This window comes from Cervus elaphus, chromosome 15 (assembly GCF_910594005.1).
Source record: "Cervus elaphus chromosome 15, mCerEla1.1, whole genome shotgun sequence".
In the NCBI taxonomy this organism is placed as follows: domain Eukaryota; kingdom Metazoa; phylum Chordata; class Mammalia; order Artiodactyla; family Cervidae; genus Cervus; species Cervus elaphus.
This window is the reverse complement of record NC_057829.1, coordinates 16,464,065-16,536,153: the sequence shown is the minus strand read 5'-3', so window position 1 is coordinate 16,536,153 and position 72,089 is coordinate 16,464,065. Positions and strand designations below refer to the sequence as shown.

Sequence of the window (72,089 nt, the reverse complement as noted above, 5' to 3'; positions counted from 1 at the left end):
GCATGGAGCTGTCCTGCCTGCCTGTTCTTGAGCTGAGCATATGATCCATTCTGTATCTGGTGTTATGTGTTCTCTCTGGGCCAGTTCTTACCAACTCAAACTCTGTTGGAGTGAAGGTCTCACCATGACTGTCTGCTTCATTAGAACAGAGACAAACCATTGGTATTTTGTCCTGTGAAACAAAGGTACTTTAGCTAAAGTCTAGCCATCTAACAAAAAGGAGGAAGTAGAATACCATCAACAACAGTGTTGCACTGGGGTTTAGCAGACAGGCCTAGTTTCCAGTCTGCTGAATGACTAATAGGTTGTATGATCCTGGTTAACACTTGTGTCTTTGGGTCTCTACTTTCTGATTAATGAAAAGACATTTATGTTCTCTACCAGTTCAAACTTTGACTGTATAAACAAAGGTTAAAAAAATTTTTTTTAAGGTTTTGAAGAAATTAAAACCAAATTTCTTCATCATGGCTATAGAAATGAAATTTGTGTTTTATACTAAAACCAACATTTAACTGTATTCTGTAATGATCTAAGTTTCTAGAGAACCAAAGACCTTTAATGAACACAATTCTAAGTTTTTACTTAATTATCTTCTCACTGTGATGTGTCAACATAATATCTGAACAATGGGTTGAGTTACTTCTTGTTTATCTTAGATGCACAGCAGATCTTTAAACTTAAGATATTTTCCTAGGAATATGAATTTCTTAAATGAGTGTCAAATACTTCCTTAAGAGACTTCCAATTAATTACATGGGTTAAAGTCAGAATAGCTGTTTTGGTTGTAAACATCTGTGGCCTCTTTCCATTTCTGCTTCTGCCATAATTCTAAGGCTTTCACTTATTTTATAACGTGAGGTGAGAAGAAAAGGCTCTCTGTGTATTATAATTTTTGCTTAAAGTACTATTAATTTGGCACTTTGGCTTAAATAGGTTATTTTTGGCTTACGTAGGCTTTTTGTGTGCTATTTTGGGCATAAGCTATAATATTTTTTAATGACTAAGAACATTTTGAGTCCTATTACAGATTATGCTTGATATTTGGGCAAATGCCTCATCGTAATTTAGAGTCTGTAGAGAGCATGTTTGGAATGTCCAGTGAATTTTGGAGCCATTGTTATGAAATCAGTTATAAACTGATATGGTGTCGAGAAACTTTTGATGAGGTTAGCTACACCAGTCTTTAAAAGAGTGGTCCTAGTTTGTTCTATTTCTAGCTATCCTATCCACTTTCACAGGTTTTTCTATTAGGTATGTTTGCTGCTCTCAGTGGATTATAACAAACTGTGGAAAGTTCTTAAAGAGATGGGAATACCAGACCATCTTACCTGTCTCCTGAGAAACCTGTGTGTAGGTCAAGAAGCAATGGCTAGAACCCTGTATGGAAAACCGATCAGTTCAGGATTGAGAAGAGTACAACAGGGCTGTCTGTTGTCACCCTGTTTATTTATGTGGAATGCATCCTTTATGTTTATTTATGCTGAACACAACCTTTATGCTGAACACATCATGAGAAATGCTGGGCTGGATGAGTTACAAGCTGGAATAGGTGGGAGAAATATCAACAACCTCAGATATGCAGATACCACTCTAATGGCAGAAAGCAAGGAAGAACTAGAGAATCTCTTGATGAGGGTGAAGGAGAAGAGTGAAAAAGTCAGCTTAGGACTAAACATTGAAAAAAAAACCCTAAAATCGTGGTATCCGGTCCCATTACTTTATGCCAAATAGAAACAGAAAATCTGGAGGTAGTGACAGATTTCTTCTTCTTGGGCTCTAAAATCACTGAGGCTGGTGACTGCAGCCATGAAATCAGAAGACAGTTGCTTCTTGGCAGGAAAGCTATGACAAACCTAGACAGTGTTTTGAAAAGCAGTGACATCACTACCAACAGAGGTCTGTATAGTCAAGGCTATGGTCTTCCCAGTGGTCATATAACGGTTGTGAGAGTTGGACCATAAAGAAGGCAGAGTGCCAAAAGAATTGATGCCTTTGAACTGTGGTGCTGGAGAAGACTCCTGAGATCCCTTGGACAGCAAGGAGATCAAACCAATCAGTCTTAAAGGAAATCAGCCCTGAATACTCATTGGAAGGACTGATGCTGAAGTTGAAGCTCCAGTATTTTGGTCACCTGATGCCAACAGCTGACTCATTGGAAAAGTCCCTGATGCTGGGAAAGATTGAGGGCAGAAGGAGAAGAGGGCATCAGAGGATGAGATGGCTGGATGGCATCACTGATGCAATGGACATGAACTTGGGCAAACTCTGGGAGATAGTGAGGGACAGGGAAGCCTGGTGTACAGCAGTCCATGGGGTTACAAAGAGATGTTCACTGCTGAGTGTCTGAACAGCAACACAATAATTGCTTTAAAATGTTGTATTACTTTCTGCTGTAGAACAAAGTGAATCAGCTGTATCTATACATATATCCCCTCCCTCTCGGGCCTCCCTCCCACCACCCCGTCACACCATCCCACCCTTCTAGGTCATCACAGAGCACCAAGCTGAGCTCCCTGTGCTATACAGCAGCTTCCCACTAGCTATCTGTTTTACACATGGGAGTGTATATACATCAATGCTACTTTCCCAATTTGTCCCACCCTCCCCTCACCCACGTGTCCACCTGTGTGTTCTCTATGTCTGCATCTCTATTCCTGCTCTGCAAATAGGTTCAGTTGTACCATTTTTCCAGATTACATACATATGCATTAATATATGGTATTTGCTTTCCTCTTTCTGACTGACTTCACTCTGTATAACAGACCCTATCACAGTTTCACTAACTGCTCTCATGTGATTTATGCTGGGACTCCAGTTATTGTAGTTTGTTCATATTATAAGGAAAGCAGATGTAGAATCTGAGGAAGTCTCTGAAAGACCACCCTACACATAGGTGGACAGTATTTGGGTGTAACCACCATTTTGAGTGATGAGAGGTCTTACTACCAAGTCTGTACCTGGAGATGTGAGATAGAGTGTGGAATTGGGGTAATTTGCCTGATCTGTAGCCCTGGGTTAATGAGGTGTTAGAAATGCCTGAACTCCCAAGATTGTGATAAAACTTCGTTGACTATTCAAATACTCCAGTTTCTTACTAACTGATTTATCTACTCAGGGTATAAATCATAAAGTTGGTTTATGGAAGAATTTTGGAATACGTGACTGACAGTCTTGTTCTAGTTCCCTCTTCCTATTGAATTGTCATGTGTCTTCATAAATTTCATTCCAACTAAGCAAAACCCAAACAGAAATAGTGGGTGAAGAACTTCCAAAGTAATTTCAAAGATTCTAAAGTGTTCTGTGGTTGTAAAGCTTTTTATAGCTTGTTAGACAGAATGAGTGAAAAAACTGTGGCTAACCACTCCCCCATTCAAGTAATTATAACTGAACTCAGTGTAGATTATAAGTGAGATCTATATCTTTTGTAGGTTCAAGTGCTAGAGTTTATTCAAATTTAATGAGACTTCTGTCCTATTTCTTTGCTCATCTTATGTTAAATTGTGTTCTTCTTTGTATTTGACCCTACGGCAGAAAACATTGGGAAAACTTGATAGGCAAAAATAATAGTTGACATCCAGTGGAAAGCATAGGCATTTCAACTGAAGAGAAAAGGAACATTTGAAAGTTAGAAAAAAATAGAATTAGATCTGAACACTTCTGGTGGTATGGATTTTTAGGATGGTGGCCTGCCAATGATTCTTTTTACTATATTGTGTGTTTATAAATGTCATCCAGAAAATCAAACATCTTCGCCCATCCCCATCCCAGCTCAACTCCTTTTGCTTCATTTAGTTTCACTGGATTGGCCAGGTAAAATTTAAAGCAACAAGACATGTTTGGAATGACTGCATTGTTTTGCATATCCTTTAAAACTTGATTTAATCTAGGTAGAAATCCCATTTTATTTTTTGTGGTTGTTACTAAACCCAATGTTGAATAATATCAAACTTCCAAACATGATATTATTAGAATTTTTAAAATTTGGGCCCAGTGTCGAATCCATGAACAGTATTCTGTCTGGAAATATTAGAGATAGTAACCTCAAAATAAACTATTAAAAATTCCCAGAGCTCTGATTTTACATAGTTAAAACTGACTATCAAAGCAACATTGCATAGTCTTAAACTAAAATTTACTGTGTTGAACATTATGCTTTTCTAGTTTTTATTTTCCTTTTGTTAATAGTCAAGATTTTTAAAAGCAAATGTTTTGAACTCTTGGACTCTACTAAACTGTGATATAGAATTTTAAATACTGTATGTAAGTGTTGTTTTATAAATAAACCAGGAAGAATTGAAAACATAATTGAAGGGCTAGCATCTTGCTGGCTAAGGGAACAATTTGGCTTTCATCTAAATGAATGTGTAGTATATGAATTACAAGGTAATACAACACTAAGTTTAAATGGTGTTTTTAAAAAGAAAGCTTATCTTATTTGTGCTTAATGTCTAATTTGGCAGATACAGAATTTGTGGTGGATACAGTTGGTGGTGGGGGAACTGGTTTTGGGGAAGATGAGCATTGCAAAAGGTTGGCTTGACTCTCTCCAAGTATCTGCTCCATCTTTATGTCTGGAATTAGATTCATGACCAATGCTAGACTCTGAAGCATTTGATAATAACTGGGCACCTAGGTGTTATCCCTTAGTTAATTTTAACAGTTTTGAAATGCAAATTTTAATTTTCTATAGCTTTACCATAACTAAACACACAAAAATAAAAGAAAGTTAGTCTTGGGACTTCCCTGTAGGTCCAACTGGTTAGGATTCCATACTTCCACTGCAGGGGGCACAGGTCTGATCCCTGGTCCAGTAACTAAGATCCCACATGCCTGGCGACATGGCCAATAAAAGAAATATTAGTCTTGTCATAGTTTTATCCTATCCCCATTCTGTGCTCTTCAGTCCCACCGACCTTATAATAGGGTGCTGCCCTGTACAACCCTTAGCATGCAGCCCTTGCTATATGCCATTCCCTCCCCCTCTTCCCCTGTTACCTGGCAACAGGACTATTAGTGGTCCTGCTCAGCCATTGGTCGGTGCTGCAGTGGACTCCTCCCCCAAGCAACCAGCTGTCAATGAGGGACTGTTAGTGGTCCTGCTCAGCCATTGGTTGGTGGAATGGTTGTTGTCAGGTGGAGAGTAAGGTAAGAGGTGAAGCCTGGCCTGCTCTCTGGGGCCCTCTAGCTCACCCAACCTTGGATTGGTGGATGAGCTGGGGCGGGGGGGCATGGAACAAGCAGGGGGCTGTGTCCTGCAGGGCTCCGGAGCCCTCACCAAGACCACCTGCTGACCAGGCCCAGGCCTGAGGTGGCAGTGAACGTCTCCACCATCCCTGCCTCTGTGACCTAATGGCAGTGGCAGTCTTCCTGGGTTGCAGTCTGTGGAGCCTGCCTCTCTCCCACCCCATATTTTGGTGGCCTGAGGAGCTGGAGATCTTGTTGGGCCCTGGGCTCCTGGTTCCCTCAGTGATGACAGCTGGGCAGGGGCTGGGGACCTGGCCCTGAGGGAGCCACCAACTGAGACCTGCCTCCTCTTAGCCAGGACCTGGAGCTCACAGGGTGAAATTGGAGCCTTGCCCTTGCCCTTTCTTCTCAGAACAGAGAATAACATTTGTTTGATGGAGGTTTACAGGAACATCATTACCTGATCGTGACCTGACCTCAGGAACAAAGGATCTGACACCAAGAAGTTTGCAAAAACTAAGCACGTCCCTCCCTCCGCTTTCCTAAAAAAAGGGCTTTGCTGAGAGCTTTTGGGAGTTTGGGGGTTTTAAGGCAGGAGCCACCTGACTCCTTGCCTGGCCTTCAGTAAACCTTTCTCTGCTCCAAAATCTGATGTTTTGGTATCGTTTGACCTCAGATGGGGCACATGGACTTGTGTTCTGGTAACAATCTCTGTGCTATTTTGTCAACACATTGAATACTTTCCTACTTCAAGGTCTTCTGATGACGATCACCTCTATTCCATAGTTTTTTCCTCCACCTGCTGACTCTTTCTCGAAGTCTCATTTCTTACTCCCTTCTTCCTTCCTTTGGGAGGATCAACTATAAAAAGACTTACATTAGCTCATCTCTTCCCCAAATATTTCTGATCACTTAGCTCTGATTATTTTCTCTGTGACACTTTAATAATCTTTGGTCATGTTTCTTTACTTCTTGATATTCTGATGTTTTCTGCTAGAACATGAGGTTTATGAATGTAGGGATCTTCCTGTCTGTCTTTCCTTTGCTCTAATACTAACAACTGGCAGCATAGTAAGTGTTAGTCACTCAGTCATGTCCAACTCTTTGCGACCCCGTGGACTGTAGCCCACCAACTCCTCTAAACATGGGATTCTCCAGGCAAGAATACTGGAGTGGGTAGCCAATTTCTTCTCCAGGGGATCTTCTTGACCCGGGGCTCGAACCCAGGTCTCCCACATTACAGGCGGATTCTTTACCATCTGAGCCACCAAGGAAGCCAGTAGCATAGTATGTGCTTAGTAAATAATTGTACCTCAGAATAGTTTGTAATGTGCATGGATTTTTGTATTGCTCTTTATACTTAACTCCAATCTTTTACAATAAAAATATAAATATTTTAGTTCTTTTTTCTTTAACTAAGATGATACATTTAATCTTTTCCCAGAGTGCTCAGGTATATTTACCATGTGTTGTAGACAATTTGGTATTGGGGGAGGCAGATAAGAAATTGACACTCAGATTAAGTGATGTTGCAGATTCATTTGCTGGGATATGATAGAATAGGAATCATAGAAGCTTTCATGTCCTTTAAATATAACATCCTTTCTGAAAAAAGAGAAGGTTAAGGTTTGGAGATAGGTTTTGATAAAGGTTAAATGATCAAGGTTATGTAGCTGGGACTCTTGAAAACAAGGAACTAGGAAAAGAGTAAAATCTAAAGAAAGTTCTCTGGAGTTGCTTCTTGGGCTCACTTTGCATTATATAGCATATGAGACTTCTGCAACTGAGAAAATATTTCCATTTTTATTAAAAATTATGATTCTGTGTTTTAAAATACGAATTGCATGTTTTCACATTTAATAGTACATTGATGTGCATCCTTTAAATACCATAGGCATTAGGGTTTTTTTCTCCAGAAAATACTTCAATTATGCCTTTTATATCTTCTAGCTAATGTGTCTCTGCATACTGATATTGTTTGTTAAATATACAAAGGCACCTGTAACATTTGTAATAAATGTTACATGAGCTTTTCAGTTTCTAGACATCATCTCTTTAATTCTCTGTTGCTATGGGTTTTCATTAGTATTCCATGGAGCCTGGGTTGCCATAGAAAATGTGTAGTTGTAGAGGAGTTACCATGACAACAGTCCGCCATTATGTATTTTTCAATATCAGCTAGCTGGAGATGATAGTGAATCTGAGGATATTTGTTTTGGAGTCCAATAATTTAAAAAAAAAGCAGAATATTTCAATATCCTAGTTATCTCCAACATATTTTAAATATGATGCTAGTTATCCTTTATTCAAATAAACAGAAATGAGCATGTTTTAAAAGCTAATTTTTAGCTATTTAGCTTGGTCTCCAGAAATTCTAAAAATTTAAATTGCCTTAAATCTTTGAGACACATATGAACTCCCATATAATAAAGCTCATCTCAAATAAGCATAAGTTTTTGTTTTAATCATCTCCGGCTCTTTCATGACCTCAAAGAATAGCAGCTCAGGTACCTTACGTGAGAAAACAGGAGAAAGAGTAGCTTTTATCTTTGAAGTAGAACTCAGAAATAAAGAAAGGAAATCACCTGGTGACTCATTGCTCAATGTAGCTTTTTTTAAAAAAAAAAAAAAAAGCAAAGAAACTATTTTCAGTAAAATGGCAAATCCCTTGGTTGAAGAGAAGTTTTAAACACACTATTTAAATTGGAAAGCTTTTGATATATCCAATGCTTGAGCAATCATTTTGAAATTCTTTACCTATTAGCGAGGTTAGGCATATAATGTCAGTTGTCTTCAATTTACTTTCCTTATTGGTACCCTGATAGAGTGATACACCATTATTTTGTCACAGGGCCAAGTAGAAGAAATGTTATAATAACAGTTCAGCAAATTAGATCTATGTATATCAGAGATTTTGAAAAGATGAGCGACCTTCAAGTTTTACAGTTTTACAATCTGGCTTAAAATTTTTATTGTTGTTGTTCTTAATTGTTGCTGTGATCTGAATGTTTCTGTCCCGTGCAAATTCATATGTTGAGACCAAATGCCCAATGTTATGGTATTGGGACTTGGTAATCTTGGGAGGTGATTAGGTCCCTTATATAAGAGACCCCAGAAAGCTCTCTTGCCTCGTCTATCTTATGAGGACATAGTGAAAAGATGGCCATCCATGAACCAGGAATTGAGTCCTCACTAGACACTGAGTCTGCTGGTGTCATGAACTTGACTTTCCAGCATCCAGAAGTATGAGAGATAAGTTTCTGTTGTTTATATAAGCCCACCAATCTATAGTATTCTGTCAGAGCAGCTCTGATGAACCAAGACAGTTGCCAAGCCTTTCTTTGAAGCTGTGGGAAGATGTGATATTGGGTCTTCTTGTTTTTGTATTCTTTTTAAAAACTTTTTATTTGAATATAGCTGCTTTACAGTTTGGTATTAGTTTCTACTGTACAGCAAAGTGAATCAGTTATGTGCATACATACATCCCCACCTTTTTGGGTTGCCTTCCCATTTAGGTCACCACAGAGCATTGAGTACAGTTTCCTGTGCAGTACGCTAGGTTCTCCTTAGGTACCTGTTTCATATACATGGTAGTGTATATATGTTGGTCCCAACCTCCCAGTTCATTCCACCCCGCCCCCCAGCACCACTACCACACCCTCATTTCCCCTCTTAGCGTCCATATGTTTGTTCTCTATATCTGTGTCTCTATTTCTGCCTTGCAAATAGGTTCATCTGTATCATTTTTCTAGATCCCACATATATGTGTTAATATATGATATTTATTTTTCTCTTTCTGACTTACTTCACGCTGTATGACAGTCCCTGGGTCCATCCACGTCTTGTTTTTGTATCCTTGAGGCCATGTAATATTGGAGCTCTCCAACATCCTTCCTTGGAAACTTTTCCTCATGGGACATGTGAAGATAGCCACTCCTATAGCAGAGTAGACGTCCCGCACAGAATCATGGGTGGTAATTCAATATTTCAAAGGATCAGTGAATATATTAATTGTTCCTGGATAAATGTGGGGCAGCCAAGAGAAAAATATAAGACCAAGTAGTGTTTTCATAGAAGAGGTGTGGTTTCATAGAAGAGGTAGATCGTTTCATAGAAGAGGTAGGTAGAGTTTGATAGAAAACATTTAAAAAGCTGATCTTCCAATCCATGCTGCTATTATATCAAGGATATAATTTCCCTCATATAGATCAGGGTCTAGAAGTGTTCCAAGAACTTCCATTGTCCTCTCCCAGTGGAGTCATGTAGACAGGATTTGTGTCTCCTGTAACATGAAGAACTCACTCAAGCCTTGTTGTTTGGAGTTTTCACTGAGGCTCGTTCACTTAGACTTGGTTGGTCACACAGGCATTATTAGCTTACTCTCCAGTCCCTCCTGAGATCAAGGTGATAGCACATGGACACAGGCATCCCCCATAAATCACATTGTGACTATAGTGTATATAATGTGGCCCCAAACACCAAGGTAAACACCACCACCCTTATCAGTAGGTATTCGAAGGGCTTAGAGGCCACTGCACCAGGTCAAGGGCAAAGCTTAGCCCTCTTTTCTGACAAAGTTAATACTTTACTACAGACTTGCTTTGTCTCTTTCCCTCTCCATCCATTCTAACAAGCTCTTGCCAGAGCAATCTTTCTAATCAGTAGTCTTAAGTCATGCCACTTTCCTGCTGAACAACCTGTGAGGTCTTGTTGTACTTTTGTCCCTCTGCTCTAGATGTTACAGGTGTTTCTGATTATAAATATTCTCTTTCATTGGCCCCATAAACCAGTAAAATATCAAAATTGCCCCAAAGTACTTAATCACCCTATGTGTTCCTAACTGTTCTTTACTCTTGTCTTCTCAAACTCTGATGCCCCTGCCAATTCCAAATCCTTGTGGGCTCATCTTAACTATCATAGAGCCTTAATTGCTTAAAATAGATTTATTTGAATCCTTTATGGGTCCCTTTCCTTGTACCTCTCCATGACATTTGCCTTCCATTGTTGTTATTTTTGTATTTGTCTTATTCTTTATTATACAGGATGCTCCTTCAGGGTAAGCATTGTGCCTATTCCTCCTTATAGTCTCCGTAGAGTCTAAGATAATGCTTGGAAACTGGAAGGGACAGAATATGTGCAGTTTCATTCTTGTCTTTTGGAGAAGATCCAGCAAACAGCGAGTGTCATAAAAACAGACTGCTTAAAATGATGGCTTCTCTGTTGTATTTAAAAGCCAAAAGAACATTATAGACCTTTTTAGGGTTCATAGTAGACTGGGGTGGTTAGGGAGCTTCTTCTGTAGATTTAGCTTTATTTTGAAGAACTGAATTCACATGAGCAGATAAATACATGGAACAAGCATTGTGTTGCTTGGTCCATCTGTGGCATTTGGCACCATCAGTGATTTGAGAATCTACCCTAAAGGATCTGATTGAGTCTTGTTGGTTCCACTGTGAAAAATATTCTTATAGAATTCATTTAACCTCAGTTCTAGGCCTTCTTCTCCCTCTCATGTTGAACCCACTCTCTTCCCCCACCAGGATTCCTGTATACCTTACGCTGAGAGAGACAACTCTTTTAATGTATTTGTTCATATAATGATTTGGCGTGTACTTAATGAGCACATATTTATCAGGCCCTTTGTCAGATGTTGAACAAACAGTGGTGAACTAGATAGAAATAGCCCTTGTCCTGATTTTCTCCCATAAAAAAGATTTTAAAACTCTAAGGCACATTTCCTGTTGCTTTAGTCAACCTCCAACTCATTAATTTCCTTATGCATGTGGAACGGGAGAGCTCAAAGGATAACAGCAGCAGATGTTAGTTGAGCATTTCTACTGTGTGCTAGAAAGCAGTCTAGGGGCTGGCCTGGTGGCTCAGTGGTGGGGAGTCCGCCTGCCAATGCAGGTGACATGGATTTGATCCCTGGGTCAGGAAGATCCCCTAAAGGAGGAAATGTCAACCCACTCCAGTATTCTTGCCTGGGAAATCACATGGACAGAGGAGCCTGGCAGGCTGCAGTTCATGGGGTTACAAAAGAGTCAGACATGACTTAACATCTAAATAACAACCAGAAACAGTCTACCACCATTACCTTATTTTAATCTTCCCAACCCTTGGGTAGCAACCTAATTGTCATTAGATTATAGATGCGAAAACTGAGGCTGTGTTTTAGGTCTGACTCTTTTTATTGTTTTTGTTTTTATTTTAGTTTGCTTCCATGCATTTATTTTTTTTTTCCATTTATTTTTACTAGTTGGAGTCTAATTACTTTACAATATTGTAGTGGTTTTTGCCATACATTGACATGAATCAGCCATGGATTTACATGTATTCCCCATCCCGATCCCCCCTCCCGCCTCCCTCTCCATCCCATCCCTCTGGGTCTTCCCAGTGCACCAGGCCTGAGCACTTGTCTCATGCATCCAACCTGGGCTGGTGATCTGTTTCACCCGAACAGCATTGAAATAGGTCTGACTCTTTAAACATTCCCTGGTGGCTCAGCTGGTAAAGAATCTGCCTGCAATGCGGGAGACCTGGGTTTTATCCCTGGGTTGGGAAGATCCCCTGGAGAAGAGAAAGGCTACCCATTGCAGTATTCTGGCCTGGAGAATTCCATGGACGGTATAGTCCATGGGTTGCAAAGAGTCAGACACGGCTGATAGACTCACTTTCCACTCTTGATCTTGGACTTTCCACCACTGTGGAAAGGCTGAGTAAACCTTCCCACCTTTTTCTATGGTGACTTTGATCTTTCGTTGTTATTCTTACCAAGTGATCAGACAATAGCTCTTGCCTGTGCTAAAATTTACACAGGTGGCCCCTACAGTATCAGCTGAATGAATGGGTCAAATCTATTACCTGTTCATAGCAACTGTGTTTATCTTTGTTATATTACTTATTATATTGCTTGACTATCATCTTGGAAACAAAGGAATAGGTGACATTAGAAATGTTTTTTAACTACTGCAAGTTGTGAACAATAATTGTGCCACTTGGAATTTTATGGTAGTTCATTCCAAATACATTAGTTGGTCTGAGCTCAACAACTTTTATTGACAAGTGGGTTGACATTAAGCTTCGCAAACCTCCAACAAATCATCTGACTCCTGAATAGGCTGGAATGGTGGTTTGTCAGTGACAAATTGTTTCACTGCTCTCTGATGCAAGAATATTATGAATGTTCACCATCTCAGTTTATTTACTCAAGTATATTTGAAATGATGTATTTGGAAATCTGTGTTTTCCAAACTTTATGACGGCTTATTTCTCAAAGGAAAGATAAATAAAATGTCAAATTCACGACTAAACCATGTAGAATTTTAATTATCTAATGAGCAAGGGAAATAGCATTTCTTTTTAGTGTTTCAACCACTATCTCCTTGAAAGGTCTTTGGAGAGTTTCATTCCAGGAGACACTCTGCTTGAACATATTGGGCAGGTGCATTTGTGGATGTAAGTGAACATATTACATTGTGTTTATTTGCACAGTTGCAGTGGAGAAATATTTGCTCAAATTGCTTTTCTCTCATTTAAACAGTATTATTTCAATAGAATAGATTGAGGGCATGTTAGTAGAATGGCTAAGAGGAAGGCTCTGATGTCAGAATTGGGTTTGAATGTCGCCTTCACTACCAATAAACTGTAACTGGGCTATTTAGTTTAAGTGTCAGAATTTTGATCTATAAAGTGGAAACAGTAATAATTAGTACCTCATATTATTTAAGGAATTAATCATGTTTTGTGTTGGACATATATTAAATAGTCACTAGCTCTAGAAGGCTGAGTGAGTGAGTGAAAGTCACTCAGTCGTGTCCAACTCTTGGTGACCCCATGGACTATACAGACCATGGAATTCTCTAGGCCATAATACTGGAGTGGGTAACCGTTCCCTTCTCTGAGGGATCTTCCCAACCCAGGGATCAAACCCAGGTCTCCCAAATTATAGGCGGATTCTTTACCAGCTGAGCCAGCTCGGAAGCCCAAGAATACTGGAGTGGGTAGCTTATCCCTTCTCCAGTGAATCTTCCCAACCCAGGAATCGAACTGGGGTCTCCTGCATTGCAGGCGGATTCTTTACCAGCTGAGCTACCAGGGAAGCCCCAGCTCCAGAAGGCTAGCTGTTGTTTTATTTTTTTTTTTAAATGTTGCTTTATTTTTTTAAAAATAAACTGGTACTTTCTCCAATAAAAATAAATAAAACAGCAGCCCCAGAAGGCTAGTTATTGTTTCATTTATTTTTATTGGAGAAAGTACCAGTTTCTTTTTTTATTAAAAATTTTTGAATTCATGCTTAATTCTTGGTAGCAAGTGAAAGTCTTTTGGAAACTACAGAGTATTGAAATTCTGTGGACTATGGAGCTAAATTGGAAAAGGAGTATGACAAGGCTATATATTGTCACCCTGCTTACTTAACTTATATGTAGAGTACATCATGTGAATTGCCGGACTGGATGAAGCACAAGCTGGAATCAAGATTGCTGGGAGAATAATCAATAACCTCAGATATGCAGATGACACCACCCTTATGGCAGAAAGTGAAGAGGAGCTAAAGAGCCTCTTCATGAAAGCCAAAGAGGAGAGTGAAAAAGCTGGCTTAAAACTCAACATTCAAAAAACTAAGATCATGGCATCTGGTCCCATCACTTCATGGCAGATAGATGGGGAAACAATGAAACAGTGACAGACTTTATATTTTTGGGCTCCAAAATCACTGCAGATGGTGACTGCAGCCATGAAATTAAAAGATGCTTGCTACTTGGAAGAAAAACTATGAACAACCTAGACAACATAGGTAAAGCAGAGACATTACTTTGCCAACAAAGGTCCATCTAGTCAAAGCCATGGTTTTTCCTGTAGTCATGTGTGGATGTAAGTGTTGAACTATAAAGAAAGCTGAGCATTGAAGAATTGATGCTTAGAACTGTGGTGTTGGAGAACACTCTTGAGAGTCCCTTGGGCTGCGAGGAGATCCAATCAGTCCATCTTAAAAGAAATCAGTCCTGAATATTCATTGGAGGGACTGATGCTGAAGCTGAAACTCCAATACTTTGGCTATCTGATGTGAAGAACTGACTCATTTGAAAAGACCCTGATGCTGGGAAAGATTGAAGGCAGGAGGAGAAGGGGACAATAGAGGATGAGGTGACTGGATGGCATCACCGACTGACTGGACATGAGTTTGAGCAAGCTCCGGGCATTGGTGATGGACAGGGAAGCCTGGTGTGCTGCAGTCCATGGGGTTTCAGAGATTCAGACACAAGTGTGTGACTGAACTTCTGATGTAGCTATAGCACTTGAGTTCAAATCTAAGCTTATTTAGTTGCTGTCAATTATTTACTTTAAAAATTTGGGCAAGTTACTTACTGTCTCTGTGTCTCAGTTTCCATGTATGTAAAAGGAGGTAATAGAAGTACCTACCTCATTGTGTTAGGTGAGGATCAAATGAGGTAATATTTGTGAACCCTTTAGAACGGTACCTGGCACGTAGTAAGCACTATATAAGAACTAATTAATTATTTTATATTGATGATAAAATACAACTAAACTTGATTTCTAACTATAAAGATGGATGTGCATATTGAATCATGAATGGAATAAATATTTATTATTACAAACATTGACTAACTGGACATATATATAAGGAACATATCAGATATGGAAAACTCTCAAATTCAGGATCTTCTTGGAAATAGGGTCATTATTTAAAAGAAACCATTCATAAAATTGGACATTGATATTGTAATGTAATTGTAATTTATATTGAACCTTTTTTTTTTAACCTAACGTTTATACCTGTGTATAACCTCCAATTCTTCTTTTGGGGCTTCTCAGGTGGTGCAGTGGTAAAGAATCTGCCTGTCAAGGCAAGAGACTCAGGAGATTGGAGTTCAGTCCCTGGGTCAAGGAGATCCTTTTGAGTAGGAAATGGCTACGCACTCCAGTATTCTTGCCTGGGAAATCCCATGGACAGAAGACCCTGGCTGGTTATAGCCCATGGGATCGCAGAGTCAGACACAACTGAGCATGTGCACACACAATCCTGCTTTTGTAAACTCAGATGTGGTTTGACCTGTATTTTCCTGCTTGTTACCTTAAGAGATTATTTAGTCAAGGAAGAAACAACAATGATGTAGAACAGTCTCAAAGTAATTATCACAGACTTCCAAATAGTACTGCTGGAGAGTAGTTGCTGTAAAATGAACCATGATGCCTCTAATAGAAATTGTAAACATTCACTAATCATGGTTCTAGAGACTGAAGGTCAGTTTCAGGAAACAGAAATGATTTTGGGTTCAACAGTAGAAGTCCCAAGTTCCAGTTCTATTATAGCCACTCATTAAGTGTATAGCTGTGGTTATTTCACTTATTTCTTTGCTCATCACTTTCCTCTTACAAAATAACAGTGATACTGTCTACCTTCCTTTTTCACAGGATTTTTTTATGGGCTCAATATAAACTGTGAGAGGCAGCTGTGCTCACCACTATACCACAAGGTGGGAGGGAGGGATACATTAGGAAGTTGGGAGTAACATGTTACACATGCACTACTATATATAAAGTAGATAAACAACAAGGACCTACTGTAGTACAGGAAACTATACTCAGTATTTCATAATAACCCATACAGGAAGAGAATCTGAAAAAATATATGTATGTAACTGAATTACTTTGCTGTACACTGAAACTAACACAGCATTGTAAAGCAACTATACTTCAATTTAAAAAGTAACTAGAAAAAAAATCATGCAAGTTGAAATAGTTAAATAGGTATATATGTAATGTGGAATCCCTGGACACATAATTGTGCTTCTCATTTTTATTAATGTAAAGACAAAGATGAAGAATTGAGCATTTTTGTTTCTCTGTAGAACTGTGGAAACACGGTTTGGGCTATGAGAAGAGAATAGCAGAGGGATATTTTCTATTTACATTCTGTTCTACTTAATTCAATTCTAATTAATTTAATTCTTTTTAATTTATTCTAATTCTATGTAAACATATCACTTTCCCTAACAGCATATGGTTTTGACCTATATGGCAGAATGAGAACAGGGAAAGAGGACCTTGGGTTGGGGGTTGGGTTAGTGGACGGGAGAAGGCCCTGATGGAAAGTTGAAAAAGGCATGTGTGGATGTGTTTTGTCAAACCTTTTTTAACATTTTAATTTTTTTTACAGTAGGTCCTTGTTGGTTATCTCTTTTATTTTTTATGCCATTTTTAGATTAAATTTATTTTTTTAATGAAACAAAGATGAATATTTTTAACGATAAAAAGTGCAATTCACAAAGAATATAGACATCATAAACAGACACCTGACAACAAAGAAACAAAGATACATAAAGAAAAAATCAGAAGAAATATAAGGGAAAAGGAAACAATATATAATCACAGTGAGACATATTAACATTCCTCTGAGGATATTTTATCAATTGCAGAAAAAATTAGGAGCATCTTAAATGATATCATTAATAATTTACATATAACAGATTTATATGTATTTATATTTATATTTATTTAAATATATATTTAAATATATATTATATAAATATATATAATATATATTTATATATATATTTATATTTATATAAATATATATTTATATATTTAAATATATTTATATTATATATATATTAATCTTATATCATACATATATTTAAAATTTTGTATCTCATATGTTATTAGATGTCCATAGGACATTTAGGAAAACTGGCAGAAAAAGAAACATTACTAAATTTCAAAAAGAATTCTTTTTTTGTGTGATTCAATTATACATATGTATGTATTATTTTTCAAATTATTTCCCATTGTAGGTTATTATAAGATATTCACTATAGTTCCATGTGCTGTACAATAAAGTTGTTTGTTGTGTATCTACTTTTAAAATTAGAAATCTAGCATTTTATTTATACTAAGTAAAACAAGTGGAATCAAAATGTCATAAATTTTTTAGTTGGGCAAAATTTCATAAGCTTTCTAAAATATATTTTCTTCTTCAGTCACTCAGTCATGTCCGACTCTTTGCGACCCCATAGACTGCAGCACACCAGGCTTCGCTGTCCTTCACCATCTTCCGCATATAATATATATATATTATATATATTATTTATATATATGTATACAAAACTTTTCTACCATGCTTGATTAAGGCTTGAGAAAGAACATCAAAAAGAAAAGGAGAGATGGAGAAATTGGAAAACACAAACTTTGAAATGGGAGCTGCTGCTGCTAAGTCGCTTCAGTCGTATCTGACTCTGTGCAGCCTCATAGATGGCACCCCCCGGGCTCCTCTGTCCCTGGGATTCTCCAGACAAGAATACTGGAGTGGGTTGCCATTTCCTTCTGCAGAAATGGGAGCACTGAATATGAAATAGAAAAGGTGAAACAAACTAGATAAAAATAGAAGATCCTCATATAGCCCAGTTTTTTAAACAAGGCTGCTCATTCGAAACATATCTGGAGCTCTGGCAAAAAAAAAAAAAAAAAAAAAGCAATACCTGGACATTTGTATTTTTAAAAAAGTTCTAAGATAATTTTGATATGTATCTTGATTTTAAAAAGTGATAACAGGTTTTTCTATTAAATGGTAGTTTTGGTGATATAGAATTCTATTATTTTTCTATTGACCAATCATGATACAGTGGTATTGTGGTGGTGGTGGTTTAGTCGCTAAGTCATGTCCAACTCTTGCGACCCCATGACTATAGCCCGCTAGGCTCCTCCATCCATGGGATTTTCCAGGCAAGCATACTGGAGTGGATTGCCATTTCCTTCTCCAGGGGATCTTCCCGATTCAGGAATTGGGCCCCGGTCTCCTGCATTGCAGGCAGATTCTTTACCGACTGAGCTATGAGGGAAGCCCATATAATGGGATTAAATGAGTAATAGTTACATAATCACAATAGTGAAAGATATTTATCAGTTTTCATAATCACTAGCCAGACAAAAAGTAAAAGATAATTACAATTGCAAGCCATGATGGGAACATGATTAACCTAACAATATAAAATAATTACATACAATTTGGGGAGTCAAGCAGAGTGATGTGGTAAGTGGAAGTGCATACATGCACGTGTGGTTATCTGTTTTAAATATAGCAATGTGTGCATGTCAATCCCAAATTCCCCATCCATCCTTTCTCCCCACCGTTTTCCCCAGTAACCACAAATTTGTTCTTTAAGTCTGTGAGTGTTTTTCTGTTTAGTAGATAAGTTCTTTTGTGTTATATTTTAGATTCCACATCTAAGTGACATCTTATGGTATTTGTCTTTCTCTTTCTTACCTCACTTAGTATGATAATCTCTAGGTCCATCCATGTAGCTGCAATTGGCATTATTTCATTATTTCTTATGACTGAGTAATATTCCGTTGTATATGTGTATCACGTCTTCTTTATCCATTTCTCTGTCAGTGGATGTTTAGGTTGCTTCCATGTCTTGGCTACTTGTCATTCAGATGATGTCTTAACAAGATTCTCAGGCTTCCTCTGGGGGGGGGGAGGGATCAAATGGTAGGAGCAATATGTTTTAGAATACAGACGGATTTGAGAGGGGCAGCATCTGGGGTTCCTGTTAGGGAGAAGAAGGATGTATGGCTGATGAAGGAGCTCTCCCAGGAGGGGGCAGAACTACCCAGAGAAAGAGTATGGTCTGGATAATTACCTTCTAGAAAGCACAAGAGTCAAATTTATTTGAAGTTTTTAAAAGCTGCAACTTTCTTCTATCCATAGTTTTTAGGTCCTGTCAATAGCAATTTTTCAATAATTGCTAGTTAAATTATCCTACAGCAGCATGGAAAGATATGTATTTATTTGGGATCAGGTCAATAGAAGGAAAACTTGCCTTTCCGAAATGCAGTGAGTCAGAGGGTAGGGAAGAACTTGGATCAGAGCTTGGGTAGAAGCTATGAGAAGGAAAGCATATGAGCCAAATCTTATTCAAATTTAGCTTTTAGTCAATTGGGCACTTTCAACCATAGTGGGTCTACAAAGGAAAAAGAAAGGCTATATTCTACTCTGGTGTGTTCCTTCTACTCTCCTTCTTTTATCACCATTTCCATCTCCTCTGCTAACTCCCAACCCTCTTTTTACAAGAGTTTCTATTTTGCTTTAAAGCCCTATCCTTTTTTACCTCTAGGGTTTATGCCCTCAGTGGACAAAAGTTATGGAAATTCTTTGTTCTCTCTGTTGAACTGATGGCCAGGAAGGCTTCTCAGCCATGTCTCTGTATCTCTTACTAAATTCTCTTTCCAGTACAAAATCAGTGAGTCTTGAAATATTTCTGCAAATAGTAATGAATGATCTACATTTTTGGAAACAAATCTTTTTTGAAGGTGATAGTGAAAGTGTTGTTGCTTAGTTGTGTCTGACTCTTTGTGACCCCATGAACTGTTTCTCGACAGGCTCCTTTGTTCATCGGATTCTCCAGGCAAGAATACTGGAGTGGGTTGCTGTGCCCTTCTCCAGGGGATCATCCTGATCCAGGGATTGAACCTGGGTCTGCTGCATTGCAGGCAGATCCTTTAACATCTGAGCCACCAGGGAAGCCCAATTTTTGAAGATATTTTCAAATATATAAGTATAAAGAACAGTATAATAACCCCCATGTGTTCATTCCTGGATTCTACAGGTATCAACATTCTCCCAATCTTTTTTCATCTTCTCCCAACCCTGCTTTTTTCTGAATTATGTTTTTTGTTTTTTTTTTCAAACATAGTTTACAGTTTACAACTTCAATGAAGTGAATCAGCTGTTGTTGCTCAGTGGCACAGTCGAGTCTGACTCTTTGCTACCCTATGGACCGCAGCAAGCCAGGCTTCCCTGTCCTTCATCATCTCCCGGAACTTGCTCAAACTCATGTCCATGGTGATGTCATCCAACAATCTTGTCCTCTATTGTCCCCTTCTCCTCCTGCCTTCAATCTTTCACAGCATCAGGGGCTTTTCTAATGAGTCAGCTCTTTGCATCATGTGGCCAAAGTATTGGAGCTTCAGCTTCAGCATCAGTCCTTCCAATGAATATTCAGGACTGCTTTCCTTTAAGATGGACTGGTTGGATCTCCTTGTAGTCCAAGGAATTCTCAAGAGTCTTCTCCAGCAACACAGTTCAAAAGCATCAATTCTTTGGCGCTCAGCTTTCTTTAGAGTCCAACTCTCACATCCATATATAACTATCGGAAAAACCATAGTTTTGGCTATGTGAACCTTTGTTGGCAAAGTAATGTCTCTGCTCTTTAACATGCTGTCTAGGTTTGTCATAGCTTTTCTTCCAAGGAGCAAGTGTCTTTTAATTTCATGGCTGCAGTCACCATCTGCAGTGATTTTGGAGCCCAAGAAAATAATCTGTCACTGTTTCCATTGTTTCCCCATTTATCTGCCGTGAAGTGATTGGAATCAGCTATATGTATACATATAACCCCTCCCTTTTGGACCTCTCCCACCATCCCACCCATGTAGGTCACCACAGAGCACTGAGCTGAGCTCCCTGCACTATATATACAGCAGGTTCCCACTATTTTCCATATGGTAGTGTATAAGTGTCAATCTAATCTCCCATTTCATCCCCCCACAGTGTCTCCACCTCTGTTCTCTACGTCTGTGTCTCTGTTCCTACTCTGCAAATGGGTTCATCTGTACCACTTTTCTAGATTCCACATATATGTATTAATATATAATATTTGTTTTTCTCTTTCTGACTTACTTCACTCTTTACGACAGTCTTTAGGTCTATCAGCATCTCTACAGATGACCCAATTTTGTTCCTTTTAATGGTTGAGTAAAATTCCATTTTTTATATGTACCGTATCAGCTGAGAAATTAGCTATCATTTATTGCATTACTTTTTAAAGAGGCTGTTTCATAAGGTCTAAATGAATTTATATGTCTAAGTTTTGGACAGAAGACATTGCTGAGTTGCAGATTGACTGCATTATGGAGTCATAGAATGATTGCAATGTAAAATGAAAAGGTATTGAAACCAGACAACTTGGATGTACATTCAAGCCCCACTCTGACTTTGGGCAACTCATGTTACCTCTTTAAAATTCAGTTTTCTCTGTGGGATGAAGACAAAAATATTCAACCTCAAAAGAATAGGAGGATGCTTCTTCAGTACCATAAGAACTACCTATTTTAATTCCATTGCCAACATCCAACTCATCATATGAGAGCCTATAATTTTAATTAAAAAGGCTGAGTGCCTAGAATTTTAATAATGAAGGCTGAGTGCTTTTGTTATTACAAGATTGATGCTTTTGAACTATGGTATTGGAGAAGACTCCTGAGACTCTCTTGGACAGCAAGGAGATCAAACCAGTCAATCCTAAAGAAAATCAGTCCTGAATATTCATCGGAAGGACTGATGCTGAAGCCGAAGAAGCTCCAATACTTTGGCCACCTGATGCAAAGAGCCATCTCATTGGAAAAAACTCTGATGCTGGGAAAGATTGAAGGCAAGAGGAGAAGGGGACAAGAGGATGAGATGGTTGGATGGCATCACCAACTCAGTGGATATGAGTTTGAGCAAGCTCTGGGAGATAGTGGACATGGAAACCTGGCTTCTTGTGCTGCAGTCCTTGGAGTCACAAAGAGATGGACACGACTGAGTGACTGAACAACAGCAAGAATTTTAATATCTTAATCAGTTTAAAAAAAAAAGGATATTTGTGCTCATCATGACTTTTAAACATTTTTTGGAAAGTTTTGTTCTTTGTATCACGGCACAGCATGCCAAAGAGAGAGAGAGAGTATGAGAATGAATTATGGGAAGAAAAGAGCATCCTAAGAGTAACTGAAATGAGAAGTGGGTTGGGCCTATGTAGAGAAAAAAACAGGTGAGGATAAGCAAGAAAATGTAGAAAAAGAGGTTGGAGATACTTCTCCTATCATATACTATGTGTTATTTCAAGTTTACACTGTGAGACCAAGAAGTGACAGATAAATCAGAGGAAGAGAAATAGCCCTGAATCTGATGTTCATTTACTGACTTATTAAGCACATGTGCTATGTTACACTGAAGTAAGTGCTTTCTGTAAATTTTCTAGCTTAATCCTTACAACAAAACTGTAAGATAGTGTTTTCTCTTTTTGCTTTTAAGGAAAAATAAGATTCAGGGTAAAAAACGCTCACCCTGAACATTAGAGCTCAAATTGTACCTCAAAGCAGCGACTCTCACAGTGAATCTTGTACAAGTGAACTGGGAAGGAATAAGTGATTTTTACTGTGGTGTTGGGGGAAAAGTCTGAGAGACGGGGTCATCAGAAATCACAGAAGTACTTGCCTCATGCCATACCTACAGTAAATTCTACACAGGTTGAAAAAAAAAGGAACCAAGGATAAAAGGTGATAGACAGCAGGGTTGGAGGACAAGTAAAAGAAAACGTAAGTAGTTATTTCATTGAAATTGAAACTTTGAAAGTGGGGAACTTTCTAAGCATAGAAACCATGGAAGAAACCACCAAAGAAATGATTGATATGCTTGGTTACATAAAATTTCAATTTCTGTGCATCGAAAACCATTATAAGTCAAACCTAAATGCAAAAATTGAGCTGGGAAGGCAAATGAAAATGTGTATACAATTGTGATACACAAATGATTAATATCTTTATTGTCTAAGGAGCTCTTACAAATCAATAAGAAAACCACAAGTTTCCTAAGTTAAAAATAGTCAAAAGTAATAACTGGAGAACTACCATAAATTTTAAAAATTACTCAGAAGCAGTGATAAGAAAAAATAACTAAAATTAAAAGCAGATATTTCTGCTATGAAATAAAACTTTTATAAAGTGTTAGGGTTTATTTGTGAACATTTTTAGAAATAAGAACTGAGCTGCTCGTTGTCCTTTTTGGTGGGCAGTCTATAGATTTTTATCTTTTTGGTGAGTAAATTATAGACAAATGTCATGGAAAAAGTTTATACCTTTTCTTCAGAAATTCTATTTTTGTGAATTTCACTTGTGAAAATTAGCCAATATAATGTCAAAATTTTTATGCAAGGATATTGTTGCAATATTAGATGTACAAGAAAAAGAAAAACAAGACAATTTAAATAATAAATATTAGAAAATACTTGAATATATTTTGTGAATATGAATATTCAAATGTGCAATCTGTTAAGACTCTGTGTGTGTGTGTGTGTGTGTGTGTGTGTGTGTGTTTTGGCCAAGTGGCATGTGGAATCTTAGTTCCTGACCAGGGATCTAACCTGTACCCTGCTGTGTGGGAGCACAGAGTCTTAATAACTGGACCACTAGGGAGGTCCCCAAGATGGTTTTTAGACTATTTTATATATGTATAAATGATTCATTGCTAAGGGGAAAAGGTAAGACAAACTGTGTATGCAGTATAATCCTAAATCTTGTTTAAATTCCATGTGTGTGACTTTGTATATTGAAAGGGAGCATCAAGGAACAACAGAAGATGTTAATTAATTAGTTAGTTAGTTAATTAACAGAAGATGTTAATTTCCTTCTAAATGGTGTAGTCATGATTAGTTTTTATTTTCTGCATTTTGCCTGTTTTCTACAATGAATGTAATATTGCTTTTATATTTATAAAATGTTACTAACATTTTAGAAGTTGTAAAGATTAAATTTAAAAGTATGGCTGAAAAAATATGGCTGAGGATAACATTTTAGGAATGTTAATTTTATTTTCCTTAAATGGAACCTCAGATAGAAACTTAAAATTTCATATTTGATTTTTTATGATTTGATAGTGGATTTTTAAAAGCTGACAGATTAAATAATCTTTGTGACATCAGTTTTTATAAGGTTGAATTAACTAATACAAGTGTCATTAGAGCTAAAGGTCCAAAGCAGAATGTTCCTTTTTTTGCATTCTACGTATATAACCTTTGATTTTTGTTAGAATAATTTTCACCTTACACATTACCATATCCGGATAGGAAATGAGCTAAGATCTTTTTTTTCCCCTTGATGGAATAAAGTTAGCATTTTGTAACAGCAGAAAGTCAATAGTAACCTTCATCTTGGAGTACCTGTATTCATAGTGGATCCTTAGTTTTCTCTTTTGAGTTTGTAATAACATTACAGGGGCCGTGCCATCTTTTGCGTAATCCGGCTTTTGGCCTTTGCATGCCTTGTTATTCTGGTTCTTGGTAAACAATATTTGGAGTAATAAAGTTTGAGAGAGAAAATGGGTTTCTTGTAATAGCTGTGAAGGAAAATGGTATGGGAAAATGTTCCACTATGCCAATGTTTTCACATAGAGGAAATTTTTTTGCATTATCTTATTATCACTGTCAAAGTTATGTCTCATGGGCATATTCATTTTAAGTTCAGGGTCATACTTTTTTTGTGCATTTTGCCCAACTTCATCTTTAAAAATTCTTTTTGGATTATTGATGCCATTGATTGGGTACGTATACTTTGGAGCTCTTCTTGATTGCACAGTTTGTCTAAGCATTTTCTGCATACACCTTTCCTGTAATCCATCATATTTCTTCTGTTTTTCTTTGTGTCCCCTTTTAAGGCACTTTCCATGTTTTTAAGTCCATTATTAATAAGTATTTGTTAACTACTGTCCTGATAAATACATGAAATTCCTTCATATTTGCTAAATGTTGGTTTCTTTATTTTTAGGGTGACTATGGATCCTACTATTCTCAGAGCTCTAGAAAGGTAAACAAAATGAACACTGACTTCAACAGATAAAGTATTGTTGGTTTGCTTTCTTTGTTGTAATTGTAAATATGAACTCAAATGAATTTTTTATGAGATTCTGCTTTTAACTAGTTTATTGCTTTTTAAAAATTAGAGAATAAATTGAAAGCTTTTATAGTTTGCCTAGTGGGTTACCTGGACATGTGTTCAGACTAAGATGGTACCTTGAAGGTGTTCAATGTGTTCCACATCTGGTCCTCAGCTCTGCAGTCTTGACGTTTGAGTTTATGGCATGTGAGAGCAGTCATGTCCCCTGGAGACTGATACAGTATCAGTTTCTCTGTTTATGGTGCCATGAAAGCCAAATGCTGGGCTTACCTCCTTAATATATTCTCTCTCTCCTGTTTAAAAAGCCTGCATGGGAGTCTAGTTATGGTCAGTCATTTGCTCCTAGATCTGGTATTAGAATGAGGAGAGAGGACAGCCATTTTGAAGACTTAATAGTGAAAGACTTGCTAACCACGATAACCTGATGTGTATGTCTAACCTTGAGGGATGTTCTTCTTAGTGGGCTGTGCGGGTACCTTTTCCCTATACAGTGATGAGTACTGCACACATTACTTTATTGCACTTCACTTTATTGTGCTTCACAGATGTTGCATTTTGTTTTTGTCCTGTTTTTTGGTTTTTTACAAATTGAAGATTTGCGGCAAGCGTGCCTTGTGCTAGTCTATTAGCGTCATTTTTCCAACAGCGATTGCTTACTTTGTGTCTCTGTGTCACAGTTCAGTAATTCTTACAACATTTCATACTTTTTCATTACTTTTATTATGGTGGTCTGTGTTCACTGATCTTTCATGTTACTATTGCCATTGTTTTGGTGCACCATGAATCTTGCCTGTATAAGATGCTGAACTTAGTATAAATATGTGTTGACTGTTCCACTGACCAGCCTTCCCTGCTATTTCTCCCTTTCCTTGGGCCTCCCTATTCCCTGAGAACAACAGTACTGAAATTAGGCTAATTAATAAGTTTATAATGACCTCTAAGTGTTCAAGTGAGAGGAAGAGTCGACATCTCTCACTTTAAATCAGAAGCTAGAAATGATAAGGCTTAGTGAGGAAGGTATGTGGAAAGTTGAGATAACCAAAATCAAGGCCTCTTGCTCCAAACAGCTGAGTTGTGAATGTAAAGGAAAAATTCTTGGAGGAAATTAAAAGTGCTACTCCAGTGAATACACAAATGATAAGAAAGCAAAACAGCCTTATTGTAGATCTGGAGAAAGTTTTAGTGGTCTGAATAGAAGATGAAACCAACCACTACATTCCCTTTAGCCAAAGCCTAATCTTGAGCAAGGCCCTAACTCTCTTCAGTTTTGTGAAGGTTGAGAGAGGTTAAGAAGCTGCAGAAGGAAAGTTTGAAGCTAGCAGGGGTTGGTTGATGCAGTTTAAGGAAAGAAGTCATCACCATAACATAAAAACTAAGTGAAGCAGCAAGTGTTGATATAGAAGCTGCAGCAGATTATCCAGAAGATCTTGCTAAGATGAGTAAGGCAGTTGCCCACACTGAGAAATAGATTTTTAATGTAGACAAAACAGCCTTTTATTGAAAGCAAATGCCACCGAGGACTTTCATAGCTAGAGAGGAGAAGTCAATGCTTGTTTCAAAATTTCAAAGGACAGCCTGACTCTCTTGTTAGGGTCTGATGCAGCTTTTGACTTGAGTTGACAACAGAGCTCATTTACCTTTCCAAAAATGATAGGGCCCTTAAAAAGTTTACTAAATCTAGCCTGCCTCTGCTCCATAAGTGAAACAGCAAAGCCTGGATGACAGGACATCTGTTGGCAATATAGTTTACTAAATATTTTAAGCCTACTGCTGAGATCTACTGCTCAGAAAACAAACAAACAAACAAAAAAACATTTATTTTAAATTACTACTGTTCATTGATAGAGTAGTTGGTCACCTGAAAGCTCTGATGAAGATACAATGAGATTAATGATGTTTTCATGCCCGCTTATACAACATCCATTCGGCAGCCCAGGAATCAAGGAATAATGTTAACTTTCAAGTTTCATTATTTAAAAAATATATTTTATGAGGCTATAGATGCCATAGATAGGGATTCCTCTGAAGGATCTGGGGAAGTAAATTGAAGACACTTCTATAAAGGATTCACCATTCTAGGTGCCATTAAGGACATTCTTGACTCATAGGAAGAGACCAAGGTATCAATGTTAATGGGAGTTTGAAATAAGTTGATTCCAGCCCTAATGGATGACTTGGAGGGGTTCATAACTACAATGGAGGAAGTAACGGTAGATGTGGTAGAAACAGCAAGAGAACTAGAAATTGAGTCTGAAGATGTGACTGAATTGCTGCAATCTCCTGATAAAACTTGAATGGATGAGGAGTTAATTCTTATCGGTGAACAAAGAAAGAGGTTTCTTGAGATGGAATCTATTCCTGGTGGAGATGCTGTAAAGACTGTTGAAATGAGAATAAAGGATTTATAATATTACATAGACTTAGTTGATAAAGCAGTGGCAGGGTTTGGGAGAATTGACTCCAATTTTGAGAGGGCTCTGTGGGTAAAATGCTACCAAGCAGCATTGCCTGTTACAGAGAAATTATTCATAAAAGGAAGAGTCCAAAAAGGACTTCCCTGGCAGTCCAGTGGTTAAGATTTCATGCTTCTAATGTAGAGGGAAGGCACAGGTTTGATCTCTGGTTGGGGAACTAAGATCCCATATGTCACATAATGCAGTCCAAAAAAAAGCAAGAGTCGTCCATTGATGCAGTAAACTTCATTGTTGTCTTATTTTAAGAAATTGTCATCTTTAGTAACCACTTCCGTGATCCGTCAGCAGCCATCAGCATCAAGGTAAGACCCTCTACCAGCAAAAAGATGACTGATTCACCAAAGGCAAAGATGACGGAGAGCATTTTTTAGCGATAGAGTATTTTTAAATAAAGGCACGTGCATTGTTTTTTTTTTAGACATAAAGATATCACACATTTAATAGACTAGAATGTAGTGTAAACATAGCTTTTATATGTGCTGAGAAACCAAAAACTTGGTGTGACTTGCTTTATTGCAATATTTGCTTTATTGTGATGGTCTGGAACCAAACCCACACTATCTTTGAGGTCTGCCTGTAAAAGCTACGGTTTCCCTCTCAGCTTCCCATCTTTCTCAGTTTCCACCGTTGATCTTTCCACATACTCATAATGTCCACTAGTCTTTCTGTTTTTAGTCTGGGAGGTATCATTCTCTCCAACTGTCAAGCAGAGGCGAAAGTCAGAGTTGTATTTGAATGTCAGCTCTACTTGGCTCTAGGCTCTTGCACAAGGTACTGAATGTTTCATTTCCCTTATTTGAAAACATATTAGTAAGAGTCCCTATCTCACAGACTTGTGAGATGAAACATTTAACTCAGTGGTGTAATAAGAGCTCAATAAATATCAAACAATATAATTCAGGTTATCATGGTTTAGTGTTTATTCTAAGGTGAATTCTGCACACATATGTATATATTTTATTAGGTTGAACTGTGTGAAATTGCCATTTTGGCATGTCAAAACACCAGCTATTTGTATGGCTAAACCCAATAATAACTTCTAATTCTTGTCTACAGAACCTTTAGTTATTTTGCTTAATACATGTTATTACCCTAATTGAATATATAAGTGCACTTGAATTATCTTCTTTAATCCATGTTATTTTGTTGTTGTTCAGTGAAATGGTGGAATAATACTGATTTTGGGGTCATGAACTAGTCATAATAATGATGATGTTGTATATTGAGATTTTTCCAAGTCGATCTGTTTCTCAAATGGGCTCATCTTTAAAAGGAAATTTGAAGTACAGTTGCTTTACAATGTTATGTTTCTACTGTACAGCAAAGTGAACTAGAGGGTGTATATTAGGATATATACGTAAATCCCTTCTCCTTTGGATTTCCTTCCCATTTAGGTCACCACAGAGCACTGAGTAGAGTTCCCTGTGCTAAACAGTAGGTTCTCCTTAGTTATCTGTTTTATACACAATATCAATAATGTATATATGTCAATCCGAATCTCTCAATTCGTCCCATCTCCCCATCTGCCTTAACATTCCATACGTTTGTTCTCTGTATCTATGTCTCTATTTCTGCTTTGTAAATAAGATTGTTTATACCCATGTTTTTTTTCAGATTCCACATATGTGTGTTAATATATGGGCTTTGGTTTTCTCTTTGTGACTTACTTCACTCTGTATGACCATCACTAGGTCCATCCATGTCTCTACAAATGACCCATTTTCATTCCTTTTTATATATTTGCTACATTTTCTTAATCCATTCCTCTGTTGATGGATAGCATTGTTAATAATTGATACCATTTTCAGAATGAGCAAAACACACATTTTACCAATACTCTGAGAAAGAACAAAAGTATATGTTGTTATGTTTCAGGATTGAAATTTTTTTGTTGATCTTAAATCTTTCGTGAAAATGAAACAACTACTCATGAATGGATTGAAAACCTTCTTACTCTACTTGCTCTATTCTATTTCTTGCTCTATATAATACTTATGTATTTGTGCACAGACTGACCTCCTTAATTTAGCCTTTAGCCCTTTAAACAGCTTCTGAAATGATTGTGTGATCATGCTAACCTTCTGTAGCAATCTTTTACACATGGTTTAAATGTTGTCATTACTGAAGTCCTGACTTTCTACCAGGGATGGTATAAACCAAGCCCTGGAGGCAGCTATTGGGAATGTCAGGCTGAAATGATTTCTCTAGAGGCTCCAACAGCATCAGGAATTCAGTTAGGTGAGTGCTCAAAACTGACTGGGGCAAGAAGAGGCTCAGAGTTGATGCCTTTTATCCCCAAAGTGAAGGATTTCTTCTGCTTTACATTTTTAGGATCTTGTGAGTTTCTCTTCTGGCCTTTGGTTTTAGCATAAATTCAACCATCTTGGTGCTTTGGAACCTACCTGGCCTGTCAGCTGAGTTTCAAAGAACATACCAGGAATCAGAGATCTGAATTCTGAAGATGAAGAGGCCCCTCGTTGCTTGGTACCCACTCCAGCTCCTTCCTTTCCTGCACTTCATGTTCAGCTCACTCAGCCAGCCAGCAGGGGCCCCCAGGAGGCAACATAGGATCCTTGTCATTTTTTGTTTGTTTGTTTTTTATTGAATCTTCTCACCCAATTAAAATATCAAAGTCTTCCTGGGATTAGAGAATGAGGAGATATGATTTCATGGTGCATAAATTGAAAAGGTAGCCTGGGTGAGTTCTGAGTTTGAGATAAAAAGAGCATCAGTAAAAATGAAAGGAAACCCATTTAATTATGTCTGTTATTGGACTCTTTCTTCCTCCTCCCCCACTACTTTGATAATGTATTTTTGTGGAATGTGAATCAAATGGCAGCATTTAAGAATCCAAGGTCACTTTTTAAATCTTGTCCGCCAAAGACTTGCCTAGACAGGCTTTTGATTTAGATGTTTGTAGATGTGACTTGACATCATAGCTAGGTGTACTGTCAGAAAGTTCGATTTACTTAATAGAAAGGGTAGAGTAAAGCTTGAGCCTCTCTGATAGAACTCTTTTGTCTTTGAACTGAGGAGTATGAGTAATCAGGAACAGTGGCAGGTGTAGTATGCATTCTGAGGACTCAATTCTAAGAACTGTCAGAATTGACTCATGCCCACTTTAATGGTATGGGTTACAATGACGCTGACTAAAAATATCAGTGATTGGTGGTGTTTGGGAGAAAGTGTGTCTTCCTCGTACATTCAGAACAGATCAGAGCTGCCACCATGCAGACACTCAACTGCCCTGAAGGTCTTTTCAGGGAGAGACTGATTGACATGAGGTTCAGATGTGAAAGCGCTCTGGCTGTTCCTGCTTGTCACTTCCCTTAATTCAGGACTGATCTGAAGGCTCAGACATGTCTTTCCTTTTTGCGCCTTCAAGTGGGCCCATATTGAAGGTGTGTGGTCAGTAGGAAGGAAAGATTGGTTTTCAGTCCCAAAACACTTTTTTGTGACATTCAAGAAAGAAATGTTTGCTTTGATTTGTGTTCTAAAGACAGTGCTATCGCTGGGCCTTTAAAAAATGTGTTAGGGATACGTGTGTGTGTGTGTGTTTGAGGGAGAGAGAAAGAATGTGATAGGGAGAGAGATGGAGGGGATGTAGAGAATGAAAGGGGGAATTTGGAAGATTAAAAACTCATATCTCTTATTCAGAATAGTTATAAATATTTATAATTTACCTGTATTAGAAATCATCTCATAAATGACAAGTCACTAGTTAATAACTAGTTATCATATACAGGTAACTTATGCAAGTTCAGAATCTAAGAGTTTAGAATCCTGGTACAGCAGATCAGAGTCAATAACCAAAATTTATTAATTTTGTGGTTTCACAAAATGGTCCTCTCTAGGGTCCTTCTACACCATGAGAAAATCCAATTCTTCAATTGACCCTCAGTTTCCCAGTACCCCACTTCAGAGTTGCTAAAGATTTCAGAAATGATGTCTAATATCACAGTATTTTCTCCCAGACCTCTGATGCTGTCTATTTACTCTCCCTTTGAGGTGCAGGGAATAATCTATATTATTTTTTTCCTGCAGGTTTATTATGCTTTGCTCAAGTCAGTGGGGAGGCTGTCATATTTGCCTTGTAAAAGGACTTAACATATTATGGTGATACTACTAATTTGGATTGGTTACCAGATTTGAGATTTTGGCCATTGATAAAGTTTCATTTCTAAAAATACAATACTATAAAAGAATCTTTCCACAAAGAGCCCTCATCCTTTTTTTTTTCATGCTTAATAAACATTGTTTCATTTTAGTGAGTGTTTGACCTCTTTTCTGAATTGTCTATCCTTGTCTTTGGGTATTATTGTGTTAGAGTATTAATTTTCTAGTCAATTCATCTGAGCTTTTTATATATTCATATTCTTAGTCCTTTCACTCTATTTTGGTGGCCAGCATTTTTCTAGAGTTCCTTTGCCTTCTGTTCTCTTTATATTCTATTTAACTTACTAAGTTTAATTTAAAAATTTGGTAAATAAGCTTGTATTTTCCAACAATGGTGTAACTGCTAACTGTAGAGTTTTCAAATATGCTAATTTTAAGAAAATGTCATAGTTTGGGGTCATATTTTTGATTTGAAAATTAAAAGAAAGGATAGTGAATGTGGCTGAAAAGATACAGTCATGTTCTTGAATTCTCAGCTAAGGAGGTCAATCTGGTGTAGATGTGCTTCACATCAAATTGGATGCAGTTGTAATCATGATATGGGAAGGTATTGAATAGTTAATCTCTTTAAAGCATTGGTGTAAATTCTAAGCCACCTGGACACTATCTTATTAGTTCATTGTTATTTTTTAAAAAAACTCTCATGGATGTCCCTTTGTTACAGACGTTTTTATGGATATCATAAATCCATGATCACATCTGAAATGTGATTAATATGTGGCTATTAATCCAATATGTGGGTTTAGTACTAATATGTCAAGTTGGTACCATGAATTCTAAGGTGAATTCTTACCCTGCAGCTCTCATCTTTATGATGAAAAGTGTGATCCTAACTTGAGTAATGGTTTGGTTCCTAATCACAAACCACCTTCTTCCACAGCACCAAATAATGTTCAAGTCTGGCAGACCAGTTATTAGTTAGAAATTGTGAACAAGTTACTTGACTGCTTATATTCCTCATTTTTCTCATTTCTAAAGGGGAATAATTGGGCTTCTCAGGTGACTCGGTGGTAAAGAATCCGCCTCTCAGTGCAGAGACACAGGTGACATGGGTTTGACCCCTGGCTTGGGAAATCCTCTGGAGGAGGAAATGGCAACCCACTCCACTGTTCTTGCTTGGATAATCCCATGGACAGGGGAGCCATAGTCCGTGGAGGAGGGCTGCAGTCCATGGGGGTCACAAAGAGTCAGACACGACTAAGCAACTGAGCATGAGCATGAAAGCGGAATAATAACAGATCCATACCTTATAGCATTATTATGAAAATAAAATGAAAACTTATCCTTCTCAAAAAAGTTCTTGGTACATTTTAGTGAAAATCGCTGTCATGTCTGACTCTTGGTGACCCCATGGATTGTATAGTCCATGGAATTCTCCAGGCCGGACTACTGGAGTGGGTACCCTTTCCCTTCTCTAGGGGATCTTCCCAACCCAGGGATCAAACCCAGGTCTCCAACATGGCAGGCAGGCTCTTAACCAGCTGAGCCACAAAGGAAGTCCATGGTACATTTTATGTGTTTGCTAAATGTTAAATATCATCACTATTGATGTGTAGATGCTACATCCTCCTTTGTTTTCCTCAATTGATGGCATTCAAAGTCGGTTTTAAGAGAGTGATGGTAATTCCCAGAAAATTATGAGGACTTAACATTTTTAATAGAGTAGTAAGGAAACAGCAGGCAAGAAGTTGGTGACGGATCCAGAAAATGATGCTTTAAAAGCGAAAGTGAAGTTGCTCAGTCATGTCGGACTCTTTAAGACCCCATGCCATGGACTGTAGTCCACCAGGCTCCTCCGTCCATGGGATTTTCCAGGCATGAATACTGGAATGGGTTGCCTTTTCCTTCGCCAGGGAATCTTCCTGACCCAGGGATTGAACCCAGGTCTCCCACATTGTAGGCAGACAGACGCTTTACCATCTGAGCTACCAGGTTGCTTTAAAAGGCAGTTTCAAAATGATCAAAGTTTCTTCCTGTGGATGTTTCCCTGGCCCACATGTCATACACCTCCACATCCATTTGTGATATTTCTAAAAGTTGGATCAAAATAGATGAACAAGATTTGAGAATGTTAATCTCATTTTGGTCTTTATGATAAATGTTTATCAGTCTGTGTATCTATCTACCTACCTGTCAATATATTATGTATGTTATCAGTATATATATATATATATATATGTATATATATAACTATGTAATATATGTATGTATGTTTAGAGATGTTTGTGTGTACAATGATGTTTGTATAATGTATATAGTAATGTAAGTTAGAGCTCTAAAGAGCCTTCATGATTCCATATTCTTGCTGAGCCTCTTGATAAGAGTTATACTCCTAATTCATCCAGAAGGAGGACCTGGGGAGGAGCCTCAATGTGATAAGTACTGTTTACTCCAAGCTACAGTGATGGGTTCCTTTCTTCATGATAGCGTGTAATGCATATCATCCACTGCTCAGTCTGTAATTCCAATTCAAAAATGATTCTGTCTCAGACCAGAAAGAAAGTAGGACACATATGTGTTCTTTTTAAAAAATTCTTTTCCATTATGGTTTATCCCAGGACATTGAATATAGTTTCCTGTGCTACACAGTAGGAACTTGTTGTCCATCCATTCTATGTGTAATAGTTGGCATCTACTAACTACAAACACCCAGTCCATCCTTCTTTGGTGAATATCCCAATATATTCATTCTTGTCACAAAAGAGAAAATGGCTTCCTGATGTAGTTGATTGTAGTTTGTCTTTTGCATTTATATGCATTTGTTGATACTTTATGACTTCAAATGGTGCAGTAAAGGAAAAATAAAGGGACTAATGTGTATTGGGTGGCCATGATGTGCTACATGATTCTCCCATGAATCTGTTAGGCTGGTTTAATTACCCTTGATTTATTGATGACAAGATGAAGCTGTTGGTAATTAGGAGAGCTCTGATCTGATCCCCCCAATCATACTCTTTCCAGGGCTATGCTGTCCGCTGATACATTAGATTCTGAATAGGGAGGTCAAGAAAATCGTTCCGTTTCCTGTGTATGACGTTTCATCTAGTGGCCCTGGCTGGCCACACTCAGAGAAGTTGGTGGGTAGCTGCTTATAGTACAAGCCGTGTGGTGCGGGTTCCATACTGGTGAATGCTATTTAAGTGAAGTGAAAGTCGCTCAGTCGTGTCCGACTCTTTGTGACCCTTTGGACTATATAGTCCATGGAATTCTCAAGGCAAGAATACTGGAGTGGGTAGCCTTTCCCTTCTCCAGGGGATCTTCCCAACCCAGGGATCGAACCCAGGTCTCCCACATTGCAGGCAGATTCTTTACCAGCTGAGCCACCAGGGAAGCCTATTTACTTCACTTATTTATTTCAACTCTGTGTTTTGAATATCTAGCTATGATCTGAGGCATGTATCACCTCCTGAGAAGAGTCAGCAATTAAGATGTCAGCCTTGTCAGGATTCCTGAGCACTGTGCTCATAGGTACTTGGAAATGGTATAGATAGAACATATGCTGAAACCTTCTGCCATGTAAATATGTTGCTCTTTATCAGAAAGTTTCCAGGATTCAATAGGGAGCCTTTTGCATTGACTTAGGCATTCTGGTTTGTATTCGGCCCTTCTTATTAATATATATTTTTAAATAGAAAGGGAGGATTTGTGTGGTGTAGATGTGGTAGGTGAGCTTGAGTCTGATTGATGCAGACTCAAATTTTAGTCCCATCTCTCAGTGCCTGAGTGCCCCCAGACAAGTCACTTGTTTTTCTTTTTGGTGCTCTGATTACCCATCTGTAAATCGAATGTGATACCTACCTCCTGGACCTGTGTATAACACCTAGTACGGGCCCTAACACAGAGCTCTCCTGAGAAAATATTAGTTCTTTGTTTCTTGACCTGGAAGGTAATGCTTTTTTAAAATTCTTACTTTCAGTGAATGGATATATTTATATGGAGGAAGGGCTGATTCAGTAAGTCTTCCCTCTCCTAAAGACTATTTCCTTTACCGTTCTGTATCTGTTCCATTTCAAATAGAGGTTTTAAGCTCTCTCATTTCCCCGACACCTCTGCATGAAATAAGAAGTGAACTCAGCATACAACAGCTTGTTGGGTGTGTTCCATACATCTGTTCTGTGCCAGTGTTCTTCCTGCCGGATCCAAAGTGCAGGGAGTCGAGAGTCACATTCGCTCGTAGACTTAGCTATTGACGATTCCAGCACGTTTGTCATGACGTAGGTGATGCTTTTGAGACTGTGCAGGAAGCTGAAATGAGTAATGTGACAGGGTACGGCTCACAGCCATAGGAGAAAATGCTTCTCGCTGTGTATTGACTGTTTTCCACCTCAGCTTCCTCTTCTCTCTTCTGTGAATTCTGTGCTCCCTGCTAAAGACCAGCCTTTTTCACCTGCTTGCTGTATTGGTAAACCCAACAGTTTCTGCAAATGATGTTAATATGCCTAAACAGTGGTTAACAGTTCATGAGTACACACCTAGGAAGGTTTCACCTTAAAATAATTAGCTCTTAAATACTCTCCAGTATCCAAAATTAAAATTGACAACTCTTTTTTCACTTTTAATTCAATATCTCCAAGGCATAATTTTTCATGAAAAAGTAAATATTTTTAGTCACCCAACCAGGGAAGACTTTTCTTTTTACAGAAATATATGTTTAAGAAAGGATGATGTGTACTTTTTCTAAGTCATCTCTTGAGAGCAATCAATTTGACTAATCAGAGGCTTCTAAATTATTTTTAGTTTCGTACTGTTATCAGTGTTTCAAAGAAAAATGTTCCTCAGTGCAACTTACATTTGTGTTTGCTTTTGTACTTATTCAACCATCAAAAATTTAAATGATGCATCATTTTTTAAAATCAGGAAATAATAGGAAATTGAAGAATGAGAAGAATGATTATCTCTTTTTAGCTTTCTTTTTAGCTGCTTTGTGAATCTTGTGCATCCCTGACCAGGGATTGAACCCGGGCCCTTGGTAGTGAAAATGTGGAGTCTTCATCACTGAACTGCTAGGGAATATCCAAACGATTACCTTTTATTTTTTATGTTCCTTTTCTAGCTTTTAGTATTGCTGCCCATCAATAGCTAACACTGTATTTTCTGCTGGCTTACAGTCAAATGATGAGTTTGTATTTTTATTTTTCAAGCACTTCTTTATAGACAGAAGTAAGCTGAATTTCATTACCATCTACTAATAATTGGATCTCTGGAGATAGTACTAGCATGACATTCCTACAACATAACTTGAGGAAGCAGATGTGTTGTATAAAGTGAGAAAGAATATTTAGAAGTTGTATATGCTTCCTGTTACATTATTTTATTGATTTTTTTAGATCATCCTTATATGAAATGGACTTTTTGATATAACTTTATAGACAAATGAAAGCTCAACTTTTATGATTTACACAAATCCTTTAATTGGCCCAGTGCTTTGTTCTGCTGTCACTGACTCATTGATTAAGAGACCATATGGTCCCATTCACATCACTTTCCTATGAGAAGCAGGCATGCCCTGTTCCTTGGTGACCTGGGCATTAAACATGAATGGATAGAACCCGTAACTAAAACACTAACAGCAGTCCACCAGTGAATAAGAACCATTCTGTGTCTCTGCTTTTCTCTTCTCTATGAACATCTGGGTCTGTACTCATCACATCTGGAAATGTGTGTCGTTTGTTTTTTCCTCTGTGGAACCAAGATGGAGACAGACATTTAGCTGGTCTGTGCCTACCACTTATGCTGATGTCAGTAAGTTTACTGATTATGTTTACCAGGCTCAAGCTTTTAAGATGAGTCTCTATGGAAATAAATTGCTCATTTTATGGATTGTCTAGTGCTGTGATCAGCCATAATCAAGAATGGTGGAAGATTCTAAGAGAAAGTTATAATAATGTGTTTATTGGAAAACAAAGATAGCAAACTCTAAAATAAATCTTGTTTGGTTGTTCAGTAGCAGTCTTGGGAACAGGCTGGAGTGTACCGTGAAGAGTGCTCATGGAGTAAAGCTCCACTGTCTGTCTTCTGCCCCTTGAACTTGGTGGTTTAATTTGATGGAGCTTGGTTGTTTTGTTTCAGCGATGGGGAACACTTGCTATGGGCGTTGGGGCTTTCCTTCCCAATGTGGGGGTTGTCCACTTAGAGTATAGGTGTTGAGGAATTACCTTGCTGCTGCTGCTGCTAAGTCACTTCAGTCGTGTCCGACTCTGTGTGACCCCATAGACGGCAGCCCACCAGGCTCCCCCATCCCTGGTATTTTCCAGGCAAGAGTACTGGAGTGGGGTGCCATTGCCTTCTCCAGAGGAATTACCTGAGAAGGGCTCAAATTATTATTAGAGGACCTCCTTCTAGGTCTTGCTATAGAAACCCCAAGGGCACTTCTTCTGTCTTCCTTTTTTCTTTTGCAAACATGGGTAACCTTGAGAAATACACTGAGTAGTTAGCACTGATTTCCACAGCTCTGGCTTGGAAATTTCTTACAGTCTCAAGCTGCTGCTTCGACTGGTTGCTAAGCAACCAGGAGAAGAGTTCACAAGCTTTGTCATAAGCCAGCAATCAAATGGGAGACAGTATTTTCTTTTGATTATTATTTTTTTTGTCAGCTCTTATTTTTGGTGTTGTGTATTTACATCCTTTGGGGAGTATTATTTCTAGAAATGCCTTTTCCAAAGACGCTTTATTTGTTAAAAGCATTTTGGTTTGATCCTTTTGGATAAAAAGGTGAGCAGTAGGCTTAGAAATTAGGCCTTGAGGCAGATGAAATAGTTTTATGAACCATGATGGAGTCACATACTGCTATAGCCACTCCTTTTTTAAGAAAACATACACGAAGCTTTCCATTCTTCTACTTCTGGTTTTCAGTTATTGTGCACTGCTCTGACATAAATCAGTGACTTTGAATCTGTGATACCTTCAGCTCTTCTGTCCTTGAAGGTCACCGCTGAATAGAAGATCATTTAATCCTTTGTAAGCAGGATTTATTCTGACAGAATTTTTGGAGCCATTTTTCATGTAATTTCAAAAATATCTGTATCCTTTTTTTTTTAATGAACTATAATTAACTTACAGTGGGCTTCCCTAGTGGTTCAGATGGTAAAGTGTTTGCGTGCAATGCAGGAGACCTGGGTTTGATGCCTGGGTCGGGAAGATCCCCTGGAGAAGGATATGGCAACCCACTCCAGTACTCTTGCCTGGAAAATTCCGTGGACAGAGAAGCCTGGTAGTCTATAGTCCATGGGGTCACAAAGAGTCGGATACAACTGAGCGACTTCACTTTCACTTTCCCTGGTGGCTTAGTGGTAAAGAATGTGCCTGCAATGCAGGAGATTCAGGAGATGCAGGTTCGATCCCTGGGTTGGGAAGATACCGTGGAGTAGGAAATGGCAACCCACTTACAGTATTCTTGCCAGGAAAATCCCATGAACAGAGAAGAGTTGGGGTTTATAGTTCATGGGGTTGCAAAGAGTCGGACACGACTGAGTGACTGAACACTCACTAGCTTACAATGTTATATTAGTTTCAGGTGTACAACAGTGATTTGATATATTTATACATTATGAAATGATCACCATAATATATCTAATAGCCATTTGTCATCATTCAAAATTATTATGATATTATTGACTATATTCCCTTTCCTGTACGTTACATCCTTGTGACTTATTTATTTTAAAACTGGAAGTTTGTGCCTCTTAACCCCTTACACTTATTTTGCCCACTTCCCTACCCTCACCCCCAGTATAAATCCTTGACCCTTACAGATTTTGTCTTTCAAATACTAATGAGCCGTCTTTTAAACAAATGCTTAGGTAAGTGTTTGTAACTGTTGTTTATGTTTTTAATTATACATTGATGTTTATTCAGTGAGTCTGAGGAGTGTGCCTCGAAACAGTAATCTTACAGTTAGTGAAAAGGAGATGGGGAGACTGAGATGATACAGATCTTCTGCCTCAGTCCCAAAGGAGGAAGAGATGGATTGTAGAAACTGCATATCAATGAGCATGATGCTGATATCTGGCCAGATAGTACCTTGGGTTATTGAACTAATACCTTGTGATGACTATGCAGAACTGAAGATAATTAGGAATCTAAATGATATCACTCAGATAAACTCATGTGAAATTAAACTTGTTTTCTTTCTGATGATTTTATTATGCTGGTGATTCATGTTAATGTATAGCCACTGGATATAGATTTTAGTAACATGTTTGATTATATGTCTTAAGATAAACAGCATTTCATTAATGCAATCCGTAGCTTTTATGCTTTAAAATAGCACTTAGCAATTTTTTTTTCTGCAGATGCTTCTCTAGGTAAATTATTTGAAGAAATGAAACAGGATATTAAAGCTGATATAAATGTTTTTGAAATTCATGGATGTAATATTTGCATATAAACATTACCATATGCATTTCCCCTTGTAATTTGGTCTACTATGGAAAAAATTCTTATTTATTTTTTACAATCAGTAATGAGTGTTTTATTGAATGAGGCCATGCTCACATTTTAGGACAGAGTAATTGAAAGCATTTAGGATGAGCTTATCTTTACCACTTGTTCACTCCCAAAGCAGGTGGGATTCTAGCTCAGCCTTTGTCACTGCCAGGGTTTTGTGTATGAAGTGTCAGTGTATCAGTGACTATTGGAAAAAGGACTGATGCCTTGTCTTAGTTATATAATGGATATACTTATTAATGCATTAAGTAGTAAGGTCTAGCAGAGTTTACTATCAGCTGTATTTTTGAAATCATGATGAATTTAAGAAATACTATGAGATATCTGCCTAACTATAGTGTGTGATAGAAAGTAATTGTTAATTTCTACTGGTAACAGTTGCAGGTACTGTTAATACTCTGTGGCTTGTATCATGTCTTTATTTATAATGCATAGAGATGCCAGATTTCAGTTAGATGTTCATGAAAATAAAGATGTGCTTTTCCCTATTCACGAATCCATAGATCCTTAATGGAGGGGCAGGGTGTCCATATACCCCTATTAAAAAAAAAATCCTGTTTACATATTTACCATTAATTGTATCATAAAAGTAGTCTTAGAAACAAAGTAAAATATAATATTGATGTAAGATTATGGTATATTCTTTCCAGATGGTAAATTCACTGGGATTAACATCCTTGGGGATATTCCAGTTTATGTATATATCTCAAACTATACTAAGCATGTATAGCAGCAGAGGCAAATGAATTTCAAACATGTAAATTCTCCATGTGGCCTAATTATCAATAGAAATACAATGGCAGATCTTTACAGAAGATGTCAAATTTCTGGGCCTTTGCCAGTCTTCTATTGTTTAAAGCACATAAGAAATAAAGCCATAGTTTAAATGGAGAATTCTTCTCTATTGCCTGTAAGAGACCAAGGGGAAATGCATACCTCATTAGTGCATAATGCCAGTAGTCATACTGAAAATCCTTTGTGTAAATAATAGCACTGATTTCATAGGTATTTGTGAATTAATACATATATAACACCGTAGCTCAGTTGGTAAAGTATCTGCTTGCAATGCAGGAGACCCCAGTTCGATTCTCGGTTTGGGAAGATCCACTGGAGAAGGTTTAGGCTACCCACTCCAGTATTCGTGGGCTTCCTTGGTGGCTCAGATGGTAAAGAATCCCCCTGCAATGTGGGAGACCTGGGTTCGATTCCTGGGTTGGGAAGATCCGCTAGAGAATGGTTAGGCTACCCACTCCAGTATTCTTGGGCTTCCCTTGTGGCTCAGATGGTAAAGAATCTCCCTGCAATGTGGGTGATCTGGGTTCATTCCCTGGGTTGGGGAGATCCCCTGGAGAAGGGAACGGCTACCTACTCCAGTATTTAGCCTGGAGAATTCCTTGGACAGAGGTGCCTGGCAGTCCATGGGCTCACAGAGTCAGATATGACTGAGGGACTTTCACACACACACTAACACTTTAGAGTTATTCCTGACACATTAGTACAGTCATTCCTATGTTAATGCTTTTATTACTGTTCCAGTGTGTTATTACCGCTGAGTTCTACAAATTTATTGTGGACACCATAGAGCTTTATTTATTATTTAAAGCAACTATTTACGTATACAACAGTGATCATTTAGAGTCTTATCAGCCCTTGATCGTGAGATGATATTAGGGACGTATTTAACTTACTTTTGGAACGGATAATACATGAATATAAAATCTTAAAAATATTAAAGTGAATATGTAGTTAAAAGTAAATCCTTTCTCTTTTTAAAAATAGTTTAGTTAGTTTTTGGCTCTAATGGATCTTTGTTGCTGTGTGGGCTTTTCTCTAGTTGCAGTGAGCTGGGACTACTCTCTAGGTATGGTTCGAGGGCTTTCTGTTGCTGTGGCTTCTCTTATTGCGGAGCACGGGCTGTAGGGCACTCAGGCTTCAGCAGTTGTGATGTGTGGGCTCAGCACTTGTGACTCCTGGGCTCTGGAGCACAGGCTCAGTAGTTGTGGCACATGAGTTTAGTTGCTCTATGGCATGTGGGATCTTCCCGGATCAGGAATCAAACCTGTGTCTGCTTCACTGACGGGCAGATTCTTTACCACTGAGACACCAGGGAAGCCCCCTTTTTGCTTTCTTTTACTCCAGTTGTCCCATTCCTCTTCCTATATTAATGTGTTATATATATAAATTATTGGTTCATCTTTGAAAGGATATTTTATGTGTATATAGGTTCGTGCACACACACAGTCTTTTAAATACAGAAATGGTTGCATGCAATACACCTGTACTTCACCCTGAGCATATCAATAAATGCTATATCTTTGAGATTGTTCCATATAAAGTTACCTTATCTTTTTTTAAAATTAACTTTTATTGGAATATAGTTGCTTTACAATGTTATATTAGTTTCTATTCTACTGCAGGGTGAATCAGAAATATGGACTGTTTCCTGTATTTGTGGGTCATCTCTGTGCAGGAGCCATGCTAATCTCTGTACTGTTGCAATTTTAGTATAGATGCTACCGAAGCTGAGCATTTGAGCTGCCTTGTCTTTGTAAATAACTTTTAATTTTAGAAGAATGTTGCACTAACTGAAAAGTTGCAAAGATAGTACAGAGTTCCTGTATACTCCACAGTAGAGTTCCTTTACCCCAGCATCTTATGGAGCTGGGGGGTACATATGTCAAAACTAAGGAGCTGGTATTGTTCAGTTCAGTTGCTTAGTCATGTCCAACTCTTTGCAACCCCATGGGCTGCAGCACGCCAGGCTTCCCTGTCCATCACCAACTCCTGGAGCCTGCTTAAACTCATGTCCATTGAGTCAGTGGTGCCATCCAACCATCCCATCCTCTGTTGTCCCCTTCTCCTTCCGTCATCAATCTTTCCCAGCATCAGGGCCTTTTCCAGTGAGTCAGTTCTTTGCATCAGGTGGCCAAAGTATTGGAGCTTCAGCTTGAGCATCAGTCCTTCCAGTGAACATTCAGGACTGATTTTCTTTAGGATTGACTGGTTTGATCTCCTTGCAGTCCATGGGACTCTCAAGAGTCTTCTCCAACACCACAGTTCAAAACCATCAAAACTTTAGAACTCAGCTTTTTTTATGGAAAGAAACTGGCATTGTTACTTTATTATTAACTAAATTCTGCACTCTGTTCAGATTTCACTTGTTTTGCCCTAGTGTCCATTTTTCTGTTTCTGGATCCATGTTTTATTTAGTCATCATGTCTTTTACAGCCTCCCCTAGCTTGCGATAGCTTCTCAGATTTTCCTTGTTTTTAACAACTTAGACAGTTTTGAGGAATGCTGGTTAGGTGGTTTTTGGAATGCCCCTCAGTTATTGAATTTGTCTTGCATTTTTCTCATGGTTAGACTGGAGTTACGGGCCTGAGGGGAGCATTACCACAGAGGAGAAGTGCCCTTCTTATCAGCTATTTCCATGGTACATGCTATAGACATGGCTTGTCAGTGATGATACCTACCTCAGTCACCTGAACAAGGTAGTGTCTGCCGGGTTATGCACTGTAAAGTTACTTTTTCATCTCTTTTCATATTTCACTTTTTGGAAACAAGTTACTAAGTGTAACCCACACTTGAGTCAGCCTAAGGCCTAGTTTCTTGGGAGGAGGGTGGTGTGTATATGTGTTTAATGACTCTGTAATAGTCCCTGGGACTTTACTTGGCATGTGAAAGTCCATTTTTGCCTTTTTCTTCATCCTCTCCAAACTAATAATCAGAACTAGAGTTCTAAAAGCTACCTGTCCAAATCTATCCTCTCCTTACATATTTCTTACTTAGGGATACCTCTCTTTAGTTGCCAAGAGACTGCTTTTTGTCTGATTATTTTTCTCTGTCATGCTTGTACAGAGAGCTTAATTCAAAATAAACAATGTGCTACATTATTGGTTTTGTTTTTATTCATAGATGATTATTCCTAAGTTACTTACCTGACAAATTATTTGCTCCAGGTGACCAAGTAAGCAGTTCTCCGTAGAGCCACATTTTTGAAATTATTAATATCTAGAGATGCTGCTGTCTTAATCACAAGTTGTGTGCATGCATGCTCAATCATGTCCAACTCTTTGCAGCCCACCAGGCGCCTCTGTCCATGGGACTTTTCAGGCAAGAATGCTGGAGTGGGTTGCCATTTCCTCCTTCATGGGACTTCCCAATCCAGGGACCGAAACTGTGTCTCCCATGTCTCCTACATCGTTAGGTGGATTCTTTACCACTGAGCCACCTGGGAAGCCCTGTCACAGGTTATGTGTAATTTAAAACTTCAATGAAGAGTCGCATATTTTAAGACTCTTACTCAGTTAGCAGGCATTTACTGAGCTTCTGCTATGTCTTAGCCGTGGTTTGGTGGCTAAAATCAGGGGCTTCCCTGGTGGCTCAGATGGTAAAGAATCCTCCTGCCCTGGGTCAGGAAGAACCCCTGGAAAAGGGAATGGCTACCCACTCCAGTATTGTTGCCTGGAGAAGTCCATGGACAGAGGAGCCTGGCGGGCTACAATCCACGGAGTGCAAAGAGTTGGACATGACTGAGCAACTAACACTTTCAACTTTCACTTTACACAAATCAGGTGTCTGATGTAAGGCAGATGATGTTTCAAGTAGGAGATATAGACAATAAACACACTAAAAATTAACGGAAAAGGTCATTTTAGAGAGTGATAAGTGCTTTAAAGAAAATAACCAGAGTGAAGTGCTAGCACATTACTTGGTCATAGTGGTTACATAAGGGCCACTTTGATTTTGTGGCCAGTGAAGTCCTCAGGAGAAGGCAGTTAAACTGAAGACAGAGAATACAAGAGGACCAGACATTTGAAAACCTGGAGTTGGGAGGGGCTTGATGAGGTCTAGAAATAAAAAGAAGGCCAAATTAGTTTAAATGAGGACAGAGTAGAAGAGAAAGTGGTGTAGAAGTAGACAGGGCTTCATAGGCCGAGTTCCATTTTCGAGGAGGTTTCTGGGTGGTTTTAAGCAGAAAGGTGACATGATCTGATATCTGTGGTTTAGAAAAATCTTCTAGTTGCTTTGTGGGAAATGGATTATAGGGGAAAGAAGAGGAAGCAAGAATATAGTATGAGTTAGGAGGCCACTGTAAGAATCCAAGTGAGAGATGGATTGTGGCTTGGACTAGCAATAACATGGACAAAAGTAGATAGATTGGGATAAAGTAGGGGGCATAGAACTGCCAGAATTTGTAGCTAAATTGAAGTAAAATTTTAACAGCAGATGTGAATCAACAGGAAAGATAAGATGATGATGTGATATAAACTGTCTCAAATACAGATCATATTTTCATGCAAGTCTAATACTTTAAAAGAAGAGTGGTATCAAATATGCACATTAGTGAATTAGGCATAAGTTAGGGAGCCAAGTCCATTATAACCTAATTCACACATCAGTAACAAAAGAGGAAACTTGCTTACCAAGTTAATGAGCTCTTAATATTTTATCTAATAAATCTGTCTTAACTACCAAGCCCAGAACAGTAAAGAGTTTGTCTTTAGGGGTTAATAACAAACTTTAGGGGGACTTAATCGTCCCATTTACTTGATCGTACTCCTCAGGAAGTTGTAATATTAGGAATAATATTGTTGATATAATGGTTACTGTGAATCACTCTTATGTCATAATGATTATAATGTTTGGCAAAGCAGAACACATTTCAATCATATATTGATTTTAGCTTTGGAATTATGGAGAAAATATTTCATTTTTGTAGCTATTACTTACATGTAAAATGCCTTTTGATAAAGGGTTTTACAGAGCTTTCTTTGGATAAATAACTAAATGTAGTCATTGTTTTGACATTTTGACTTTTATATCAAGTGCAGCAATTCATTTTGTGAGGGCTTGGAATTTAATATTATAACATTTGGTTTGTTCTAAATTTTCAACAAATTTTTATCTTTGTTATATGAAGAAAACATTACTTCATAATGTTTAATAAAAATCGTGTAATGAAAACCTCACCAGTTGGCTCAATTTAGTGTTTTGGGGTAAAGTAGGCAAGATAGGGATGATTTATTTTTATATTCTAAAAGTAGGAGTTTGCTAAGAAACTGATAAGGTAAAGAGAAGGAAAATTTTACCTTTTTAATAAACTTTTAAAAATTGAAATATAGTTGATTTACAATAGTTTCAGGTACACAGCAATGTGATTCATATATATATAATATATATTTTCAGACTATTTTTCATTATAGATTATCACAAGATATGAATATAGTTCCCTATGGTATACAGTAAATCCTTGTTGCTTCTCTATTTTATGTATAGTTAGTTTGTATCTGTTAACCCCATAATGTTGTTCAGTCTGTCTGTTGTGTCTGACTCTTTGCGACCCCATGGACTGCAACATGCCCAGGCTTCCCTGTCCTTCACCATCTCCCAGAGCTTGCTCAAACTCATGTCCATTGAGTTGGTGATGCCATCCAATCATCTCGTCCTCTCTTTTCCCCTTGCTCCTGCCTTCTGTCTTTCCCAGTATTGGAGTTTTTTCCAATGAGTCAGCTCTTCACATCAGGTGACCAAAGTATTAGAGCTTCAGCTTCAGCATCAGTCCTACCAACGAATATTCAGGATTGATTTCCTTTATGATTGACTGGTTTGATCTTCTTGCAGTCCAAGGGACTCTCAAGAGTCTTCTCCCACACACAGTTCAAAAGCATCAGCTCTTCAGCACTCAACTTTCTTTATGGTCCAGCTCTCACATGCATACATGACTACTGGAAAAACCATAGCTTTAACTAGACAGACCTTTGTTGGCAAAGTAATACCTCTGCTTTTCAATATGCTGTCTAGATTGGTCATAGCTTTTCTTCCAAGAAGCAAGCGTCTTTTAATTTCATGGCTGCAGTCACCACCTGCAGTGATTTTGGGACCCAAGAAAATAAAGTCTGTCCCTGTTTCCATTGTTTCCCCTTCTATTTACCATGAAGTGATGAGACCAGATGCCGTGATCTTAGTGTTTTGAATGTTGAGTTTTAAGCCAGCTTTTCACTCTCCTCTTTCATTTCCTCAAGAGGTTCTTCAGTTCCTCTTTGCTTTCTACTGTAAGGGTGGTGTCATCTCCATATCTGCGGTTATTGATATTTCTCCTGGCATTCTTGATTCCAGCTTGTGCTTTATCCAGCCCGGCATTTCGCATGATGTATAAGTTAAATAAGCAGGCTTAGAGAATAGATAACCTGGGAAATTAGTTTTGACATAATATAAAAACAGGAGTTTGTTCAAACGGAGTCCATGGTAAGCTAAGGACTGTGAATGAGTTTAGGTCTGTTTCCACATTTGATGAGAACAAGCCTGTTTGACAGAAAATATGGCTCTTGTTGATGATCATGACAATGGATTTTCGGCGGCAGATTTTAATTTCGTTGTTGGTGTTTCATTACATTGAGTGTTCAGCCATTTCACAGCTTGTTAAAGATCTATTCCAAGCATTTATTTTTCCTTCTGAACAGTTTCCCAGCATCTATTTACTAAGAGGACACGCAGTATATAGAACAAATTCACATGTACAAAGCTGACAATCCCTCAAGTGTTATATTCTCATTTGCATTATGGTCTTATTCATGTTGGGTAAAATCCATGTATTTATCTAAGTTTCTCTTCCTTTCCTCACAGAGCCTCTTAGCAGGGATGCAGTACACGATATTACAGGCATGCTGTCAGGAATATTAAAAAGGCTAAGAACATCACGCTGAAAAATTATGTGGAATGAAAAAATTCGGCATGAACTGTCAATCTGTCTTCTCTGGCCTTTTAGGTTCTTTGACTTTCTTGTTGGCAAAATGTGGAGCTCTTTCACCTGCCATTTTTAAAAGCTTGATCTTCCAAGGATTTGTTTGACAGGCTCTATGCTTAATATCAAGGTCTGAACATTTAATTTCTTTCTCTAGAATGTTCCATTCCCTCGGATATCAGAGCTTTCAGTGGGTCCTTACCTTGATGGAAATAGTCACAAGCTAAGGAATGCCATTAAGCCAGAATCAGCCTGCAACTGCTAATGATTACCTAAAAGGAGCGATTACCATTCCCTGTAAGGTGATTGCAAATAAACCAGAGCGCATGTATTTTTCAGGCAAAATCGAGAAATAACCCTGTAAGCTTCAAAGACGTCATCACAACGAGGCTATTGCTGTGTCATTGTAGTCCAAACAGAAGTATGCCTGGAATAAAAATAGGCTTGCTGTGAATATGAATTTTCTGCAGATAAAATACAGACCACAAAATGGCAAAGATTTGTTAAAAGTTTTCTGTATTTGCCTTTACTTTTATAGATGTATGTCTATCAGAAGAGGCATATATCCTTATCCTAATAGGCAAAATGCAAAAGGCATGAGAGTGAATAAGTTAGTAACATTGTTTTACAAAATGTGGGATAATGAATGACTTTGAAACATAATTTTAAAAGAATGAGGTTAAAACAATGATGGACCCATTGTGATCTATATTTTGGAAGAAGTCAGTAAAGTCTTTAACTGAAAAATGGATTTATTTTTAAAGAAAGCACCAGAAGGACGAAGCAACATACATTGGATTCCTAAATGCTGCTGAGCGTGGTAGAAGTGAAAGCAGGTGTCCAGGAATTAGCCCTAGATTGTACGAGTCTTTCTGTGGCTCTCGCCCCTGCTTTAACTGTCTTCAGATGCAAAGATTGAGGAGATTTTAGGAGAAGAAACAGAAAGGTAGGTAGAAAGTATTACACAGATAGATAGATGGACAGGAAGAGAGAGAGGGAGAGAGAAGATAAGCAGATTATTTTAATTATTCTCATGTTTCATATAAAAATTAAAATAGATGATTCCTTGACAAACTTGAGTCATATAAATCTCCTCTGTGGATTTTGGTCACCTACCCAATGCTAGGATGTAGGGAAGAAGGCCTCAAAGGGACTATAGCAACATGTGATTTATCCATATCTGTATTTTAGAGTATGAGGAAAGTAGATATTAGTTCCAGGTCATTTATCTTTAATGTATAATGTAAAGCACTGTAATAGTCTTTGGGTCAAAGGTTACAGACATTTCACTTACAGAAACCCATGAAAACACTTGCATTTTTTTCAGTATCTAGATTTTATGCCATCAGAAAAATAAGGATTAAAACTTAAGTGAAGAAAGTCTATAGTTCATGATACTTTCCTTGAGCAAGAGTATTTTTCTTTGCTTTCATCAAAGTTACTTCTAGTACATATTTAATTTTCTTTTAGTAAACCCACATTTGACCAGCCAGCTTTAAAGGTCCTAAAAGGAGTTAATAAACATTGTTCATGTTTGTGGAAATATGGAGAATGGCCAGAAATCAAAAGGAGCCTAAAGAAAAATGGTAAAGCATCTGCCTACGATGCAGGAGACCCAGGTTTGATTCCTGGGTGGGGAAGATCCGCCGGAGAAGGAAATGGCAACCCACTCCAGTACTCTCGCCTGGAAAATCCCATGGACGGAGGAGCCTGGTGGGCTACAGTCCGTGGAGTCTCAAAGAGTCAGACACGACTGAGCTAATTCCCTTTCTTTCTTATATCATTTTCCTTTTTCCTCATTATTGGTTAAAGAATTTTCTTCGTGACATGAAAAAGATTTGGAGCTGTTCCTGTTACGCCCCTGTCTGTGGCACCCGTGGGGCTTATGAGGCATCAAGGATGACTGCTGGGTCTTCAGGAACTCTCAGTATGGTGTCATCAATGTCATTAACCACTGTCATATCCTGTACCTTGGGAAGATGGTCAGTGGTCTTGAAGACTGAGTGTTGGAGCACAACCAGAGAGTAGAGGTAATTCCAAGGCAAGGCACTGAAGGTGTCACAGCATCCTTAATAAGTAAGGCAGACTGTTTCTGGTGTTTCTGCTTTTTAGGACTCAGAATTTGCACAGCCAGTGGTTGCCTAGTGGGTTTCATGGGCTAAATGAGCTTGCTCTGGTTAGCAGACCATGGCTGGCATGGCTGACACAAGTCCCTTCACCACCTGCCTAAACCTGAAAATCTGCTGCTGTTGTTCAAGATCCATTTGTTCTCTGCAACAGTGAGGAGTCACAGTTCCTACATCTCTCAGGTCTCTTGTGCTGTTAGAAATCCCTGCCATTCTTTCAGGGATGTTGTATTCCTTTGATTACAGTTTTGATTACCAGGAAACAAAGTTCACAGGACTCCCACTTGGCTGTTCCTCCCAAGATAACCTCTGACTCTTGGTTCAGTGGGTTTTCTTCTTAGGTATATCTCTAACAACTCTACACCTGAGAACCTAAGAAATAACCACAGTGTGGGTTTGAGGTACCACTGGTCTTCATAGGAGGTAAAGTAGATCAAAACTTCACTTATAACTTGACCCCAGAAACCTCTACCCTGACTGTTAGACTGTGGTGTTATATGCTAAGAATTAGTTTTGGCTCAGAGCTCATGACTAGTACTTCCTAAGGGACCTGAGTGTATTTCCTTCCCTCATGTCCATATCTGCTAAACAGCTGCGAAGTCCTTTGAAGAAGACAGAATGAACTATGTTTATGATATTACTTAAAATATATGAAAGATATATATCTTTCGTTAATAACATTCATCACTTTAAAGTTGACCTTAAAAATAGAGTAAAACAGAACCACTGAAATCTGAGATACTCAGTTCCCAGTTATTTGTGTGAATGGACTGGCATTCCCATTTATCTTGGGAATATCTTGGCCAGTCTTCTTTTCAAATAGTTCTTGACATGAGATCTACTTTCATTGTAGTCTAGGAGACTTCAAAAGTATAGATATAATTCTTACTTCCAAACAGATTGGTGACAATAACCTTCTAGGGGCTTGGGGTCGGGGTGGTGCTTTCCATTTCTAACAAGTGAAAAAGAAACCAGTAGTAAAGAAGATGGACAACTGCCTCACTGTCCCATGGTTAATTCTTTTGAGTTGCACCTGCACAATGTTGATTTACTGTTTCTTTTGACTTACATATTATCAGCATACTCAAGCCTTAGACTTGAGATGCAGTATTTCATGTGGCTAAGGACAGGGCCGAACCACCTGGCTTTGGACCCCAGTTCTGCTGCTCTCTGGGATTCCCTGGTGTCTCAGATGGTACAAAATCTGCCCACAATGCGGGAGACCTGGTTTGATCCCTGGGTCAAGAAGATTCCCTGGAGAAGGGAATGGTTACCCACTCCAATATTCTTGCCTGAGGAATTCCATGGACAGAGGAGCCTGGTGTGCTACAGTCTATGGGGCCGCAAAGAGCCGGACAGGACTGAGCAGCTAACACATACACACAGACACGTGTGTACACACACACACACACACACACACACACACACACTTGGCTGCTTGCTAGCTGAGTGACCCTAGACAAGTCATTTAATGTCTGTAACCCTGTTTCTTCATCTGTGGAGGCAGGTGTGCTTGTCGTAGAGACTTGTTATATGGAGGTAATCAAGTAATTATAACATGTAGTGACCATTCAATAATGTTAGCCAGTATATTTTTAAAAGCTTATACAATATGTAATTATAGAAACAAAGACCCAGTAATACCAAATGTAAATGCTTTTAACCTCCATATTGAGTTATCTCTTCTACTCATTTTCATAAGAGTTCATTTGTCTGGTGTCTATTTCTTAAATACCCACATGAGCCAGACTCCATGCTGATTTTTACATCATTGTGCCAACTTTGACCTCAGGTTGTTAGTTGACCATTTTTAGAGGGCGCAGAGTAGTGGGAAGCTTTGTTGATAAATTGCTGGAAACATAAAAAGTCATTCCTTTTTAACCCCCTTCCTACCCTGACTTCCAAAACACACTAAGATTTAGCCTATGTAAAATCATCAAATGTTATATCAGGATTATTCAGTAGAAGTACATTGTAAACTACAAATGTCATATATATAATTTTAAATTTATGTAAGCCATGAATGTCATATATAATTTTAAATTTTCTAGTAATTGCATACAGAAGTAAAATAAATGAGATGAAATTAACTTTAATAATGTATTTTATTTAGTCTGCCATATTTAGAATAACATGATCTTAACATGTAATAAATAAAAAGAACTGTAGATGAGATATTTGACATTCCTTTTTTCATACGAAATCTTTGGAGCCCAGTGTGTATTTTATGTTTCACATTTATTCACACTCACCACCTTTCAAGTATCTAATCTCTACATGTGGCAGCAAGTGGCTTCTAAGTGGACAGAGTAAGATTAAATTTTACCAGATTCTAAGACTTAGCCATGAATTCTTCAGTAAATAGCTTTGGGTTATTCTCAGATCCTCACCTGGAAGGAAAAATACAGAAAGAGAAAGAACGAATTGAAATCCTATAAAATGAATTTTCAATATGTACTTCTATATAAGTTTATTCATGAGAAACAAAAAAAGAGTTTGTTGATCAAAGATCATGTCCACTGTTTGCAGAAATGCAAGTAGCAGTTAAGAATTGTTAGGGAAGGGGACTTCCCTGGCAGTTCATTGGTTAAGACTCTGTGCTTCAACTGTAATGGGCATGGGTTCCATCCCTGGCTGGGTAACTAAGATCCCACATGCCATGTGGTGCAGCCAAAAAAACCCAGAATTGTTAGGGAAGATCTAAATGTGGAAACTTAAAGGAAGCTTATATCTTTAGCTATTGGTTGGGAAGAAATCAACAGGTATTTAGTGATGTTGCAATAGTAATTTTTTTAAAAAATGAGTGTGATAATAGTCAGTGAGAAAGTACAATGTTTTTTCTTTTTTGGTTGGGAGTTACCAGTGTCTTTTTTTTTTCTTTAAACTAGTTATATGACCTACGACGGCCTAGTTATATGGTCTGTGTTGGAATGAAGTCAGTTGTGTAGGGATTAAGGCACACTCTCCTTCAGTGCCATCTATTGCCAGAGTGGTTTCATGCTTCATGCCACAGTCATCTGTGACTCGTCTTTCAAATGGTTGAGGACCCAGGTCAATGTGCCACCTGAAACTTTAAAAGACGCCTCTCTCAGTAACTTAATTTGTGTTATAAACACCATGCTTCTGTGTTGACATTACATATAGAGAGCATAAACTATTTATTAGACATTTGCATTTTTGCATCACAAGGATTTATGTGAGATTAATATTTTTATTTTGTCTGAATTTTTTATTATAGAAAATTTCATACATATGCAAAATTAGATGAGAGTGACGAAGCTTGATATAACCTTTAGTGCCAACTTTAACAATTATTAACTAATGGCTAATTTCCTTTTCATCCATAGCTCTAAACCCAGTTACCTTGAAGTATAATTCCAGAGTCATTGGCAAGTCATCAGTAATTTTACCTTCAATATTATATTCGATTGATAGGCCTTCTTCTCTTCTTTTTTCCCATCTTGTAATATCATTGTTGAGAGAATTAATTTGTTCTGTAAGTTTCTCACAGTCTGGATTTGGCTGATTGCATCCCTGTGATATTGCTTATCTTGTGCCTGTATCCCCTGCGTTTTTTTGTAAAATGGTAATTAGATGAAAGTTTTCGCCAGACTCAGGTTTATTTGTCTGTCTGAGTGAAAATTTCCCTAGATGCTGTTGCGTTCTTTCATAGGGGAGCGCATAATGCTGGCTACCCTGCTTTTCATCATGCTCGCACTGATGGGCATGTTTGTGGGTCAGTAGCCTGAGCCACCACCCATTAGGAAGTTCTCTACTTTTCAGCAAATAGTTTTAGCAACAACTCAGGATCATTGCTTTGAGTCATCGTTTCATGAGGGATTGCATAATAATGATGCTCTAATTCTGTCATTTCTTCTTAATTTATTAGCTGGAATATTTCCATATACAGAAACATTCCTTTATCAACAATTTGGTTAATTTGAGGTACAGTTTGTACAGCAAAGACAGGTTTCATATTTGATTCTTTTCCTTTATTTAGTAGTCTTCAGAATGAGTTGACCCCTAAGGTATCCTCCAAAGGTAAATAATGTTCTTTTTTAGTATCAGAATTCATGGATTTAAACATGTTTGATGTTTTTCAAGCCATTCTATTTATTACTCTTTTTGATGCCCCACTTCTCACCAGTGGAAGCCTCTTGAAGTTGGCTCTGAGTCCTTTGAACCTGACTCCAGTGGGCTTTGATAGCTTTTTTGCTTTCTGAAATGCCAAGATATTCTAGGCTCATCTTTCATTTCTCTGTCCGAGATCTTAAATCAGCTATTTCTCCAAGGAGTTCTGGTTTCTTTAAGTGAATAAATGGTATTCAGAGAGCATACCTGGGCACCTCAGATTTTAAGCTTAAGAAGTTTTCAGTCTGGAGTCTTTATTAGTTAGGAAAACTCTAATGAGAGTAGCTCCAATCTCAGTGGCCTAGTGCAATCCAGGCTCACCTCTGCCTGGTGCATTGGCAGGCAGTCCTGCAGGCAGTGATTTAAAGACCCAGAATTCTTTTGTCTTGTAACTCCAGCAGCCAGTAGTGCCTTAGGAGTAAAGAGGAAAATGGAAAGTTTCCTACTTTTTAACCATTTTGACCTGGAAATGATGCACATTTCTGGTCTCCTACTACTAATGAAAACTAGTCATGTGGCCCTGTCTCAAAGCAGCATGGCAGTAAAGGCAGTCTCTGACTGGGGAACCTTGCACTGCAGCAGAGCAACATCCTCATTGAATGTTAGGCTGTCTCTGCTGGAAACCAAGCCAGAAACCAGTCCTTTACCATACAAAATCATGAGCTCTCCCCAACTTTTCTCCAAAAGGACAATCCAAAGTCTCAGGCAGTCACTGCATCCAGCTGAAGTACAGGTGCACTTCATTTTCTTGCACTGTGCTTCATTGCACTTTCCCAGATACTGCATTTTTTTTTTTTTAACAGATTGAACATTTGTGGCAATGCTGCCTCAAGCAAGTCTATTGGTACCATTTTTCCAATAGCATCTCCTCACTTCATGTCTCTATGTCACATTTTGGTAATTCTTGCAGTATTTCAGACTTTTTCATTCTTATATTTATTGTGATGATTTGTGATCAGATGAGTGATCATTAATATTACTCTGTAATTGTTTTGAGGCACCATGAAGCATGCCCACTAAGGTGGTGAACTTAATCCCTAAGTGTTGTGTGTGTTCTGACTGTTACATCAGCCTCCTGTTCCTTTTCCTCAAGTAACCAAGAAAGGGCTCGTGTGGCTGCAGTGCAGAAAACCAATTAATAACCCTACAGTGGGTTATTAATAAACCCATGTTCAAGTGAAAGGAAGAGACGAGTGATGCCATAAGCTTCATTGTTATCTTTGTTTTTTAGAAGGCTGGTGCTTATTTATTTGTGGCCGTGTTGGGTCTTCATTGCTCCGTGTGGGCTTTCTCTAGTTGTCGTAAGCTGAGGCTGCGCTCTGGTTGTAGTGTGTGGCCTTTCCCTCACGGTGGCTTCTCTTGTTGTGAAGCAAGGTCTCTAGGGCTCCTGGGCTTAAGGATTTGTGGCTCACAGGCTTAGTTGCCCCACACATGTGGGATCTTAGTTCCTGGACCAGGGATCAAACCCATGTCCCCTGCATTGGCAGGCAGATTCTTGACCACTGGACCACCAGGGAAGTCCCTGTTGCCTTGTTTAAGTGATTGCCACAGCCCCCCTGCCCTTCAGCAAACCACCTTCCTGAGCAGTCCAGCCCCCGTCAACATCGAGGCAAAAAGATTAGGACTCTCTGAAGACTCAGCTGATGGCCTGCAGTTTTTAACAATGGTGTGTTTCTTAATTAAGCTAAGTATACTCTTTTATTAGACATAATGCTACTGCACACTTAGTAGACTACAATAAAATTTAAACATAACTTTTATATGTGCTGGGAAACCAAAAAATGTGTGTGATTCACTTTATTGCAATATTTGCTTTATTGCAGTGGTCTGGAACTGATCTGCAACATCTCTGAGGGATGTCTGTAGAGCATCTTCCTCCACCGCCAATCAGTATATAACAATGGACCATAGGCAGGACAATTCGCATTGGGAAAAGAGAAGAAGGATGTGGAGCACAGGTTGATGGCCTGTAGAAATTTTGTATTACTCCTGTGTACACATTAGAAGGTCTTTCTGCACTGGCATTGGATGAAATTCCTTGATTAAACTTGAATTCTCTTCTCAATTGCTGCAAGCAGTTTCTTGTCCACTACTTTTCTGTGGCTCTTTCCTCCACTTTCCCGAATGTCTGTCTTTATCCATTTTCATACCTGTCCACATTTGAAGGTTATTGGAGACTATGCCATCCCTGGGAGCTATATGTATTTTTTGCAGTCAGCTTCCTATTCTTGTAAATTAGAAGGTAACTCTGAAGATTGAAAGCGTTGTTTTTTTTAAGACTGAAACTCTCTGTAAGGTAATTTTTTTAAAAATTGAAGTAGATAAGCTTCTCATGTGGTGCTAGTGGTAAATAACCTGCCAGTCAATGCAGGAGACTTAAGAGACATGGACTCAATCCCTGGGTTGGGAAGATCACTTGGAGGAGGGCATGGCAGTCTACTCCAGTATTCTTGCCTGGAGCATCCCTTGGACAGACAAGCCTTGCAGGCTACAGTTCGAGGGGCCACACAGAAATGGACATAACTGAAGCAGCTTAGCACATAGATTTACAATGTGTTACTTTCAGATGTACAGCAAAGTGATTCAGTTATACACACACATACATTCACACAAGCACACACACACAGATGTGTGTGTATATATGTGTATGTATATATATATATTTGAAATTGAAATTTGAAATTGAAGTCGCTCAGTTGTGTCCGACTCTTTGCAACCCCATGGACGGTAGCCTTCCAGGCTCTGCGGTCCATGGGATTTTCCAGGCAAGAATACTAGAGTGGGCTGCCATCTCATAGTTTCTTTAGCATATGATTTTTCAAAACCTTGGTAGGGTCATGATTTATAGTTACTTTCGTGTGCCAGTAACCTCAGCAAAACAAAGATCTGTCAAAGTATAACTGTCAGATATACTTTTCGTTGCTTCTTTGATTCTTTGTTTCTATCTCTCATTTGTAAGTTCTGTTAAGAGGCCGCCTGTAGTCAACAGGAGAGGGCCACATTCTTTTTTTTCTCCCAAAGATTTTTTTGATGTGGACCAGTTTTAAAGTCTTTACTGAATTTGGTACAGTGTTGCTTCTGTTCTGTGTTTTGGTTTTTCTGCCACAAGGCACATGGAATCATAGCCCCTTGACGAGAAGGCGAACTTTTAACCACTGGACCACCAGGGAAGTCCCCGAACCACATTCTTAATCTTATTTTTTGCCCCAAGGCTGAATCTCGATGGGCCTTGTTCTTAAAACTTTTCTCAGTCTTCTCATATACTGTTTAGGGTCCTTGTATTTTCCATCTTTGCAAGTCCCCAATTTCTGGGTTTTCTTTGTCCCATTTTTTTTCCTTATAATTTTTTACCTAGTCTCATCTCTTTCTTACAAAGCCTTGCTAGATGCTGCCAGTAACAACCAACATGTGCAAAGCATACAGGCCTGGCAAGCTCGCCATCTGCCTTTTAAGTCACCACAGGCGGGATTTACCAAGTGTTCTACCACCATGTACACTGAGGAACGCCAGGTTTCCAGCCTCCAGCATCACTTTCCTTGCTGCCTGCTGCCTGACTGGGAGACCAATTTTAGATTTTTGTTATGGCAGCACTTCACTTGAAGGTACTAATTTCTGTATTTATCTGGGTAATGCTAACTGCTGTAATAGAGACTGTCACAGAATTAGAGAATTTTGAGATCTTGTAGTACATCCACTTCCTCATTTTAGGAATCAGGAACCAAGACGAGAAGGAGTGAAGCCTGCCCAGAGCCATGCAGCGACCTGCAGCTGTCCAGTTACCAGCCGGACTGGGCCTGGCGGTCGATCTTTGTCCCTTCAGCCCTTAGCCCAGCTGGGCACGTACTACAGGCTTAGCGGGTATCTTCAGCTGAACTGCAAACATGTAGTCTGACTCCATCACAGCATCAGTGAGGGTCAGACAAAAAGAGATGAAGGAAGAAAAATTCAGGAAACAGAACTTCAGTAAAAATACCTCGAGAAATGTATAGATTAAAAGGACTGTGTGACTTTGCTATCTGTCTTGTGTAGATTTTCATGCTTTTAATCTAAATCACAGCACTAAGGACATTTTGATAACATTGTTTTGAGATAGCTGTTTCGATAGTGTAACGAATAAGCCATTTAATATTTAGCTTAAAAATATTGCCAAATAGTTGACCCAGGGTACGTCCCCTTAGCCCTGTTTCCCATTCTTCCTTTCACCATCTCTGAGCTTTGAGTGAAGGATGGGTGGAGAGGGGTCATACTTGGAGTGAGATGGGCAAACATTAAGGAAAAGGATGGTTTGGGGAGTTAAAAACTAGTGTCTTTCTATTTTGATGCTGTGTGGGAAGCGGCCTGCTGAGATTTATGTGTCAATGCCCTCTGCCACACCATACCAAAATGTGAAGGCAGAACTGCAGAGTGTAGACAGCAGGGCACTTTAAGTGTGGGACAATGCCCTGTGCGTCACCAGGCTCCATAGTTCTGTCACTCGTTAATCCAGGTGGTTTTTATGAAATACCTGTTCTGTATGAGGCCCGTGCTAGCACTTTAAGATATGCATACGACGTGATTCAAGTATTGTGCCAGGATCTTACAGACAATGTAATTGATAAAATTCTAAAGACTTGTACTGGACCGTAGTATTGGGCATCATGTTTTCAAAGGTGATAAAAATTTGCATGGACAAAAATGTCATCCTTTTGAATCCTCTGTTTTTTCCCACATAGGTAAAGAAGATAAGCTTGGAGTCAGTTTTTTATGGAATTTTCTTTGTCCTTCAAACCTAAAAAAGGCCTGGTCAGATAATATAGGACAGACTCCCTGTGGAGGTATTCTTTCCATCTACTTGGGAACGTTAGCAGTTTCTAGATGAGCATCTCTCTGGTTTGTAAATCAAATTCAGTATAAAAGTTGAATTTGCTTTTGTGGACTTTTTTTTTTTTTAAAGAACAAAGGTTGAGTAATAAAGAATGTATTTACTGAGGTTAATTGTTAAGGATGCTTTCTTTATAGCTTTGTAGGATGTTGTAGTGAGTCATCCTAGAGAATAAATAAATTCTCATGCAGAATTATTCTATAAAGATTAATTATGTCAAGCTGACCTTAATTTATGTGGAAACTTCCTTGTTCTTTTAAAAACTCTTTTATAGAGGAAAGAGTAGAGTGTGAACCTGTTTATTATTGCAATGCTAAGTTTGAGTTAAATGTAGATGGTATGCCAAAGAGTGGGTTGTGTATACTGGTTGTCATCTGAACAGAACTTTTCAGAAACTAATTTAAATATCAATTGAGATTCTTTCATCATTTACTTATTTTTCATTTTGATTTAGAGGCTATGTGTTTTCCAGTACTCCAGTTCTTAGGCATAGAAATAAATTTATCTTCATTGGTTATCTGGATAAACTTGAGTACAGACACAAAAAGAAAATACGCAAATAAGAAAGAAAAGTGGTTAGTAAACATGAAGTAATTCAACTTTTTCATTAATCAAAGAAATGCAACTTAAAATCTAGCATGGTATTTTTCTCTTGTCAATTTGATAAATATTACAAAAGGCAGATGCTAACCTATGTTGGTGAAGGTGTAAGTAAACATACATCTTTATACATTGTTGGGGAATGTTTAGATTAATAACAAACAATAAACTCTTGAGAAGTATCATTTTACTTATCCTCATGTGATATTCTTTACATTTTTTTTATTGAAGTGTAGTCGATTTACAGTGTTTTGTTAATTTCCACTCTACAGCAGAGTGATTCAGTTACACACAAACATATATATATATATGTAATATATATATATACATTTAAAAATCCTTTTCTATTATGATTTATCATAGGACATTGAATATAGTTCTCTGTGCCGTACAGTTAAGACTTTGCTGTTTATCCATTCTGTGTATAAAAGCTTGCGTCTGCTAACCCCAAGCTCCCACTCCATCCCTCCCCCAACCCATTACCCCTTGGCAGCCACCAGTCTATTCTCTATCACCAGTCTGTGATTCTGTTTCTGTTTCATAGATGGGTTCATTTGTGTCATATTTTAGATTCTGCAAATAAGTGATATCATATAGTTTTTGTCATTCTCTTTCTGACTTACTTTACTTAGTATGATGATCTCTAGTTGCATCTGTATTGTTGTAGATGGTATTATATCCTTCTTTTTCATGGCTTAGTGGTTTTCCATTGTGTCTGTATGTGTATATACATATATGTGCCACTGATGTGATTTTCAGAATAATAATCTTACCATGTCTTAAATATATAAACCATTTTAAACTAGAGGCATATTTTTGTGTCAAAAGCATCAATATTAAAAGTAATCCAAGGGTGATTGTAAAAGGATGGATGTTTCCCTAGAGTCCCTCACTTCAAGGGGAATTTATTTATTTGGTTGGGGGAATATAGGTCAAGGACTGTGATGGATCCAGAGTACTGTACGACAATTGATATAAACTTATTTTAAAATTAAGGATATTAGCTTAAGTTTATAATGCTTACTTCCAACTAATCTGAGGATTAATCATGACCTGATGAAAACATCATTGCTTAGAGCTTAGGCCTGGCTTTAATCTATCATCATCTTTGACCAGAGGACTAAATGAGCCAGCATCCTGGTTTCATAGATGTGTGGATGCAGGGAGGCAGGAGGCCCTTCAACCAGCTGTCATGACCTTCATTCCACAAACCCTCCACCTTCATAACCAGTTTCTCTTTCATTGTAGTTTCTCCTTTATCTTGTAATTTTTGCTTCCAGAGAAATATCTCAAGCCCATTCCTTCTCTGTCCCTGAACAAATGATTTCAGGGAGTTGTGCCAGCAGAACAAAATAACAGGTAGGAGGTATGCAGACATACTCATCTCTAAATCATGATGGTTTAAGTCAAGGTAACATTAACCTTAGTATAAAATTTTAAGGTACTGTGAGATATGGCTTAAGATAAGGTTTTTTAAAATCTGATTTTTCCCTAGTTCCTTTTATTTTGTAGGTAAAAGAATAAGGGTCTCAGTATTACTAAGTTGATTGGGATGTGGAGAGTGAGAAGCTGCTATTTTGGGTGAACATTTGATGAAAAGAGATACTGACAGAGTTGTGTCTAGCTCTCATTTGCATGGCTTTTTTACAATAAGAAAAGAAAGCCCACCACTAACTCTATGCATTTGGGTGTGGACCCAAACATAAGCTCCATACTGCTCAATCAATTTAATATTAACACTGGTGGAGACTCTCTTTTACAAAGCAAGGGAATCTTTAGAATCTGTCACCATGGTTCTTTTAAAATCATTTAGCATCTCTATTGTTATTAAATAAAACACTTGGATTTAGGGAAGATCAAAGAAATGACTCATCAGTCCATCACCTCACAAAAGGATGTATATCTGGCATCTGAATCTCAAAAGAGATTGTTAGCCTAGTGAAAGAAAATTACCCTGCTCAGAAAATCATGCTGATGAAAACGCAAAGGTTCAGGAAAGAAAACAAAAAGCAAACCACCCATTTACAGGCTATAACTCTTTGAACATTCTGTCTCTCCCTGTTTTACTAATCCACTTTGATTATATCATTATATATTTAATGGGCACATGGCTGAATAATGGGGAGAAAAAGAACACCCAGAACAAAACAGGAAAATCCTGTCCCGGATCAGCCTGAAGCATTCCGATGTGTTGTCAAAAGTGGAACTACCATGTCAAAACTGTCATTTCACAAATAATGGTGCTTAGAGCAAAGCTAGGTTAGAAAAATTGTTTTAGAAATGTATTAATGAGCAGTACAGATGGCCACTGACTATGGCAGAAATCACCATACTTGAAATGAGTATTTGAAAATGGGCTGAAAACTGAGATTCAATTCATGGTCTCATTCTGCTGCCTCTCATGCCCACACATGTTGAATTTGAAGTTGCTCCAAGCAGATATGCAGATGTCACTGTGTGTCATTGTCCCGTATGAAGAAGAAGATTGGAAGCTTGAAAACCTAGAGAGTGTTTCTTCAGATGTTTTTACTCACATTAGTGTTATCAAGATAATTGTATAAAGCATTATGACTTTGATACATACAGTTATATTGTGGCGGTGGTTTAGTTGCTAAATTGTGTCCGACTCTTGTGACCCCATGGACTGCAGCCTGCCAGGCTCCTCTGTCCATGGGATTCTCCAGGCAAGAATACTGGAGTGGGTTGCCATGCCCTCCTACAGGGGCTTTTCCTGGTCCAGGAATCGAACCTGGGTCTTCTGCATTGCAGGCAGATTCTTTACCGAGTGAGCTACGAGGGAAGTTTTTTCATATAAGTCATAACTAGGGATGGCCCAGCATTCACGCAAAATAGGATGAGGTAAATACCAGAACCCCACAGCGAGGATTCTCTGAGACATACCCAATGAACCCTAGTTATTTTATTTTATTTTTTAGTTTAAAGTATATGTGTACCTATTGAGGAGAAGTTTGCTTACTGCTGAATATTATCTCCAACCTCACTGTGAGTTCATTTTACTCTCTCTGTGAAATATTGTATAGTGAAAAGAAAGTTCTTCAAAAGAGGAATTGGTTCTTCAAAAGAGGAATTGTGAAATATTGTATAGTGAAAAGAAAGTTCTTCAAAAGAGGACTGGTTGAACTGCCTCTGGTCCCAGTTCTGCTGTTAGTTGGCCCTGTGACCCCAGAGAAGATCTATTAGGGCCACAGGTAGGTGAGGAGAGAAAGACGTTCAGCGTTTCACTCAGCTCTAAAGATTCCATTTCCAGAGAAGAGCCTATTTGCTTGTAGTTTTGTCTTTATCATTACAAGTATTTTAAACATTGAGGACTAATGAATGGTATTAAGGGAATGCTCTTAGTAAGATTTAGCAACTACTTAGCTTGCCAACTAGCAGTGTAACTTAGAGTAAGTACATGACATCCAACCTTAAAAATAAAACTAGTCTATTCATATAGATGTTTCTGCTGAATTTAAATAGTGTTTTTTTACTTTTAATTTGATCTACTTTAATTTTAGCCAAGAAATTATATTCAGTGTTTTCAAGTGAATTTTATGCAGAATGTGTCTTAAATAATTTTTCTTCCTAATAATCCCATCCCTCTCATTTCTCCTATGGTAAGCCACTTTCATTTTAAAAATAGACCTGCTCTACGAGACTTCACTTGGCCCTAGTTGTTGTCCTCTTATGCGAGTTATTTAATTTAAAAATAGAACTGTCGCAGTAGATCTGTATCAACTAGTTTATGATCGTTTCTATCTGGAATGAACTCTTAATTAGGCAGGCAGTTCTGTGGAGTCATGTTTGGGAGCATTATAATTCAGTTATCTTTTCCTCCTTGGTGATCTGACAGAAGGCTTTTGTGTCCAAGTTGATGATTTCAGTGTATTTAATTATAAGTTTTTTCTTAGGCTAAATTTAAGTCCCTCAAGGGCTGGGGGAATTTTGTAGTTTGGATGAAAAAGAGATTACCGTTGGAAAGTCATTAACATTTATCATTTTTGTAACAAGTAATCACTGGTAGACTGTTTTTAGATCAACCAAATTATTCTTTAACCTAGAACAATTTTAATTAAAATGCAATTGTACATTTTGGGCATATTAAAAACAATCAGTATTTCTGTGAGTACATATTTCTAGAGTATAAGTGTATGAAACACCATTAAACAATAATAAGGAACAATTTTTCTATTTGCTGAGTTTAAGTTGTTATAATTTTTCAACCTTTAAACAAACTTTGATTTTACAAAAAAAATTTCATATTGTCATAAATTAAATTATTATTGATTTAGTGATATTTTAAGGCCTTAATTCTAACAAGAAATCCTTTTGCCTTACACTTTTAGAGATGTAATTATTTGTTCCTTCCAAAAAGTCTGGAACTTAAGTTATATAAAATGAATGTAAAACACATTATACATCACATACTTTTATTATTAATTATATATATTAACCTAATACATTGTTACTTAAGCATACAGTTTGATACATTTTATGATTATTTTTTGAAACTGGGCTCTGTATCAGATCATTTTGTTATACAATAAATTGTCTTGAAGTATTGTTCAGTCGATTTATGAGTTCATCATTAGCAAGGATAAGTGTTTCCTCAAATGATCTTTTGTAGTATTGTGCCATATGATCCCATCTCGAAAAGTCTTGTTTTTTTCCTATCCAACCAGCAGAGAGCACTTTAGCTTGTAATATGAGCATTATATATATAAGTGAATATAGTTAAGATCTTGCTTTATCAAAGAAATGGGCCAGACAGTTATCTTCTAAACTATAACATTGCTCTTTTCTGTCAATTTCAGTTTGTTTCATTAATTTCCTAAATTTTTCATTATTTAAACATACTTTCAATGTTTCAAAAAGTTATTATAGTGACTGTCTGAAAACACAGTCTTGTTATTTACTTGGTCAAAAATTTCATGTTAGTTATATTTTGTGTATTTTATAATCCTAATTAGCTTGTAAAGTTTTACATGAATGGATTAAATTTAGTCTCAATTTCTGTACACCTTTGTCTTGTTTTTTTAGAGAGTCTCATACTCTTGTGAATATTCAAATAGTTGTTGATAAAGGCTTCTCTAGAGAGATGATTCAACTCAGTAAGTGTTTAGACACTAAGAATCAAAATGTCAGAAATCTACTGTAAATAGATACACTGTCTTTGTTGCTTGACTAATGAAGAATGCAGAGATGTTGATAGTCTGCTTGGTTGTCCTGCTTACATCCTTGACTGTAATCGGAATTTTTCTAAAGCACCTGTTGTTGATTAGTTGCTCAGTCGTGTCTGACTCTTTGCGACCCCGTGGATTATAGCCTACCAGGCTCCTCTGTCCATGGATTTTCCAAGGCAAGAATACTAGAGTGGGTCGCCATCTCCTTATTCGGGGTATCTTCCTTACAGGGGGATCCAACCCGCGTCTCCTGTGTTGGCAGGCAAATTCTTTACTGCTGAGTCACCAGGGAAGCCTGTCTAAAGCACTGACCTCACCTCTTCCCTCTACAGGGCCACAACTAATAAGCCTTGGCTTATCCGATTGAGGTAAATGAAAGATTGAGGTGGTATATGTACAGCCAGCTCCCCTATTTTCCTTGTTTTTGAACATGAGGAAGGGTTGAATCATAGAAGAAGTTGAAAGGTTTATTCCGCCACATCATGATTTTTTACTTTTCATTGCATGATAAGAGGAATATTGAGAAACAGCAGCAGAATGTGGGAAATGTGGGTAGGTAGCAGTTCCAAGTCAGAGCAGAAAAAGGTTAGATGCCTGAGGCCATTCGGAATTCTGGCCACACCAGACTTACTGAGACGTGCATTACTGTAATTAAATAATGTGAACATCACAGTGGAGAAGTAGCTTGAGCAGCTAACCCACTGCTGGTAAAATCCATGTCGCTCTTTGCAGAGTCACTCACACCCATTTCCCAGCCTGCTGCCACGGGGCTGCCATCTCAAGAATCCCTCATTCTCGGCTCTTTCCAGGGGACTGGTGGTTTGGCATGTAGGAAAAGAAATGTTAACTGCATATAAGTTAACATAAGAAATGTTAACTACATATAATGTTAACCTTTTATAAGACAGGTAAAAAATGGGGAATATTTTAACATAAACATTTATTCTTTTGTTCAATATTTTAGCATCATTTCCTCAAACCAGTGCTAAATCTTTCCACACGCACCCCTGAAAACTGGCCCTTGTGACATGTTTTTGCCTGTAAGGCTGTGCTTTATATTAATTTTAATCCAGTTTCTCCCAAGTAAATATTAATTGTAATCCAATTTCTCCTGAATAAAAATGTTTAAGTGAGGAAATAATATGATTTATTCCTAGCTTCTGGGCCCCTAAGGATGGGTCTGGCCTTGCTCTCCATTGTCTTCTCCCCTTTGTACGCGTTCCTGCCTTCCTACACTGCACCTGTGTCTATTACCTGCCCAACAACAAGGTCCATCACAATCGTGGTGGTTGCCCATAGTAGCTCATGGAACCTCATTCCTTCCTGAGTTAGTATGTGGATCTGGCAGTCTCCAAGAGACACTTGAGTAACAACTTCTGATAGGAATTCAGCTATATTTAAATGGATGGAAGACCTGGTGAGGGAGTTTCCACCTAGATGTGAAGCCCCCTGATACTCAGGAAACATCCCGAAGCCTTGGGCTCAGGGTGGCCTGCAGTGGGGCATGTGTAATGTGTAATCACCGTCAAGAAGCACGGAATGTGTCTGCCACATAGACATCAGCCTTGCTGTTAGTAGTTCCTGATTATTCTGGAGGACTTCTAGTTGGTTGGTTGGTGTATTCATGGAGGGACACCAATAATTAAATATGAACGGTTACAAATTGGGGATAGGGCTTCCTGTAATTAGGAGTCTTTAGTTGAATGTTGGCTATTTGCCCATCTTTTGGCTTATCCCATTAAAAAAAGGTAATCATGGAGAAAGTGTAATGTGTGGTTTTCCTAGTAGTAGTAGGTCTCTTTTATTGTTTGAATCACTGAGTGTTTCTTAAGAACCAGTAACCCGATCTTTTATCTCTCCCGGGACCGCCTCCTCCTCTGCTCTGCCGATGCATTCAACACATGTGTTCGCCTGGGAGGCCCAGCAGCACCAGAGCAATTTACATTCGGTTTCCCAGCCTGCGAGGAGCAGCAGATCAGCCTCTGGGAAGGCTTCGGAGACTTGTCAGCAGTCCGTAGCTTATTTCTGTGAGGGTGTGTGTGTGTATCTGTTTCTCTCTCTCAACATTTACAGGCTGGAATTACCGTGGAGAAACAAGCAACAGAGTGTTGTCAAGATTTTATCTCAGGGTAATGATTAGTTAAAAATGAGAGGCTGAGATACTGATTTTCGGTAGAGGAAGAATTGACTGTTTGATGTAGAAAACCCCCAGTTTTCTTCCTGAGGCAAGCTGAACAGGGCGACTGCAGCCCGTGGCTCTGACAGCAGCAGGGGCTGGGTTTCAGCGGTGGCTGCTGGCCTGGGGAGCACCCGTAAATGGACTTGGGGCTCAATGCTGTGACTCTTTGTCGTGGCTTTGGATGTGGGAATACCGGTGGTGATCTGCTGTCTTTTATAAACTCACCTGATTTAAAGGAAAGATGAGTGAAGAACCAAAGGAGAAAAATGCAAAGCCTGCTCACAGGAAGAGGAAAGGGAAAAAGGTAAGAAATGAATAAGCAACATGTTCTCTTGTATTGTTCTCTGGCTCCGGGGAGAGTGATCTCTAGGCTGGATTTTTAAGAGATGGGATTTTACGAAGCTGCTAGAATCAGAATGCTTTTGTTTTCCTGGGCTATTAATGGGTGTGTTCTGTGTTGGGGGAAAGCATCACAACTCGGATACATTGCTAAAATATTTCCACAGTTAAATATAGTCATTTAGGTTTCACTGAAGTGGTGTTTTTCATAGTGATATTCAGGATTATTAAGTAAACACATGTCCTAATTATGTGGGTGGGTTTTTTTTCGCCTTTAAATTTTCCAGAATGCTTGTTAATCAACAGGGTACAATTACTAATGAATATTATTACGGTATAGATATTTAGCTTTAACACGTATATTAAGCCAACTGAGGGAAACCTGTAGTTATACTTTAAAATTGCAGCATGGAGGTGAACTCCATTTTAATTATTGATCAGCTTATGGCTGACAAATCTCAGGTTTGCAATTGACTCTGCAGTAGTACAGCCCTGTGCCAAATTTGTCCATTGTAATTTACAAAATCAATTTTCTTTTCCATATAAATTGAAGAATCTTTGAAATAGTAATAGGTGATTATTGTAAACCTGTAGATTCATTTTGATTTTCTTGCCTGTGTATATCTTGAAATGTTCTCCTAACTTTTTCATACATTTTGAAATGGGTGGGGGCTATAATTCCCTAGGTCTGACATTTGCTTTTGATCCACTCTGGTTTATAAACTGGCTTCCATAGGGCGTGCCACTGGTGGAAAAGACAGTTGTATATCTGTAACAAAGAAAAACAAATCCTTAAAATAGGATTCTAGTTTATAGCTGTTGGAGAAAAATGTGGACGAAATTTTTTTGATCCATACTCAAAATTTTCAGATCTTATTAGGACAGTTATATATAATCAACACTATTGTATATAATTGTGACTCTTTTAATGCTTCCTTGACCCAGTGTAATGTATGCTCAGCCAGTGGACACATAGAGCATGGTTGTTATAGCGGAGAAGATAAAGATTTCAACCTCTCGTTGAATTGTCAGGCATTTAAAATTTTTTCATAATCTCTTCATTATTTATAAAAAGGTTCATTTGAATATGGTGTTCTTAAAAGAGCTATGCTCAGCAGACTACTCTGAGGACACGCTGACCAACATGCCAACATTCTAGGGCAGTGGTTCGACATCCTACAGATGGTGAAGCTGTGCACACTGACTTGGAGTCAGCCCTGACTCCTTGTGCATTGTCTCCTTGGGGGGTGATGATGTTGCAAAGGTGCTGTTCTGATTTCCCAAGGGAGCAGGCCGCAGCTGCTCAGCACATATGATTTGTTTAATGCCTGGCAGAATGGCTCTGGTCTCCAGGAAGGGTGTCAGCTCTGCTCATGTTTATGAGATATGGCCTTAAGTGTCTGACGGGCCCCACCAGCACAGTATCACAGGGAGCGAGACAGACATCATGAGGCCCGACAGTGCAGCCCAGATTAGAGTGAGCAGTGGCTGGGTCGATTGTAAATCATTGAGCTTTTAAGTGGTATCCTTTAACATGGGCTCTTTTCTTCTTTCTTCCTTGAAATTTTTCCAGCCATGTTCCATTTCTCCTCCTATTAGGTTATCCTGCTCAGAGCACAATTTAAGTCAGTTACTTTGAGCTCTTCCTTACTCTGCCAGCTGCTGCCAGGGCCCTCTTTCCAAAAGCCGTCCTCCTCATTCTGCCTCCTAGGCTCTGCCCTAGGACCTTCCAACCACCTCCCCAACCCCGCCAACCTGCTCAGTGAATCCAAATTCCTGAACACAGAGCGTGAGGTCCTTCCCAATCTAACCAGCACCCACATCTTTGGCTTTATCCCCCCTTCACCACTGACTTATTCACATCTGATTCCATCCACTGGAGTTCCTCGAGGTTCTTGAATTACCCATTTCTTCTGATGCTTATCTTTTATCCTTGGAGAAAACATTTCTGTGCCAGCCCACTTGGTGAAATCCTACCCATCCTTGCAGGTCCAACCTGGATCTCATCTTTTTTCTTGAAATCTGTTGATTCACCCTATTTATAAGTCAGTTGCTCTTGTGAATGGACACAGCACCAGATATTATCAGGACCCTTGACACAATTCTACTTTTTTTTTTTCCAAGTTATCATGTTCCTTTGATCACATTAAACCTACTGGTACTCACCTCAGGAGGCACTCAGCATATTCCTTGTATGCAGTTGACACTTAATAGATGTCTCATTGAAGCTATCTCTACCATTTGCCGAATAGAACTCACCAAGAATTTTTAGTGTTAGAGAGATGCATGTCTATTTTAAATTAATAGGCCTTTTCTTCCCATATTTTCTGGATAAAGGGTACAATAGGCTTTGTTTTTAAACAAACACACACACAAATATGTGTGTGTATTGTAATTTCCATTTCCTCCTAAACCAAATTTTTCTCAAGGTCTCTGGGTGTTTCCGATGACCTACACTGCAGCATTGGTGGGTGTGGTCAAATGAAAGCATTTCAGGTGGGAAAACATGAAACTTGCCAAATTTCATTGCAGTAAGTTCCCCAAGTATTTAAAATTTGTACTAGTTATTTATGGAATTATTTTAATATAAAATTTAGTGTGGAATCTTTTTCTATACAGGAATATATCTCAAAATGGTCTTAAAAATTATGTTGGTATGGAGTGTTTTCAGAACAGATCACATGCTTAGGGCATTTGGGTATAATGTCTCTCATGAGATGTTAAATATTGGAGTCAGCCAGATAACTATGATGGAATCATTATATTATTCCTTTGTTAGCACATAGTGAGTATTTTGTATTTTGCTCAGGATTGTAAGGATTGAAAGTGATGTTGGGAAATGATTTTTCTGATAATTTTTATATTTTGTGTGAAGAGGATGTGTGGGTGTGTATGTGTGAGCATGTGTTTGTATGTTTTTCACATTCCATTTCCTGTTTCTTTTTATGCTGGTTACAAGAGAAGGATTTACTGCAAGATAGGAGACCTGGGCCCTAATGTAGTCCTGCTTCTTACTTAGTATCGTGTGTTGGATAAAGCAATCAAACTCTTTAGTGATAAAATAAGGTTCATACACCTGTCATAGCTATTGGGGATATTATGAAAGTAAAATAAAGCTAGTAGGATTATATTTTCAAAGAGGTATTGAAATGGAAACATCTAAATTCAAAGTGGTTATCATCATGGAATTTCAAACTTGCTGAAGAGTGGCTGTTTCTATAGCAGAAATGTGACAAGTGAGGACGTATTATCCCAGCTGATTTTATATTGCCAGAGGTGCTTAGTTTAACTAGACACCAGAGAGTAAGTGTAAAAGTGGCATGTAATGATTTTATTTATTTACCACTTGCATTAGCCAGCTCTGGCTGCCATAACAAAATGCTGTAGACTGAGTGGCTTAAGCAACAGAAGTGTATTCTCTCACAGTTCTGGAGAGTGGAAGTCTGAGGTCTGGTGCCAGCATGACTGGGTTCTGGTGAGTGCTCTTCCTGGCTTGTAGATGGCTGCCTTCTCTCTGTGTGCACAATAGCCTTTCCTTGGTGTGTGCAAAGGAAGGTCTTGCCCTCTCTCCTCCTTCTTATAAGGCCACCACTCCTGTTGGGTTAGGACCCATCCTTATGACCTTGTGTAACCTTAATTACCCCTAAAAGCCCAGTCTCCACATATAGTCACCTTAAGGATTAGGACTTCAACATATGAATTAGAGGGGTGGGGAAATGCAATTCCAATCCATAGGAGCATCCGAAGATGGTTCCAAGGAAGTCTGGGTTCTCAAATTAAATATGCTTAATAAAGCATGTGATTGAAGTGACTAAAGCCCTTTCAGTTAATTTAGTTATTCAGCAGATGTTATATAGTGGAGATGCTATGTATTGGGCTGGAGCAGAATCCAGGCACAAAGTGTAAGGGTATCAAATAAAGCTGAGTTTAGGTTCCGCTGGTGCAGAAAAGAGGGACTGGTGAATCCATTTGAGGATGACATCAGGGAAGGATAGACAGAGGAAGGCACGCTCAAATTGATGTTTAAAAGATATGTACTTTTCAAGTGTTCCCCAGAGGGTAGGAAGCTTCCAGATAGACAGTGGGGGATGAAAGAGAAAGATCTGAAGTAGCCTGGTGTGGTTAGGGATCTAAACAATAGTACAGTGACATGTTATCATAAGACATGGAAATGGAGAAAAAAACAAGGACCATCTCGAGGAGTTTAAGCTAAATCCCTCTTTTTTTTTTCCCCTGGTCCTGGTATTTAACAAAAGGCTTTAAGCAGATGAGTGATCAAAGTAAGATTTGCTTTTTAGGAAAATATCCCTAGTGTTCGGTAGACATGCTTGGTCTGTATTTTACTCCATCATTCCATCTGGTAGGAATACATGTCATTATGTCATATAGTTTCATTGCCAATGATTACTGTGGAATTAGTCCCTTGAGTCTTTTCAGTGATTTGTTTTTTTTTTTTTTTTAGTGTCAGATTGAAGAAAAATACTTATTTAGACCCTAGTAGGTAATGAGTGCAGTGAGTTTGCTTGTTTTCTAGGATATTTCAGTAAAGGGATTTTCATCATTTTAGTTCAGTTGCCTTTTTCATCTTCAGAATCCAAAATAATTTGCTCTGTGTGAATTTTTATTTATAGTTTTTCCTTCTTCTGAGGGTAAACATCACAACATTCTTTTTCTCTTATGCCATGTCCTTGCCTTATGTGTGAGAGCTGTCCTTGTTTCTTCTCTGATGTAGCTTAAATTATCTATATGTACTCATTTCTTGAGGGATAGGCAAGGGAATGTTCATTTCTGATTTTCATTCAGTATTCCTAATGCTCCTGAATTTTCATTGTTGATAAAATGAGAGTCTCTCATGAGAGTACCTTGAATACCCAGCTCCCTCTTTTAAAGTGATGCTGTGCTCATATCAAAAGCATGTG

The 72,089-nt window shown here is 38.3% G+C and overlaps 1 non-coding gene across 1 annotated transcript; it reads right to left on the bottom strand.

Annotated features, from left to right (window-relative positions):
- Positions 1–42,432: 42,432 nt before the first annotated feature.
- LOC122709725 lies at positions 42,433–42,537 on the bottom strand. The gene has a single exon (XR_006345696.1). It is a non-coding gene; the product is annotated as a U6 spliceosomal RNA (small nuclear RNA).
- Between the last annotated feature and the right edge of the window lie 29,552 nt (positions 42,538–72,089).